At 29.9% G+C, this 52661-nt stretch overlaps 2 protein-coding genes across 4 annotated transcripts; both read left to right on the plus strand.

Moving 5' to 3' along the window:
- The first annotated feature begins 1306 nt into the window (after positions 1–1306).
- Positions 1307–36768, plus strand: LOC113511644 (protein FAM107B). Of its 2 annotated transcripts, none has more exons than XM_052894563.1 (4): positions 1307–1421; positions 22401–22611; positions 28532–28635; positions 32835–36768. In XM_052894563.1, exons 1-4 carry the CDS (start codon positions 1355–1357, stop codon positions 32987–32989), a joined length of 537 nt encoding a protein of 178 aa, XP_052750523.1. In that variant the 5' UTR covers positions 1307–1354; the 3' UTR covers positions 32990–36768. The 2 variants fall into 2 exon arrangements, with proteins under 2 accessions (XP_052750523.1, XP_052750524.1); XM_052894564.1 differs by lacking the exon at positions 1307–1421 and adding an exon at positions 14032–14049.
- Positions 36769–38276: 1508 nt separating this feature from the next.
- On the plus strand, positions 38277–45556 carry LOC113511863 (uncharacterized). 2 transcript variants are annotated; one of them, XM_026895588.3, is made up of 4 exons: positions 38277–40275; positions 41636–41827; positions 44406–44584; positions 45021–45556. In XM_026895588.3, exons 1-4 carry the CDS (start codon positions 38341–38343, stop codon positions 45232–45234), a joined length of 2520 nt encoding a protein of 839 aa, XP_026751389.2. In that variant the 5' UTR covers positions 38277–38340; the 3' UTR covers positions 45235–45556. The 2 variants fall into 2 exon arrangements, with proteins under 2 accessions (XP_026751389.2, XP_031769504.2); XM_031913644.2 differs by lacking the exon at positions 41636–41827.
- The last annotated feature ends 7105 nt before the right edge of the window (positions 45557–52661 follow it).

Raw genomic sequence — 52661 nt, forward strand, 5'->3', positions numbered from 1 at the left:
ATTTTAATGAATAAAATATGCCGTGGCTGTCTGCGTGTTTTTACGTTAAATCTGCTAAATAATTATTAGTCACGTATGTCATACATTATTATGGCTCTGTGTCAGAGGTTTCCAAACTTTTTGCACCATTACCAATCCTAATAAAGATGCAAGTTAAAACATACAAACTATCTAGTTTTTATTATTAATACTCGTATATTACTAAACATTTCGTATTTTATGATTTGCATATATTATAAGAAATAGAAATTAACTGGATCATACAGACAAGCTTTACTAATAAAAAACTTGTTATATTTAACAAGTACCTATGTCGCTTGTAGGTATATAAATATAGCAAAAAAAAAAAACAAGTAAGCAAGTGATATTTTATAAAGCCTCAGATTAATAACTTATTAGGAATCAAAGTAATTCCTGATATATTTCTTAATCATTTTACAGTATTTTTATATAAATTCTATTTTCCACGATTCTCCATTACTTTATATTTTTCACTTCTCTCGGCTTCACTGATTGCGGAATATAAGAGTAATGTTGTAAGTATCATATATCCGCGTGGATCTTTTACATATGTAAAATTTTATATACATTTCGTAAAATTATCTCATCATCATTAGTAGGTACTTTCCTGTCGGCAACAGCGAGTATCTTACTACTGAAGATTAACTGCGTAGCATGCATTAGTTTTCATTTGTCACAATTTTGTTTCCCAATCAGCGACAGGTTTGTTTAGTTTGGATCTCGTTAGTGTGGAGTATATCTCTAATTTATAGGATTAGATCATTGAAGTCTATGTTTATTATGTTTACTACTTGTATATACTTGTACTTTTATTACGTAAAGCGATACATTGTTATTTTAGTATATTATTCATGCGTTACACATTTAAAATACAAGTTCTTACGTATGTTATGTATGTGTTATACAAACATTGAAAAGAGGAAAAAGAGTCATTCTTTGGCAGAGAATTTGAAGTTTTTTCATTGTCAAGTTCTGCAAAATAAAAATAAAAAACAAAAAATTCAGCCATACTTCTTTACTTTATGATGTCACTAGTTTCCATTTACTACTTAAACTAAAAATCACTTGTTGAGAATTTTGTAACATGATCCTGAAACGTTGATCCATCCAAAGGTCAAAACATCCCTATAATGTTACATGTTCGACCGCTCAAATCCGTATAAATAAATTATAAGTCGGTTAAGGCGTCTTATGGTCTGATGAGTAGTTCAGTTTACCTGCGCAGTAGGGTGGGTAAGTTAATCCTGTTAGGTGGCCGTGACACGTTGCCCGGTTTCTGTATAGAGGTATTCAGCAGTAACTGGCCGCTACTGGCCGCGTATCCGTCCTCACAATGTGCGACTCGAGAACTCGTAAAACTGCACCTGCTATACTGGAAAAGCTCGCCATCTATGAAAACGGTATTCTAATCATACTCCACTGTCGCCATAGATATTCATCTCACGATTCCTAATTAGGATCACGATTTATGATCGAAAGTGTCGTAACCTGATTCCACTTATGCATATACGATTTCATTAGTACTTATAGAGTACTCACCACTCGTACTCATATTATCACGGCTTGTTGTCATTTGGCGCACGTGCTAATAAAGCAGCTTAAACAAAACAACGCTTTCACGCCACGTGATTGTGACATCGGATCACTATGACATACCTACTGCACCGAGCTACCAAGTCACCTGATACCCTTTTGCTGTATACATTCTCTTATTTGTTGACATAGTTGTGTTCAATATTTACATCTGATCTGAGTAAGAGAATACCTGCACCATTCAATATTAGCTTGGGATCTGTTGTGAGGTTGATTTGAATTTGATTAATTGTGTTTGTTTAATTTGTAATGAATGATATACATATATGTTAACATAAAAAAACAATACATGCATCATCATCAAATCGCTATCTATATAGTATGTTTGCGTCTATACAATAAGTTAGCTTGTAGGTAATTTAGATAACCAATACATGTCTTTTACAAATATCTTTTTCGATTTTTATAATTAGCTACATTTTAACTTGTCGTTCTTTTTGTTACAAGATTCTCAGCCCTTCTCATAACTTATTTACATTATATTTACTTATCTTTAGTTACAGTCTAATAGGTATCTTTAGTTACAGTTGGTGCAATGGTGCATTCATTATTCAGTTTCCACAAAAAAGAATCAGTACTGGGATCGATGTTTTGCATCATATCACACATCTATTATAGCATTTTTATATTTTATTGATTTATTTAAAAAAAGAACGAGGTTTTAATTCGGTTGTATTTTTTTGTCATTTATAAGCCGATTTGGAAAATTCTTTTTGTATTAGATATGATAGGTTTTATCATGGAAATTTCTTGAAAATTAGTTAAGTAGTTTGATGTTTAAATCAAAATAACTGATCAATTTTGTCACGGTTGAAATTGTTACTTTTTTGTAGAGCAAAATAACGTTTTCGTATTTGTTCTTTAAATAAATGTACGTAATATATACATACTATTACGGAGCAAAATGTACTTGTTTAGTATTAACTATGTAGATAGATGATCTAAATACCGACGACATGTATTGTGTGACTCTGTTTATTGTCATCGAAATACAATCATTAGTGTGCTTAATAATGAGCTAACTGCTTGACACAAAAAAAGACATTTTAACAGTCCTCGTGCGTCCGTTGTTGGCTCTGGCGTCATGGGCCAGGTAGAATAATGCGTTGTTCTCACGTAGGTATGCACATGAATATGTACCAATAGATTGGTTTGGTGTGCTTTGTATATGCCGCCGCGGCTCACAGTATGTTTAGTAAACAGTTCGTTTATCATTGAAAACTTGTTACAATACCTTTGAAAAACTTTAAGTTTTTAGTGTTTCTGGTATTGTGGAGTGAAGATGGAGGCGCTAAACTGCTACTATAAAACAAAAATAAAAGCAAAGACTCAAATCAAAACTAATTTTAAAAATTTACCTATTTCAAATTAACATAATATTATAAAATTCTTATATAATATATATGTAACATGCACAAATGCAACCTTGCAATCTCTTACAGGCAATCTGAATTTATTATTATTATCTATTCCTTTTCCTGTTTATGGAAATAGGAATAAATAGGTGTAAAAAAATAAATATAATGGTTAGTGAAGACATTTAAAGTTGCACTTCAAAGTGCTCATTATAGTATCTATCTTTTATATAAGATCTACATACATCTTATTTACTTATACTAGATGCATCATAAATGATTTAACATAGACTGCTTAACATCGAAACTATGAAGCAATTCAAACATTTTTTTCGTATCGTTACTATACTATACTTCAATAGTATTTCCCATATTAGTTTTGTCTAAAAATCTTTGTTCGTATGGTTTGTGAATAGGTATAGTTCACACGGTGCACCATTGCAATATTGCAAATCAGGTATATGAGGTATTTCTTTTTTCCAGTATAAGAAGCTTAGATTCACAATCATGGAGGTATTTAGCTCTATTATAACTAATTATTACTAGCACGTTATTAATGTAGGTACGCGTATATAATTATTATCAATTGATTCATAGAATTTTAATACACTTTGAATAATAAATGGCGTTTTACCAGTCAATTATAGACTAAAATAATAGAAAATATTGTTACATTTTAAATTAGAAATATATTTATTAGCATATACCATTATGATTATGTAAAAACGTAATAGAGATTAAGATTCATTGTGAATGAGATATCTCTAATATCTAAGTATAATGATAAATGGCATTATTTGTTCGTACTTATCTGCGAAATTAAAATGATTATCAAAATCAAATTCGTTCATAGTTACATCACATTTAAATTGTTTAATAATCGCAATTATTATTATGCTTGTGTATCAGGTTTGTGAAACGTATAAATATAAATATATTATGCTAATATTAACAAAAGTATTTACTTACTCAATACAATACTTCTGTTTTAAGATAATTATTACGCAGACGTTTTGCAACTAAATAATTTTAATTAAATGTTAATGACGCAGACCATAAATACAATTTGAAGAAATATATCCAAATAATAATATATTATTGTCACTCGCATAAAATCCAAATTCTTGCTTAGTAGATTGTAAAAACTTCTAATTGAAAGCTTGAAGATTTTGTACTTTTGCTTATAGTTAATATTTGTAAATAATAAGCAGATTGAAATAAATACGAAAGTGTGATTACTATTTTAATTATCACCGAATGGTTATCGTATGAGTGTGCTACATAATCTTCTGTAAAAATAGTATAATATTTACATATATAAAACATTCTGAGCACACAAGGATTATACATGGTATTCGGTAGCCATAGCTGGTTACTGCTGGAATAAAGAGCTGAAGCGCATTATGTATGCGGGAGACGACAAAAGAGACCGTAGGATAAGCTCTTAACACCTTGGGTGGCGGACATTTGCTTCTAGTCAGACTCCAGCGTCCTAGGTAACTAAAAATATCGATTTGATCGTAATAAAAATAATGTAGGATTGCAGTAAACTATCTATTGTAAAAATAATAATGTATCGGTTGAGAATTAAGGAACATTAAACAAAGAACCGGAATAGATTTTTAGTATTTATTTATGAAATAAATATATTTTTTACATATACCGCACAGTCATGGAAATTATTGCTACATTTAATTCTGTATCATTTAGTGCAATTATTATTTTTATTCACAGTGTAATCACCTGTGAAAAATAATAAAAGTGTTTTTGTTAATATAATAAATATATTTGAGGTAGGAACTTATTCCTTTTAGTTTAAAAAAATGGTCTATTCTCGACTCCACAAGCCTGATTTTAATTTTGCAAGCTACGCAAATCACTAGAAGATGTATGTTCTTGCCAATTTCTTTTTGTCGTTATATTTGCCGTGGTAAGACATTAGTTATTAAAAACTATCGATAGACAGACCACATGAGAGAATCTCAAAATAAATAGTCAAGGCCATTGTAGGTAATAATGGACGCTAAGTAGTTTTTATTTTTTTTATTCAAAAATCTGTTCAGTCAGAATAAGAAGATATGATTAAATATGTGAAATTGTTAAATATGTAGGCATGCTTATTGATTTTGTGACTTGTTTACCCCACACGCTTTCATATTGTTGAGGAATGAGGAAGTTACAGAAATATCTCGCGATTGTTCGATTTGCTGTAAAGTTGATACCATCCATGTGCGGCTGCAATACTGTCCTATATTTATGTTTAGACATACCTTTTTTATTATAATGTCATAAGTTTGTAAAATATGATGCTACTGATTATGACTTATACATAATAATATATTAACAGACATAATTTATAGATTACAGAATGCTTTATTAAGTATGTTCCCTTTAACGAAATCCCTATATACGAAAAATAAACTTACTTGAAATCTACATTATATATGTTAATAACCTATTTTTATAATAAAAAAGGTCAAATACAGTCAAGTGTAGTTAGTCATTGGTTATGGGAATTGGGTCTTATAATTAAAAATTGACTCGTGTGTATATATATATATATATATATATATATATATATATATATATATATATATACACATATATATCCTGTTTCATCGTAATATTACATAATTTATGATTTAATTATGTAGCCGATAGCACAGGCGGGATTACCATTCCATTACCATTCCATCATCCATTAAAAAAATCAAGAAATATCTTACTGGAATGTATAGGCTAACTAACCTGGTTTCATCCTCACCTATCTTCCCTCATTGGTGCCCGCCAGCGGATATCGGTAGTTTGCTCATGCGGGGTTACCATTCTGTTGTCACTAAAAAGCATTACTAAAACAAAACTAATAACTTGTTTTACTCGGCGTACGGTTTATTTACAAGTATCCCAATCTAGTAAAAAATCACAGATGGTACTTTAAAATAATATTTTTTTAAGGAATTTAAGTATTTAATCATATATTTCTAAAACAATCTTATTTTGAAACTAGGTCATATGTTACAAAATTAGTCAATATTATGGAAAATTTCTAACTAAACTCTACCCGTGACTTTGCCTGTGAGGAAGTTCTGCACCTGTAGGTATATTCACCTGTTCAGTCGTTTTATGTGTAATTTAGAAAACATTAATCAATTCTAATTCTTTGCGGGAGACTGGATGTTAATTAGAGATAATTTATATTTCAAGGTAACGGCGTACTTTACGTCAGGTGTTCTTTGAACAATGGAAATGTAAATATATAAAAAAAAAAAAAAAAAAATTATGACTTGTTCAATATGATATTCTAAGTATTGTTTATCTCTAAATGTACATACGTACGCGTTTACGCAATATTATAAACTGGCTGTTGTACCACGTGGCCGTCGTTTACGTGAAATAGTATCTATTTAAAATACGATACTCTTAGGTTTCCATTTTGATTGTATCATAATAACATAACTACACAAAATTGCATACTAACTAGTACATTTGTTGTTCAAGTATGTAAACGGCATCCCATACACAAAGGGAAATTTTACACGTCCATCATCAAGAACTTAATTACGTAATTTATTTTTGGTTACTAAAATATATCAAACTTTGAATATTGATCAATTTGTAATTACTTACATGGAAATATTTAATAACTTATTGTAATCCTAATTTGATTAAGCAACTGTATTATTTGCTGAACATATTGTTTGCATATAATGAATTCGAAACGATGTCACCTTGATTTATTTCAGAATTAATAACTCAATAAAAGATATTGAATTACTGAACAATTTAGCACTTTGGACGTTATGAAATTAAGATTTTAATAAAAAATGTTGAAAGTAATAAAATGCAATATAAGATAATATCCGCACATCATCTTTGTAAGAAAATGGCGGAACTATTGTCTTTTTTATCTTGTGACTCGGTTATTACGCATTTTTACTATACAGAGTAGAGAAAACCCTCTTCTTAATTGTATTCTATTATAGTTTTTTTTATATATAAAACTTGATTAATCTCGTAAATCACTGTGTCCAGTTACGATTAAGATAGAAATTTACTCCTAAAAACTATTCATCGTCTCGTTGTTTATTTACACTGAAAGAAATATGTTTTATATTCCATATCTATTAATATGGTATTATATAATTTATCAAAGTATATAAATATATATATTTAAATATTTCAACGAATATGTGTTAAAAACATTTACTTAGATATTGCAAATTTTTATGCAGTTAATTATTTATTTTTTAATCATATAGTAATTATCTTAATATAATTATCACATTTTAAAAAATGTTCTCACTATATTTTAACAAAAATTTAAATATAACAACATTTTGTAAAATGTTAAACAACATTAGGCAACATTTTAAAAATATTAAAGTGACATAATTTTTGCAGAAAAGTAAATTATATAAATATTAATATTATATAAACTATTAAACATAGTGTTATTCTTAAGCACAAAAATAACACTAAGTTACAAGTTAATAGTCATATTACATACTTTATTAAATGGGATATATAATTAATGCGATAATTTTACTCTTAATAATGACACTTTCTCTTACTTGTTTTTTTTTTTTTTTTATAAAATACTATAGCTTCGTGTTTAAAGTTATTAAGTGACTGTCGCAACTGTAATAGTAATCCTAAATAACTTTATACTTTATATGAGTACTAAATAATAATTAATACTATGGCGTACTTAATACCGTCCGGTATTAAGTTTGCCATATGTACATAGTTTCACTGTGCATTAAAGTTTATATAAATAAATAAATAAATCGATATTAAGAATGAAGATTCATAATAACTAAATGTTACCATAAATAGAAATTACAGTGTTGATCACTTAACTGCATTGAAAGCGAAAGTGACTACGCTTGATCCATCAATGCAGAATTACTTATATAGAATAGTGTAAAATTATTAATTGCACTTTTTATTTTTAAAACCAATTTCTTAGGAAAGTTAATAAATGATTAATAAAATTAATATCAACTGTATCATCATCAGAGTACCATTTATTTTTAAACTGAGTAGAATTCTTACTGTTAACAGTAGACAATCGCTAGGTTGTTATAAGGTTCAGATATTTTACTGCAAACTGATATATTATATACTAATATTGTAAAAAAATTAAAGGAAAAATTTGATCATTTGCTTATAATGAATATACTCAAAAATCAAACTAACTATTTACCGATTATAATATTCTTTTATCTATAGAAATTTACATTATCAGCGAGTACTATATAGGTTATTTATATTTCCATACAGACAAATGCAGTATAAGACGACCTGGGGGGTCATCCTAGAAGGAGCGACGATATCAAATGCGTTGCAGGGAGGCAGTGGATGTAGGTAGCTCGGGATCGTTTCTTATGGCAGTTTATGGAGGATGTCTATAGAATATATATTATTATCAATAATTGTATCTACCTGTGCGAATCCGGCCAGGATCGATAGTTATTATAATGATTAAAAAACCGATTGCAGTTTTCACGTAGGATACCTAAAAAAAATATTCGAATATAAAAAAAAAAAAGATTCAGTCAAAGCACTTCAAACAATTGGTTTCAAGTACGAGATCCTCGCTTCTGTGACGAACCAGTAGGTAGATACTTGAGCACGGATTTTTGGACTAGAAGTCTCAAGTGCTTACTGATAAGACTATAAAAGAGGTCTTTTATTAAACCCAGCCCCAACCCTCATCATTACTCTATTAATAAAGTAGATTTTAGTATTACATTGGTATTACGTAATGTTATGAAAATATGTAATTACATAAATGTAAGGATTTTTTTTAAGTTAGAAATAGGTATTCTTATGCGTGATACTATTGCGTAAAAATTACGTATGTTCGTGTGTTGGGCGGGCGGCATGGCAAGTAGGGCGAGACGCGAAAAGCTCCGTCTGCCTCAAGAGGTCAACGCCCTCAGAGCCCTGCCCGTGAACGGAATACGAGGGATGGAAAACATTTGTCGATTTGATACTATTTGGCAAATTCATTAATATTTTAACCTAGTTTCACTACAACGTGATCACTACCTGTTATTGTATAGATAACATACTTGTTTATAAAAGGTAAATATGAACAAATTTAAGTAATCTTTTATAACGTCAAATATTGGTTTTATTTATTAATAGTGTTGTGAAAACAATAACCTAGCTGATTTTTATATTAAATATTAAATAGCAATTTAAACAGATAAAATATGTAATTTACAATAAGAAGGCAAATAGGAGCGATCTCATTACTGTATTACAAAAATTAATAACTCGTTTCCGTGATTGTATGTCGCTGAAAAAATAGATATAAGACGTTTCATTGATTTAGTAATTTCGTAAGCGTACACTGTAAATTCGATAGTTTTCATTTCCCGGCTAAGTCACGCAACGGGAAGTCCTCCCTAGAACGCGAGCCGACGACACAGCGGCGCCGCTGTACTGTTGAAATACAAACTACAAAGTAACGTGTACATAGTTACATTATTCGTAATCATTTTAATGAGATAAATGTACTGGAAAAATCGCTATTATTTTGTTTGATGATAAATTAAAAATACAATGTATTACATATTTCTTAAGTGAAAAGATTCGGGCTCAATAGCTAAATATTATCTGATTATATTGAACTCATGATGGTAATATTTGTAAACGAAAATGCATACTAATATTTATGCTGTTGAATAATTATGCTAGAAAGGCTATATTTAGGGTGGGACCCTTCAAACCGAAACATTGCCATTCAAGTATGGCAATGAAATTGTAGAAGTTATAACATTTTAGTCCTATGGATTGGTGACGCACGCGAGGCACCATAGGTATACAAGCATACGGCCCACCTTTTGGTGAACAATTACCATAGCCTTTCTTTCTAATTTGTATAGAAAATAATAACGGTCAGTCCCCTTAGTTTGTTTATCTTCATATTTGCTATATTTTTTATGACAAACAGATTATTATACCTTTGTGACAATTGTTATTATCTAATAGATATGCAATGAATAATGAACAAATAAGCAACGTCATATTTTTGTTTCATATTTATCATAATCTTTAGGAATAATCTCATTAATCCGATTATCAAGTTACTTAAATATATCTCTTTATTACGTTCTCATAATATATAATACTTTATAATGAAAGAAAGAGAACTAGTCAAAATATTAATGTTAGCAAACAAATTAGAGAATGAGAAGAAGTATAGTCTCATTTTGTTAAAAAAATAAACAAAATAATATAACCTTATTAATTTAGTTAGGTATGTCTAAACATCTGTCCCTCTATCGTATTTCGACTTGTTACATCTTCATGAAACTTTATAGGAAGATTAAGAAGGATGACGATTATATGAAAACAAGCTGTTACCTGTGATCTAGTTTATACTATTGGTATCTAGATTTTAAAATTGGACAATTATTTGCATTTGCTACGGAACTCTATTCGCGCACGTTCGGTACTCTTACATCATTACTTCAATATCTAATATACAGTCATACTAAATTTGTGTGCAGCGTATCTTGTATACGGTACGGTCTATTTAAATAAGAAATCTGCGTTTGCGGTGGTCATGTGAAAACAATTTAAAAATTTCGTCTTACGTGGTCTTACGACAATAATATTACCTACTCTAAAAGCAAATAGTGAGTATGACCAGACAAGACTTTTATTTACGTGTTATAAAATTATTGCAATGAAAACTTTAAGGATGTCAAAAATAATATATACAATTATATCTAGATCAATTTATATAGCTGTTCATTTCTTTTAATATCAAGAAAAATACATTTTATATCTCCCTGAACTACAGTGAATTCAATTTTAATATATTTGTAAGTAATTATAACCCTATATTTGAAAATGAAAGAAGCCCTTATCGAGGTTATCGTAAAGACTAGACTCTTATTTATATAATAAATTGTAGCATTCATAATTTATCATGGGTTCAATGTATTAAAACAAAGTATTCATAAGATAGAATAATGAATACCAGTGACTGTTCTTTATGAAATTAATATAAAAGTACCTATGTAGTATTAATGTTAATTAGGTTATATATCTTATCACTGACATTTTAAACACTTAGTTAAAGTAGCTATTGTTTAAAATTGTGTTACATAAAGGTTTTAGTATTTAAATAGTATAAATGTATAGAAATATTTAAATAATAGCTAATAATAGTAATGATTGAAGTCGCATTAAAGTGACAATTACAGAACCAGAAATCGTGTGTTTACAAGTAGATTTCGCTTACACTTTTATTAATTACGAGTAATAAATTATTATGATATAAAGATGGGGATAACAACTACATCAATTGTAAAAAGAATGAATTAAATCTGTTCTGGTTTTGCGAGGTAATCGTGTAACATATATGTAACAAAAGTACATACGTAATTAAGAATATCCTCATTTACTATTTACTACTACTACAGTTGTATGGTATAAACAAGTAGTTTAAAATCCCATAAAACTGTTGTTTTATGAACTATAGAATAGATAGATTCTTTTTATTGCTCTATACATAACACATTCGTATTACCACGACTGAATACGTAATATGCTTCAACAACATAAATATATTACGACAGACGACGACGAAAAGTATAATTAAGCTTTTTTGTATACGAGTATCTACTGGTTTTTGGTGACAAAACCATCTTTGAATAAAATATATACAAATAAATTTGAAGATCATTTTTTTGTAATTTTCATTTCTAATATTATATTATAATGTGAAAATGAGTTTGCTGCCACTAGTCGCCTTGATGGTTTAGGCAATAGTTATGAAATTTAGCATACACGGAGTATAGATAAAAACATAGGTTAATTTTATCTCTGTCACGCGAATGAAGTCGCTAGCACATATTGTAACTGCATAAACAATCACGACCACGTAAAGGCATTTGAAAATGTGGTGCTATATCTTGTAAGTCCTTACAATTTACCTTACGTATTATTGCGGTCACTCTATTTATGGAGTTAACAGCCTGTTTATGTATCTAGGCTCTATGCTACGTGCTTGGTTTGTTCATTGTGGCCGCGACATATTTGAAGAAACATATTGCGTATGGGTTTGGAAGTAACAGCCACCTACTACTAATAATGTCTCCATTACTAGACTATCGATCTATCAATATTGACAACCAGTTAGTCTTGTCAACATTGTGAATATTTATCCGTCGTTATGAATAATAATTTTATTTTCCTGCCCCTTCCCCTCCTCCAATCAAGATATATGTTATAACTGATGTCGAAATTGGGTTTAAGGTAAGTGTAAGCTGTTTCGAATAGTAAAAAATATAATTTATTGTTGTTTATACTAGCACACGCTCTAGCGTCACCTGTTCATACTACTTACCGATTTACTTACTTATGATCCTTTAAGGTTTTTTTTATATTTTAAGTTATTTGTAAATTTTAAGAATGGGATTTATGTACCTTTTTGTTTAGAATATTTTAGAGATATTACCTTATTAGATGTGTTAGATACCATTTAGATGCGTTAGAATATTGTTCTCGTGTTGTAAAAGTATCATCTATTATTTTATTATTTTTAATTATCTATTTTTTTGTCTCCATCTATTCACAATTTCCATCAAACATTTAAAGGTCGACTGGAAGAAATCTTTTTTCATGGGTAACTCCGCCATTGTACATATTAAAAAAAAAACTTGTACTCCGTTACTAAACACTGCTGTACAGTAAAGTGTTACAAACAAAACAATCACGCACTATGAATTTTAATCTTAAATTAAAGGGAGGAAAGGGATTGTTAGTAACCATTCCACGTGGTTCCCCCTGGAAACCATAGTGGCTAGTTGAATTCGTCAGGATGGGTTAATTGACCTGCTTTCATCTTCATCAGTCATCTATCACCGGTGCCCCATCAGAGTATACCGATAGCAAAGACGAGATCACCTATTAAAAAAATCTTAAATTAAAAAAAGTAGCTTGTTATATTTGGTAGCAGTGTTAAAAAAATGTGAATCAAATAATACTTTTTGTACCTACCTCTTATATTCATATGGAAGCACACCGCGCACAGTAACTGTCGCGCCCTTTTCAGGAAGTATCTATTTGATTTTCCATACTATTAAGTACTAGTAGAGTAAAGTTATGCAATATTATGCGCCGCTCTTAAGAAAACTATTTGTAAAATTATTACGAAAATCAGCTAGTGTGTTTTTGCACGCGATTTGATATCTTTAGTCATTTCAGAATTGTTAGCATTGCAATGCGTGCTAAGTCTAAGACTTTAATAGTTTATGTCAACCACATGAATGTTCCTTAACTTTTCTACGAGCGATATCGTTTTAGAAATGTAGGTTATTTAGAAGATTTTAGTTTTCTCTAATATAAAATCAGAATTTTCTTAATACAGCAATATGTCAAAAAGTATTCGATTATAATATTAACGACTTAGGCTTTCAATATTTTGTATTAGATACGAGTATATATGCTAAATCGTGGCTATCATCTATATATAATTTTATGTTATACATACATCTGTTCGTTAGAAACCGTTGTCCGTCAATACCTAACAGTAATGTCTACTAACAGTGGTCTTGCAATCAAATACGGGGTCGTCCCCTAATCGCTCACAACCCTTTCTAGTCACACCCCAGTAAGTTTCAAACGATACGATAATCTGTAACGATATGTTATATGACGTAATTGCGCCCGTGGAAATGACATTCGATAAAATTATTCGATCCATACATATAACATTATCTTTTGCGATTGTAATCTGTTACAATAGCTATTTTATTAAACAACAAAAATATTATTTTCAATTGCTCTATCATTGGAACAATGACGTTCTATTAATTTTAATAGACTCATTAAGTGTTTGAATGCAGCACATCTGTGCATCTTTGGTCGAATTAGTTGACCTCTCACAATGAAGTACACGGGAAAAATTGTATTGGAGTCATAACTGTCATCAAGCCTAATAAGCGATTCGTGTACGCCCGCATGAGGAAGTGGCTTATTGATTCAGCTACCCATCGGCTGGGGATCATTCTGTCATCGTCAATTGAGGCCGTACCGCAAAGTCAAAATTATTAAAGTAAGAATTATTTATTTATTATGTTGTTTTAATAATTGCGTCTTCTTTTTAATAAGTGGGCTCTTTTAACTTTAGATACATAAAACAATAATAATTAATAAATAACAACCTTCCTAAACAAGTAGCAAACTAATGTATCGATAAATATGTTATCACTGCTTTATGCCTGATAAAGAACAAGATAAATGATCGGTATCTTATTCTTTTTCATGAGAAGGCGTACGAGAATAAATCGATAGATTTGATTGCTACTTTTTTAAGAGACAGTAATCTACTGATCAGTCATTATTATGCACATCAGTTTGCGTAGTGAAGTTCCCAGTTCGGTTCTGGATCTAGCCAGTTTTGAAAAAAACTTTTCAGTTGTGCCTTCAGATGTTCTTTGTCTGGCTTTTCATAGCATAGGGTATTCTTGGTGTGATCGTGTGGCACTCACTAGATATTATTTCAAAATTAACAATTAATATGACACTACACAATTATTTTCTGGATCGGAAATAGAAACTTGAATCTCAAGGAGTCGAATCTGTGTTTAAACAAATGATCAAAAACCTCAATAAATGCTCTGCTTTGATCTAATTTCGAAGTTTCTTAATAAAAGATATACGTCTATTTCGGCAACTGTTCATAGTGTAGCGACGTTACTTTAAAAGCTCCCCATCCATTTATAATTTATGCGCTATAAACACCCGACCCTACTATCGCACGTGTCGAGGGAATCATATATCTAAAGTAATATTTTATTCTTTACCCATTATCTTTGTGGAACATAAACCCGCACTGGCTTTCTGTCTCATAATCACGCCTGTGTTGTAACAATTACTTAAATAGAAATTATGATTTTGCGAATTTTATTGAAGCATAATCGTGCATGAGCATTGGTTCTACATATATTATGTTAAAAAAAGTACGAGTTCAATTAAAAAAAATATCTGAAACAATCCTTAAAATAAAAAAAAAAAAGAAAATACATCAGTCCTAATTGACGAAGTTAAGTGTCACATAACGTAGAGATGAAAAATACCAAACTGAGAATCTCCTCAGTCGGTCAAAAATAGCTATTAAATTATTATTTATTATTATTTAAGCGAGATTTCAAAAAAAGGATATCAATTCGTCTATATTTTTTAAACTTTTAATAAATGTTGCATTTTGGAGAAATTAATGTTAATATTGTATTTATTGACGATTGCCTGATAAATTGGAAGCATTTATCTCTATTTATACTTCAGTGATTTCAAACCCTAAATAACTCCATGGTATTTGAATATCTCGGCGATCTATTCTATTCCACATAACTGAGTAAATAACTGTTATCTACTTGTACGTAAATTCTCTTGTTATATGAAATTCATTTTACATATTGAGTGATTATCTAGCCGACACTAAATATAATTTGTGTTTCTTAGTTTGAATTTTCGAACAAATCTACAGTGTTGGTAAACATTACTAGTAAACCTTGTTTACTTTGCAGGGCACGTTGCATATATAACTGCTCGGTGAAATGTAAAGAATTCGACTATGGCGTTCTCTATAACAGTATTATTACTTGACTTATTTTTATTATTACTTGACTTATTTTTATTATTACTACTCTATTTAAGATTTTATCTGTTATATGCCAAGTTTTATCTCTTTTAACTACAGTTATAGGTATATTTCTAAAAATCGACATCCTTGAGCTTATTGGTAGCTATTTTAATGATTCGTAAATAGTAATATAATGATAGTTTAGGAATGAATTATGATTAAATTCGTTTATAATTGTTAGTTTAAAATTGTTGTTATTATATGCTGTAGAATATTGAACAGCTTATATTTACGTAACATATAACAATAAAAAAGAATGTAAAGTGAAATCCAAACGCATTCTGCATAAGGATTAAGCCGAGGAGCCGCGTGTAGAAAATCTTAAGAGAAACCTTATTCGCAGAGAATTCAGAAGCGTACTGGGACTAAAAGGAAACATACTAGAGCATACAAGTACCACTCGATTCAAAAAAATATTGACTATTTGAATTAAAACTGAATATATAATCACTTCTAATGTTTATCTATTGATTAATATCTCATGTTTACGTGAAAGTTTGTATTATCAGATTAGCGAAGTTTGATATAGCCATATGACAGCCTTCAGGCGTGGCATGACGTCAATTGTTTCAGCAAATGAATGCCAAATGACCTTGCGAGACTTATACTTCTAGGTGGAAAGCTAAATATAGCCATAGGTCATGGGTCAACCGATGGTGACGAATTCGCTTTATCTAAAATATTAAGTTTTATTTTCTATATGTGCTTATAGTCTGTGTGTATTTATGAATTTACTATTGACTAAAATATTAAATAATCATTAAACATATTAACATACCTAATTGTCTTTGTGTACATTTATATCCTAAGTTCCGTAATCTTCGTAGAAGGTAGAGAGAATTATATAACAAAGACTTTAACTATGTACACTAAATGAAAAAAATACTAAGAAGAACTTTAAGCTTGGAATGTGGTTATTCGAAAGGGAAACCATGCAGTCAGGTGAAACCTAGATTGATCTATCATAGTCACTGATTAATTATAAGTATACTGTCCGTCTGAGGGCGGAGTTGGATATCGTCGTGTATGAATGAGATGGATCGCAAACTAGTTTGAAAAAAACATCTGCTACGTTTCTTGATCATTCTTTCATGTTGAAATAGCTTTCTGAGTTAGGAGGTAGACTAATAAAAAAAAGATTTATTGTGCTCATAATTGATATTGAAATATTGAATCGATAGTGCTCAAAATAAAAAAAAAAAAACATAAAAACCAAAAACAAGCGTTTACCGTTCCATTATTTCTGTCAATCACAATCGGAGACAGGCGTAAGAGATATGTATGTATGTAAAATAATTTAATTTATTTATAATTTTTTTTCTATATAGTAATTTTAAATAAATTCTCTTAATAAATTTTTTACTCGGCCTAAACAATTTATTACAAAGATTCATTTATGTTTACTAGCCACCAACATTCGAATGTTTGATTAAGACTTATGTAGTTAGTGACATCATTGTTTGTGGCTGGAATAAACAATGAAGTTTGTATTCTATTACGTCCGTGCTTACTTTATTTTTGATCGATACATTGATTTAACTCGCACAAAAAAAATATCTTCACAAGCAAACAACACATTGTACTCGTAGATATCTTTACTACTATACTCGAAGAGATAATATGATGTTGACTTCGAATCTAAAGCCATGATTAGTATGTATGGATAGCATTTTAAGACGAAAAATTGTGAAATGCTTCCAAAAAATTGCCTAAATTGATTTCATATAAAATTAAAAAAGCCTTGAAGAAGAGTTTATCCCAAACGCACGCGACGAGTCGACCTTTATAGGCGGCTGGTTCAATAATGCTTCGAGTTTGTACAAGTAAAATAGATATCCTTTCCAAGGGCACTTCTTCAGTCTGTGTACACATAAACCAGAATTTTATCGACCACCGTACCTTAAATACACCACTCTTCATAAGATAGTAATTGCTTCTATCTCTTCAAATAACTGGCGACGATAGCAATAAAATCCTGTTTGTTTATATTCTATGTAAACGGCGTTTTATAGTGGTGAAAATAATTTTACTACAGGTATATCGTCGACTTAATTACTAATACGGTATTAATAGTATCCGTTATAAATTACACATGATATGTCACTGGTTTTTTTCCTGGCTTATTGCGATTAATTTGGGTTTTAATTGGTTTATCTATTATTTAGACGTTATGATTAACATCACATAGGTTGCCAGGTTAGGGACACTTTACAAGATTTTTTTTTGTAATTTATTTATTTAATAATTAAATAGTTATTCGATACGCAATTTTTAAGTGTTGTGTAGTTTGATTTAGACTATCTGTTATATTAAAATAATGTACACAAAATATACATTAGATTGGTTAATTTGGCTATAGACTATATATAGTTAATATAAAATAAATTTATTTTACAAGATATTAGTAATTATTTTACAAACACCACCTTATTCGAAAAAACTAAAACCTACTAATTTACTTTAACTATTACACTGTTTTGTTACTTTCTTTCTAAACGGGAATTAACAAAAAAATTAAATAAATAAAAATTAAAATATAAAAAAGTCATAAAACTGTTTAATAGCTATATTTTAACTTAACTTTAGGTTTATGAGAGGTTTGACGTTTTTAAGAATAAAGGGGTATATAATTTTGTACAATGAATACTAGTTTATTATTTTCTAGCTTTTACTTACGACTTCGTCCGCGTTAATGGCATATGTTTACAGACCGAGATAAAAAGTAGTCAATGTCCTTTTGCATCCCATATAGTACGTGTATACTTAATTTCATAGTGATTAGTTAAGTCGTTAAGGTAAAAAAAAACAAACAAATTCACTTTCACATTTATAATATTAGTAAGGATTGATTAATTACTATAAATTGCATAAATTTACAGTCATACATAAAGTATCCGTTAAAGATCTTTAAGTATACTTTGTATATAAGGGACGTAATATATAATGTTAAATATATATTTGCGTATAAAATACATAATTATATTTAACATTGTTTTTTAGATAAATAGGAGCACTTACATAAATTAAATCTGTAAATATGTGTTATGTACATACTTATGTATATTAAGTTGTTCATTACGTAAGTTGCGAAATAAGCTGTAATGTTGGACGTGTATGTACTTATTCATACGTACATACCTATATTTTGGAGTCGAAATTCGTACTGTCATCACAGTCAACAACTGAGTGAGAGGTTTGTAGTATTTATCCACTTAAACTATTTGACAAGTAAGTAGTAAAATTAAGAATGCATATGATACAAAATCAAGTAATAAAAACAAGATAATTTAAGATTTCGTTCTTTAAAAAAAGTAATTTTAACCGTGACATAATTTATATGACGCCAATATAAGAGAAAAACCTATCGAATGTAAAAAGAGTTAGGAGGTATAGCGTATTATTCCCATAAAAGAAAATACAGATAATTAAATCATCTAGTAGTAATATTTATTAATATAATAATATTTACTTATAATATTTATTACCAGGAAATGTAAACCAATTTTCACCTAGCGGAAAGTACACCCTAAATAGAAGTAACAGTCGCCATATCGTCCATGTTATCCATGAGTCCCTCGTTAAGTCTTGCAAATACAAAGTGTAATTAATTATTTGTGCCAATATCGAGGAGCCTTTTATGTCAGAGAATGTCGTATATAACTATATAACTGTACGTTCATATACCTACTCAGCGTATACTTTTGGAATAGGAAATAAATAAAAACAGTAGAAATTATTACCAGGCGTTCATGATACTGTTCATGTCTATAAGCGATAGTTACCACTTACCATTAGATGCGTCTTTATGTTGTTTAACATACAAGTTGCTTATAAATAATGAATAAAAATATGTGTAGTTTTCAAGAGTCATATATCCTATAATTATAAAGAGCTCTACTCGTATACTGTACATCTAATCTATAAATGTCCACTTAATAAACTGAATAAATATTACATTGCTGACCTTTTAGTTTACTAATATTTATCATAGAAAAGTCAATGTTTATTAATATAAATCAAATATAAAAGTACATTACTATGTATTCGTTATGCAAATGGCGGTTATATCATACGAGATATTAGGATGTATGATAAAATTTGTCCTCATTTTTAGTACTAAATGTATGTATTCAGATATAGATTATAATGTTTATTTTTTTATGTACTGTTTATTAAATAACAAATACATTAACTTCAAAATTTTATATACATACTTGTTTTCTACTATGCAATAATAATGATAAATGTTTTATCTTTCAAGTAGGTACGTATAATATATCACTGTCACAGAGCTCCTACTCAACATGCACCATAAAATACATAAATTTATAACACGTGTCTTCAGTTGTCGTTTTTTGCGTGTTATCAATAATTTTTATTTTAAACAAACGAAGGAATTTCTGTTGCATAAGGATCGGTTCTCATTACATTTAAAGTAGGACTTACGAGTACTAGACCAATTTCAACTTTTAAAAATAGCTCATTATCCGGTGAAATGAATTTCAAAAGTTCATAAACGAGTTTCCGTTGACTATTGTTGAAATGAGGTTGCGGTTTGAGATAAAGTAGGAATGTGCAGCGCTCTACTTTATAGATGTTTAATGGGGCAACTGCCAACTTGTTTAGTTATGTGCTACTTTGACGAAAAAAATGAATTAATTATCATGTGTACTTTAAAAGTATTTTAAAGTTACTGTTTTAGATTATAGAGCCGTTTTATGTCTACTTTTTGTATTTACATATTTTTTATAAATGAATATTTATAAAAAATTTAAGAATTTTGTTCAAATTTAGTTATATAAATCTAAAAATTATGTAATAATTCATCGGTATTTTTATACAAAATCTTTTTTTATGTTATTTTAACAGTAGGTAAATAACAATAAAAAAAAATATAATTCATCATCACCATCATTTCAGCCATTATCTGTCCACTGTATATCCATATATAGGACTCCCCCATAGACCACCATACAAAATTTAAAAAAATGTAAAGTTAATGAACGGTTTCGAACCTGCATCCACTGACTTCCTGCAATACATTTGAGGTCGTCACTCCATCTATTTGGAGGGGTGGGGGGATCGTCCTACACTGCGTTTGTCCGTTTGTCCGTGCGCGGTCGTCATTTAAGGACCTTTCTTATTTATTATATTAGGTCGTTAAAAAATAAAGTACTAGTTTAAAATTAGTTTATTTGTAAATAATTGTGCTCTAATTTAAAAGAAAATGTAAAATTAATATTAATCCAAAATGTTCAAAGAGCAACTGTGTCTTTACAAATTTTAATGTATGCATATAGGTAAGTATTCTAATATGTAGGTGAATATTAACTACCTTAACTGCAGATAACACTAAGTGTAGAGAAAAAAATTATGAGACAGCAAAGCGGTGCTAGAGAATGAGGCTCCGGTGCAGTTAGTGATTTCGCAATCTCAGCAAAATTACAAAACAAATGAGGTCATCGTCAAACAATACCTGTCCATTTATGCTTACAGAATAACTACAGGTTATATTAATAAGAAGTATTAACAAGACCCGCGGTATTTCAAACGAAAATTTTTTTGTAAAAAAATATCTTTTATGACACTTATCGATATATATTTTACACAGAGGCGTATATATTAATAATTGTACAACACTATAAATATTAATTTATTGCTTTGTTACTTCTAGGTTGCATGTAACAGTTTTCCAGTTTTGTAGAGATTTAGGAGTCTGCATTGCTATAGTGCATGCATTAATTTTTGCACCTATCGCCATACGACATTAGGTTTCATTCAGTTACGTTTGCTGTTTTCAGAAAGTAGAAACATTTTGGTGTTTTAAAATTTGTATGTTTATTAAAATAACTCCAATATGTATTAAATAAAATTTTACATCTGTACAATCTACTAAATGTCCTTTTAAGCTGCATCCTAAAATATTCAATTTCAAAAATCCATATTGTTGTGTGCTATTATATATTGCATACATATTCTTTCAACATATTTGGGTTTTGGTAATTGCGATTTGATAACCGATTAGTAAAAAATACTAGCAATAATGTAATTGTAAATTTAGTAACCAAAAACTGATTTTATTACAACATTATATATGTATAGTGCAAGCAGCATTATGCAAATTGTGAATGTGATGAGAAATTAAATCATAAATTATAAAATAGTTTTAAAATATTGTGCATATTTTCAATATCAGATTTTATTTCAAAATGTATGTGATGTTTTTAAAATGTTGTCAATAATTTTAAGTTTTATTTCAAAATCTTTTGGCCGAATTCTTTCATTATTTAAGACAGTCACATTTTTTGTACAGCTCAGCGTCAAATCTGTACGTTTAATACCGCATCACGTATGATGACATCATCACCAATGATTCATTTAAATTCTTTTGAATTAACAGTCATTTTTCAATAATGAATAAACTTAATGCGTAATACATTTTATGTATATAATAACAAACAAACCAAATGATTGTAGCAGATGATCTAGTTATAAATAGTACGGCCATTCATAATGTTTACATTTGTTTAATAAACATATTTCAGCCCCGTTTTTGTGTATAACATAGATAGGTGCTTGTTTCATTTACTGTAAATTATTTAAACAAAAATTCGTGGTTACTTATCTAAAATTCTCATTGTTTAATTTGGAATTACATATCGTAACTCAAAAGTCAAGTCCTTAATCTGTATCTTTATCTTGTCTGTTGTACGTTTTCAGTGATAATGTATCTAATCGAGTGTAATTTTATATTGTTTTAGTGTTATCAGTAGGCGCATTGAACGGCATAAGCGGCGTGGGCCTCCCCACGCTGGTATCGGAGTCAGCGCTGGGTGCCGTGGATATGGTCCAGGAAGGGGAGACAGGCGCGGGAAGCGATGGCCTTATCGCTCCGCGTCGGTTGCCCAACCCGTATCTAGAAAGTCCACAGCGCATGGATCTGCACAGAGAATTGCTCTTTAATCAGAGAATGTAAGTAAAAAATATTTGATATAATTTGTAGTTCAAAATCTAGAGAAAATATTACAATCTTCTGAAGTAGAGCAAGACAGAAAAGCAGAATTTAAATAAATGCATTTTTTCTATGTGTAAAAAATATAATCTTTCATAATTAACCTCTGGTACAACTGTAAAAAAAATATTTTATATCATTTGAGATTCTGGAATTTAATTTCAATTTTACAATGTTATCTAAATCTTAAACAATTAGAAAAAAAATATTTAGTTTTGGTATGAGTAATTTTTCGTTTTGTTTTACTTTTGACAATTACAAGTATTGTTTAAAGGTCAATTGCTAACTAATATTATCAATATGTATATAATAAATATATATATCCATCAGATAAAATTGCTAGTATAAAATTTATTCATTCATTAAATATTTTTAATCAAAACGCAAGGTATGTACCGATATTAGTTTCTATAAAATGAAAGATTAATTTAAAAAAGGACTATGCGATATTGATGGATAGATTATAAGCGTGCCAATCTTATCGAGCTTTGAAAGGAATTCAAGAGCCCGATTCTTCAGAGGCTTGTCATCACCTTTGTCTATTGTTATCAGTAAGGGTACAACTTAAAAGTACTTTGTGCTTTGTACAGGGAGATGTTGCTAATATAATCCACGATATAGCTTGTTTTTGTAACATACACTGGGATCTGTTCAGCTGTTTGAGTAATAAACATCCAATCATCTTTACAAACTTTCACATTTACAATATTACAAGCAACCCGCCCAGTTTCACACGAATAGATGAAAATAATATATAGCATATGCTATTTGCTGCTAATATATTGTATAATAGCCACTATAGGTAAAAGTAATTTACTATTACTAATATTTATTACAAATAAACAAATATACAAAAAAATTTAAATGGCATGGACTAGTTACATTCCATAGCAAATAATTTAGTGTAAGAAGTATCCGATATAATAATAATTTAGGAAGTGTTTCTTGCCTTCTTTCGTGCCTTCTTTGTAATTAATCTTACATATGTATATGTAAAATCTATGGTCGTCAATGCTACATTTCATTATCACACACGAAATTACAGAAAAGATATAAATCATGATAAAATACTTAAATCATATTTTATCGGTCATTAAATTATTACGGCTACAATTTGAACTGCGTATCGTCATTAAAATTAGTTAGTACTGTCCAATAACATTAATGTTATTGTCACATTGTACCAAAAATAATTTTGGAACAATTCTATCCTCTTATAGTTTCATTTTGCGTTTATTTTTATTAGGGTTATAAATATAATTATAACTATAATCTTATTTATAATGGGGAGTTTCCAATTCGATGATTATCATTTGTAATTTACTTAATTATGTTCTCCATTCATTAAAAGATCGTGTGGTAATGGTGTAAGAAAGAAGTATGCAACCTTTCCAATTCATCCTCAGGATGTCATAAGATATGACTAAGAGAACAAAGCAAAATACATCAGTGCAAGACAATAAAATTTTCAAATATCAAACCTTATACTAGGCCGCCTGATCAGCTTAGTAATAGAGAGAGCTATGGCAAGAGACCCGTGTCCAGTGTGGGTCATTAATGGATAGCTAAGATAGTTACATTATATAGTTATGGTAACATTCTTAAAAGTTCAAACAGATAGCGCCAGAATTCTTTTATAATCTGAGAACGGAATGAGCAGGGTGCCGGCGCGATTTTGTTTTTTGTCAGCATTCCTTGTCAGGAATTCACCTATGAAACATGCTTACCCCGCTTAATTTTATTAATCCCATTCAAACGAGAATGTTTGAAATGTGGGTGCATCGTGTTCAACTATAGCGAGCAACAAGTAGAGTTTTTGCTAGAACTAACTTTGGATTCTGAATGCACAGGTGCAGTGCATCCTGTCTTGTGAACAATTATTACACATCTGCCGCGTGTGAGCGCACTCTGCGAGATGCATTTTGTTTTGTTTGCATATGTTCGATACAAGAATGACGTTCATAAAATATATAAATATTATTTATCTGTATATTATAATCCATTATAACGAATCGTTATGAAGTTTGATATAAACGTAGTATGTATTTGGAATTAAAAAGGGGATATGTTGTATTTTGTCCTTATAATTTGGTACATCCCGGTTACACAGGCCTAAGATAGACCTATATCTAGCACTGAATAGATACAGATGAATTTTACGGTAGAGTTATTATAAACTAATATTATATACATATTCATGCGGCCAAATTTCTAAAAAAAGCAATCACCAATATGCTACAGTTAAATAATTACCTATATGTAACGACATGCTAAATGTATACCTTCATCTTCGGTATAGGAGGAATACCCATCGCCGACGAAGATTGCTTTCGTCACAAAAATGGCTTTAAGATGCTCTTCACATTTGTTTACATAAAGTAACGAAAAATCGGAGTTTTTTATAGTTCTAGTTCCAAAGAGTTGAGGATTTGGTATTTTATTTTGATTTCTTAATTCTATCGATTAATTTCTTATCTTAAAAAAAGCATTTTTAAATTTTTACTTTACTTATTATTATTGTTATAATTTCTTATTTCTTTTTAATTTTCAAAACCGATTATTAAAAAACGCTAAGACGTAAAAGTTTGGGATCGTCGTTCATTAATAAACTAATATAAAGTTGGTATAGTATCATCATTAAAACTAGATAATTATTCTCTAGATTAAAATTGCTTTTTTTTTATTTTCCATCTAATACCTAAGTAAATTGATCTTAATTGAACCAAAATTTTAATCAAAATGTTGTCGATATCATTTCGAATTTTCTAGTAAATAAAACAAGAGTTTTTCATAAAAAATATATAACAATAAAGTTGAAAAATTGGTAAATTATTGTAATACTCGTATAATAAAAAAACAATCACTAAAAAAACAATTTCTAAAAAAACTAAACAGTAATAATTTGTAAATTTGTATAAATTTCCTTGTACAATTCAATGCGCGTTCCTACCCTAAACTTGAGAATCGCCATTTTCAACCGACTTAAAAAAAAGGAGGTTTTTAATTCGGTTGTATTTCTTTTACGTTTGTTACTTTATAACTCCGTCAATTCTAAACGAATCTTTTTATATCTAAAAAGATATAGTGACAGATTGGTCCCATAGAAATTCTAATAAAATCGTTTCAGAAGTTTAGTTTTGAAATCGAAATAACTGATTTTGATTGAAGTAGATTTTTTTGTGGAACACAATCTCAAATTATGTAATACCAACTCTTTTTAACTGAAAACCGTTGTATACACTTACTTGACCAATGATCATGACTCTACTAGCCCAAAAACAAAATGTACTTTCTATTATGTTATTTATATTTATATTTGCAATATGTTAATGCGTGCACAAAATTAATATGTAAATTAAACAGCATAACATAATATGACCTAGTCTCTATTCATTGCAATGTGAAATTACAAACTGAATGAATAAAAAGAAACGTAAATATGTAAATATAAAGAACGGGCGTTGGTGAGTGAATAGCAGAACTCGGCAGAAGTGACCTGTTGAATCAGTTCATTTCCCCGTCAATACGATTGTCGGGCATCTCGTCCCTGTTATTTCCGTGCTTGCGAGCGACGGAAGGAAGCAATTCCCAGCGCGCTAACGGGAATGTCTCTATACATACCTGTGCCTACTTACTCGCGCATACCGTATGTTTATCAACACGACAGGCAATGCATTTTATGACATAACAATTGTTATTCATATGATAAATTATTTGTTCATTTATTTTTGTTTGAGTTATATTGTCATTTACATATATACTTTCAATATAAAGCGATATCGAAAGTGTACAGAGCATAGGAAGGGATAGTGAGAGATTTTCTTAGAGGGCTTTTACAGGTTTATCACTACAATGCTAACTATATTATCTAATACAAACATTAACTAGTACGTATAATTTTCAGTAATGCCGATCAGGATGTGATAGATTTTGTCGAAGATTAGATTATTCGAAGATTGAATTTATTCTTAAAGTTCGTTTTTATAATAATAAGGAATTAAATGGATTGTAACTAAATTGTAAACTATATTCTTCTCTAAAGGATAGATAGCTAGATAGATAATTTAATTACATTACTTACAGCACACAAATTACAATACAAACATATACATAATACACAGAAAAAAGATAAAAGAATGAAAATAAAAAAAGCAACACAACAAAAAAAAACAGATTCATGTTCAGTAGCGAGACGTTAATGTAATTATTTTCAAAAAAGTAAAAAATATATATAAAAATAGATAGTTGTTAAAAATTAAAATGGTCAGGAGCAAGTTGAATTCATACGTCAAGGGTTCCGTGCATAAATATATATGGCATACAATTATCTTAATTGCTATTTATCTCATATAAAATAGACAACTAATAGTTTATATTATTGATACTACAATACTACGATTATTTTTGGACGTTTTTATGATAATTTCTCAAAAATTAGCAGTAGTATTTCCGAACCGATACGAACCGTCAATGTATCATTGACCCGTACTTACAAAATTTCCGAATTCCAAATCAATAACATTAATAGTTGCTGAAGCATAACGCTGTGACATTTTAGCACAGAACCCTAAAAAAGCAAGTTAATGCAAAAGCCATTTACTATGTGTGTTCGGTCTAAAGAGATCGGAGATTGCGAACTCGATTTAGCTTGAGATAGGCCAAGCCAGTGGCCTCAATCGATATGTAAATAAAGTTACATTTCATCAGCAAGGAGTGCACGCGATGTGCCGTGAAGCCGCCGTAATTAGCCAGGATTAAATCTCGCTGACGGTCGGTAATGGGCGCGCCAACTTGATTCCAGCACTCCACGATCCGAACTAAACTGATTCTAAATGCTCCAGTGAATTTTGATTGCAAACCTATTTTGAACATACTCGCAGGAACGTAGGTACTGGTATATTTTATGCAGAATAAATTTTGTAGTGCTAAAATAAACATAATTTCCTCATTCCACGTCGTTGGTGACTCAAATGAAATATTAAAATTTACGGTCTGCATATATTTCTGATATCGCTATAATATATTTCGATATAATAAATATAACGTGGTAACGGGGTAAGAATATAATTACAATTTGGCAAGAATACAATGTATGATCACTCTTCTTTTCTTCCCTTGATCGTAGAGGTATCTTTAAAAATAAAAGGAATGAAAATTAAATCTAACACAAGGATTGAAGTAACGTGTATTAGGTCATACACGAGTAAGACACAAGACCGACTGGTCTTCGCGGTAATAGTAAAAAAAAAAATATGCCAGTTACAGTATTTATAGATGACAATGTTTTAAATTATATAAACAACTCACCGTTAGATTAATAGACGTATATCAATTTAGTACAAACAGCTGCTGTGCAACTAAACCAATGAGACAATGCAATGACTTCTGACGTCAGAGCTACCAAATAGGACACCACATGCAGGTGCCGATTGCGCGTGGGAATGCTGTTTAAGGAAATGGTGGGCCTCGAACAAAGATGAATGCACAGTCACTATATTAAAATATATATAGTAATCCTTACTAATATTATAAATGTAAAATTGAGTCTACTTGTTTCTTTTATTCCCCTAACGGCTCAAACAATCGTTGTGAAATTTGGAATGAACGTATTATTTGGAATGAAAAGAAACATAGCCCCATCCCCCATAAGGGAGTAAATAAATGATCATAGTTTACTTAGATGATCGCATTAATTCTCGTCTCTTATAAACCATAAACCATGCAACATAAAAGTATAAAAGTTAATATGAAAATATATTTTGTAGAATGTTTTGGATATATGAGTAGGTACATACTTATATCCTTATTGTACAATACTTGCATAGCTTTTTTCTATAAATACATACATCTATATATAAAATATTCCATTATCTGTTCCAGAGGAAAGAATGTTCTTAATCAAAAGAGTGAACTACAAAAGGCACTTTCAAAACACAAAGAAAAGCAGCTTATGAATCAAGTTAAGGAACACAGAGAAACGCCAGGTAAATATTATATCCACGTTCTTTGTACATATTTTTAATTGAAATTTAGGATTAGTAGTTTTTTGGTATTAACATTTGCGACATTTTTTATTTTCACATTAATTAACTGTAACATAATTATTACATTTAAGTTGAGTTTACAGTCACGTCTAAGAGACGTTCACTGCTTTGTGCAATAATTTCATAACAATTTTCTGATAATTTGGAAGATATCACAAGGCCTGTTTCATTGGCTGATATTTATTTAATACAAATATAGTTTGATCAAAAAATGTACATTGCATTACTATATTACTGACTTTATCTAAAAGCAACTCGCTTATAGGTATATAGATAACTAGTAAACATTTCAAATGCTGCAAAGGCGTTAAAAAAACTACGTATATACGTATTTTTTTTAACTTTTATATAGTTTTCGACATCGACTTTATTGAAGTATTTGTTAACAGTATTGGGTACGCAATCGAAAATATAAACAATATTTTGTTTTAAATCGTAGTGATTCCAAAAAGTATTATTATTTATTAAAATCTGTGCATAATATAATTATAAATATATCGCGAAATATAAGTACATAGATGGAAAATAATGCAGGCTAATTGCGAAACTCCAGTTTAAACTTACTTTTGAAAACATGTGTCAAAGTGTTTGATCGGTACATTAAAAAATTTGTTCTAGTAAATTTAATTATGAGCATTTTTGCAATAATATTTTTTAAATCTCTATTTATGCTATGGTACTTATATGTACATATACTTACATACTTATATATACATAACATATAAAAATCCTAAAATCCTAGTACATATTAAGAAACCTAGAATGTTTCTGTTTTTGCGCAGTGGCAATTTACATTAACTTCTTGTAAAGGCTAAAATGATGCATATGGAGGTAAACATGAATTGCAACTTGACTTCTAGGCGTTTTTTTTTATAAAAAAATATTTAGCGTTTTTTTTTTGGTTCCAACAACATTTTTATAATATTATGTGAAACATAACACAAATTACGAAATAATACTGAATCGAGATACCTACGTAATGCGATTATGTGACCATCTTCTGTGTAATCAAATAACATTGCATTCTTTATTGAATGGGCATAATCAACTTGTGACCTTCTGCTGCACTATGAATTACGGATTTAATACTGATATGATACATATTCTATACCTATTTGATTAGATTGAATAATGCATGTTCTGAAAAAGTCTGCATTTGCAAAATAAGAATGGTCGAATGTAGTTTACAAATGACTTGTAACGGACAGTATTTTGTATTTATTATAGTCGAATATTACATTAATACACAGACATATTCACTAATAGAGTGACTATCACATATTTTACAGATGTTTCCCGATTTTCTTAATTGAAGCCAAAATTATTGATAAAAATGACGGTTTCAAGTGGTCGAAATGCATCAGAATCAAGTACAATAAAATATTTGAACATTTATGATTAGTAACAATTATTAACTATTATATTATTTAAATACCGACTGAATATTATTGTTTTTTATTTAATTAATATGTTGATCAACTTCAGTTGACAATTCAAACTAAAAACAATTTTATTATGGGATTGTTCACAAGCTAAAATATGGACTCTAATATATGGGCTCTGGACTCTATAATATATAGTGCTGACATCAAGTTTTGGAGAGTTAAGAGAGGGTACTGAAGAGTCTTACGCCCAAGTGAGAATCAGAATTCAGAATTAGTCAGAATATATATGGAATGTGGAATCTTCCGAGATTTGGACATTCAAAAGTTAATTCTAATATTTTTTTATGACATGAAAATAGAATGGCAACTCCGTGCGTGTTACCGGTATCCGCTGCTGGAGTACCAGTGACGGATGATAGTCGAGAAATAGAAATCAGGTTAGGTGGTCCATTGAAAAAAAATCATCGTTGTTGTTTACATTATTAGGAATAGGACCGTTAAATTACATTACTGACAATTAACAAGGCTCAAGTCAAATTTTGTAGGAGAGATATTAGACCACTTTTTGTTTTTATTTTGACTTATCTCTCTAACTGGATATGTGTGAAATGTGTCTATTTTTAACATACCTACATTAATTTTTTTCACACAAACTCGTTTAAGTACTAAATCAGACTTTCCTAGAATACTTCCAATTTGGTCTTTGTTTATAAAATGTGTAACGTATGCATCCGTAGCATTTCCACTAAATGTTGCCTTACTTTGTTTATAGCAATTTCTCTAACGGCTGACTATTCGTACAGACGGGAAGCAATTTATGCAATTTCTCTTTCATCAGACATTGGTTATCGACATCCACTAAAACTGATTAAAGGATATTCTTGTAAATTAATTGAGCTTTGTTTGTTATCATACATTGCTTATTATTGTTATTATTTGTACGTTACATAAGGACACGAATTTAAATAATAGTATATAGTTTAATTAGGCATTTACATGTATACGTTTTTTGTATTTGTTGTATTGTTATAGTATTTGCAATTCTGGCATGCCTTTTTTAACCGAAATGAATCGAATGAAATTGATTACTTAAACATAAAACAAGTAAAAATAATATCAGAAATTAATAATTTGGATTAATTTACTGAATTGATCTTAATAAATCTATCAGCTATTTATGCAGTCTATTTATATTCATATTAGCTCTAAATTAATTATGACGTGATTGAAGCATTTGTTTTTTAAATATTATTCTAGTTTTTTTATGCGACTCAAATTGCAAGCACTTCTGATGCCAGTTGATGTAAAGTAATTGCATCTATCGATATACACCTTACATAATGTGATAGAATGTACTGTAATGATTTTATATGCGTACTATTGTTTAGATGAACAGTAATAAAAACATACGTAAATTGTTTATTAAGCGCTTATACCGAGTATAAAATAAAAATAAAATTGTGTTGTTCATGTCTATTATCGCTTCTGTCATGTGAGCGTAAGCTTGTCTGCCATTCCTTGTTCCAAGTACATTATAAAAAAATTAGGTGAACGACCTGTGCGTTTGCAATTTGAATAATAATTTCAATTTATACTTACTCAAATTATATAGTTAATACTAAAATATATTTTTATATAAAGTATACGTTAGATATATATCAGGTACAAAACCAACTTGATATATCTCAGAAGTTGTTTTTGTGAAATTTTAATATGTCTTTGTATCTAAATTTATCATAAAATAAAAATATCAAACTCGAAATGGCCAAAAAGAAATTAAAAATATCCGATACTGGTTTGTACACAGCAATAACTGAAGTAGAATCTACTTGGCAATGTATACATAATGTATACAATTATTTATACAGCTATTTATTGTATACTTATTTAAATAAGTATATTTTTTAAAGGAATATTTGCTTATGTAACTAATATTAAATCATCATACATTTCAATGAGACTTAGTCATTATCAGTTAAGGCTAAGTTAAAAGAAAAAGAAAAAAGACTATTAATTTCCTTCCAGCTTGATTCTTTTCCATGTTATATTTCCTACATCAGTGCAGACAAATTATGTACCTACATAATTTCAGATTCTGAAATTATGTTTGATTTACCGTATCTTCATAGATTCCTTAATTGGCAGATGTATTTTGTCAAGTTAAATTTTAGTCTAGTAGTTTTTATCATGCCCACAAATGTCATAAAATATAATAATTGGATGATTTATATACTAATATACTAAAAAAAATTAGTTTGCAAATATAATATTGGTTTGAACATTTTGCTACTATATGCAGGTGTTGTAAATGCTCTCAGTTCAGTTGCACAGAGTGCAATGTACTCTTTGGTAGGTCTCAATTAAGACCGGTCCGAGTGACCATACAGTAACATGTAAAAAATATTTTTATATTCCATTTGAAATGTGTGCAATTGCATAATTATATCATATATTCTTCGTTATTGTACTCATGATAATATGAGCTACGAAATCCAATTATTTTTTAATTCGACTAGTAGTTACAGAGATTAGCGCATGCAAACTATTCCACTTTATTTATTACATGAAATATTTGTTAGAAATAATTTTCAAAACCAATAGGTTATGTATTAAAACGAATTGAGAGTGGATGTAGTATACTATATATGCAATGTTAAGATAATTAACACTGCTTTAGAAAGAAGTCTGCTCTGTAAAGTATCTGACGTGAAATATGAGCACTATAAATCAACAGTACTTATTTTATTTTTTCAGAACTAGAACGGGCTATAGCTGAGAGAGCACGTCGGCTGGAACAAGGGGAATCGAGCACGGAGGAAATAGAACCAGGAACTAATCCCACACTTCAGGAGGTGCGCGCGCGTCTGCGACATGCTGCGCCGCCATCTTCGGCCACTTCTGCACATTAATTCTACTTAATAATACCTACATTAAAAACCCTTTTTTAACTACTATAACAGTATCAGATACTTTTTGAGTGAGCTATCAGCCACTTTATAATATCTAATCTTCATTCGCTGTATAGGCGTAGAGTAAACATGTAGTAGTATACTATAGTGGCAACTGGCGCCATCTGCAGTTGTATGCATTTATTACATCTGCAATGTAACAATGATCACTTGCTATTTACGTGCTTATGATTGTGATCTTAATCCTAAAGAAGATTTACAATATTATTTGGCTGTTTAAAAAAAATCTTTATAAAACAATAAAAAAATCGTTTTGCATTGAGACAAGCATTTTGTAATGTGTGAAGGGTAAAGTGTGTTTTATTGGTGTGAATGGCTTTGATTGCCAAAGCTTATTATCATTATAAGTTATATTATTTTGTATTATATACTTTTAAGGGTTTAATAATGTTTGTCATCGAAACGTAATCACTATAAGTGTCACAAATAGTTGATTTATAATTTTTATCAAATATTATGTACAGATAATTAGGTATTTTGTTATGATCTTTACTACAATGTAAAAGAAATGCAGTTTGCAGTTAAGTGTAGTATGACTGCAGTTTACGGTATCTATTAATTTAACTGAATATTTACAGTCTAATAATTACATATTCGAGAACAATAATAAATTATAAATCGTAACATTTATAAGTAGATATACTCCTTACCGCAAATACTCTGAGTGGCTAGTGTGAGCTATATAAATATTTACGTTATGACTGCGTACGTGATGTTGCATTTATATGAAGATCTAGTTTGTAGAATTATCTGCAAGTAGCGCTGCTAAATTTCACTGTAACTATCAACATAAACCTTACCGCAGTAATAAATGTTTGTATAATTTACAATAGCCACTTATGGGATACATTTAAATAAAGATAATATTAGTAAAAATGTGTTTATGACGATTTCTACGCTTATTAAAATTTAATTTTCTATTATTTTGACTACTTACCTACTTATGGAAACAAAAAATATTGACTGAGGTATCGACTGCATGAGATTTATTGATAAGGGTAAATGTCGACTTGAGCAAAAGAAAATAATAAAAAAAAAATATTTTTCTAAACTTTTTAACGTCACAAACCTTAACATTTCGTAGTAGTGTTTATTTGTAAACATTTACTGTTCTCGTTAAACTCCTGAATACATGTCTATACGTAGATTATCTAGTTATATCTATCGACGTAATCCTCGTAAAATATTTTATTACGATAATTGTAGAAAGTAGATAGATGTTGGCAATTATAGAGTGTATGATTTAGATATATTACATTATATTCATATTTTATCAACAGAGTAGAAATCTTATGAAAGTTGGCATGAAAATAGTGACTTTAATAATAGAAAATAACCCATATCGACACCTATTGTAATTGGTCGGTAATAAGCCGATGAATAATATGCACCAATAGTTGACCAGTATGTTTGAATCCGAAGTGTTCAATATAAGTGATAGATGAGAAATATTTTTGTATGTTTATGTAATATCTGTAGAATGCCTACGATGTTTCAAATTTTAATAGGTAAATTCCTAAAACTAAACGATTCACATTAAATAGTGTATCTATTTATGGTAATTTATATATTATTGGAAGGGTTGCCTGGTCCAAATTGATTGTTTTTGAATAAATTGACTTAGTGCTTCTTTGCAAATTATTTTTTTTTGCAATTTTTCTTATATTAAGAAAACAAATGCCTAAATTAATAGACGCTAATATAAACTAACAATTAACAATGTTGTTATATATCATAAAAGCAATTTCTTAATTTGATTACTTACGGAGGCTTTATATTTATTTTATTATTTTGTATGTAGTGTGTAGCTTATAACATTACAAAAATTCAGCCAATTTAAATGACACATCATTTACTAAAAAGCATTAAGATATTATAGCCATACATCGTGACAAAGATCTGGGCAGATATATTAGCAACATACACTTATAATAATGTATTTTATAAGGTGACCATATAAAAACAACGTACGCTTAGCGTAGTTCAGTTAATAACATATATTTAATTACACTAGGTAATATAACTTCCAAAATTTTGGGAACTTCCTACATTTTCTGGCAATCTGGCAACCCTAATTGAGAGCCATAAACACGAAAAAAGTGCAATAATGTTATTGTTTTTATATTATTTCGGAATTTTAAGTGTCATTATTTTCATATATACCACAATTTATAAAACATATACTGTATCCTTCTCCAACTTTTATTTCACTTTTGAGAGAACGTTACTGTTTCATATTTTGTGAAAGATGACTGTGAAATCCACAATGAAAATATTTAAGTAGGCAGCTTAAATATTTCTATTGCGTATCTTGTTTAATTATACTATTTATTGAAATATGTAATATAAAATCTACCATAAATGTATAAGTTTTAAGAAATAAAATATAATGATGTCAAAATTGTAAGAAAAATAATGGGAAGTGTAAATAAATTTTTGGCTATAAATATCTATAGTAAAACAGCCTAATAAAATAATAATTTTATAACTTGTGGGTCAGTTTTGAGGTTAAAATCAAATAGACGACGCAAACGTTTTTATTTTTTGTAATTTGCATCATCAGGATATCAAAGCTTTCATCTGTGTGATCCAGTCGCCCTAGATAAAAAGCTAAATGAGTCTATCAGTAGATACGTTATCGCTTACGAGTACATGCGGGGTATACGAGACAACAACGTGCGACGTCTTGTTCTTTCTCATGCATGTATGCATGTGCTAATGAAAATGTCTCTATTGACAGATACGTTTGCCGCTTATTTAGAGGGTTGACACTAAAACTTTTATTAACTGACTCCTACATGAAAAATTTGAAATATTTAATGAAATTATATATTTTGCTAATTTACCGATGTTGCGTTAATTCATGTTTAAAATATCAAATATAATTATACTATGTCACAAATTTCTCAGAAATAATTGGCCTTATATAAATTTGATAAAATAGGTATTATTTCAGTTCCATCGCACGTTCAATACAATGGATTCAAGTTCAAATAACAATAAGTAATTTTTTACACCCGAACATGGACACCTAATAATGATTTGCCACGTTGTTATCAATTTTAATTTTACTTATCTAATACTCTTTTATATCACAATATGTCCTGACCCTCAACTTATTATTGCATACCAATAGTTATAGAAATATAAACAAACATTCAGAGGTTTAATATTAAAAATAGCGCTCTCTATCTCACCAATGTTAACAAAATTGCATATTAAAACATATGTAATTTAATTCGGTTAAACAATTGAAACGTATCAACCCCTATCCTTTATAAATATTATCGTAATAAAAATGAGCTTTAGTTTTCTCCATTGTGCCTATTAAATATTGTTGTTTATTTTCAGAGTATTAGTTATGGTTATAAGGTAGATTTTATATAGGATGACGATTCTCACTGAGATGCGTACCAAAATTACTAAGGAGAAAAACCATTCCACTTGTTATTCATTCACTTGATTGTTTGTTTAAACATTTTTTTTTTTTGTAAAATATAAGTTTTAAGTTAATACTGTATCTTAGTACAAAGTGGCGTCTTATTATGAAGGAATTTTGTGCTTCAAACCTCGAAGCTGTCATTATTGTGGCCATTTATGTTGGATATTATGTATTTAAATTAGTATAAGTATTTTACTACTGTAATGAAAGTTTGACCATAAAGCTGTATCAGAACTCAATGATTTGCATAGACAAATAAAAATGTTTTAGCGCCTTACTTGTCTTATTGCTTATGAAGTTTCATCCCACTAATTACACATCAAACTAGCTGTTAAACAAAAATTAAGCAAATAGATAGGTTGTACTCATTTTACAAGAATTTGATAACGAGAAAAAGAGTATTCATACAATATTAATTGCTGTGACAGGTTAAAGTCAATTTTCGTACAAAATGGCCTACTGCTTTTTAACCTTACATGCTTTTTTACATGCTTTCCCTCTGCTTTATGTTAATGATAGAGAGTTAAATACATATTAGGTATTTATATATTTCAATTTTATAAACAGTTTTTCAAAGTCATCTTTAAAAAAATATTAATTTTCTGGTTGAATAAAACGCATAATAAGGGATTCATAGCTCAATTACTGGCCTATCATATATATATATATATATATATATATATATATATATATATATATATATATATATATATATATATATACATAAGAAAAGTAAAGAGAAACTGCAATATAAGAAAATGCGATTTGATTAGTTCCTAAAATAATGTTAGGGACTAGGCACTGCGTATAGTGCTGAAACTATCATGGGTCACCTAGAATTCGTCACGATGGGCCGACTGACTTGATTTCATTCTTATTTATAATCCCTCACTGATATCGTCATCACCGTCGCTATCATCGTCATCTTATACCGGTAGAGTGGGTAGGATTGCCATTTCATCATGATATCATAAAAAGAACTAGGTAGGCTAAGAAGGTATTACAATTCATTCCCTATTTGTCTTTTGATGAAGATTTTTTTTCTAGTTAGACGATCATGCAATTCCCATTAACATGTTTTTTTATTCTTAATAGAATATGAATTTTTATGAAAGTTCGTGATGTGATATAAATGTATGAAGTAATAACTATTGCCTACATTTAACTTGTAGGCGCGCGTGGAATCGTGCATCAAATAAACGACGTCTTAATGTCTATTATTACAAATTTACTTATTAAAATTTAGCAAGTACCTTCAACCTATATTTACAATACGTACGAAAAAGTAAAAAAATGTACTTTGTACTATAATACATATACATTATATCTCGGTATTGCTTTTTTATTGAAATTTCCGCATATTGATTGGAATTGTCGGATTTACTTAGTTTAGTCATATTTCAAATTCAGAATTATGGTAAATAGCTGTCTAACGTAGCTATTATTAAAGTATTTTCAACAGTTTTGTTGATTTCCAACGAAACGTTTAATTAACGTTGCTAATGACGGAAGACGTAGTGGTAAGTGACATGAAAAACGATTAAAATGTTTGTAATGCATAACAAAGAATAATTATAATACCGCGTTTTTTTTAGTAGAATACTCCATCAGTGAATAATTAATAGCGCGAAATTTATTGGGTTCTTCAAGCGTGAAACGCTTTCGTTTTCGTAGAGGACGAGACTCACGTCTACTGGTGGTCGCTGAAGTGCACTACCCCTGTATGCGGTTTCGAAGCATCGAGTTCTGTTGCGCCCCTGCATTCAGTTACTTCTCGGTGTTTATCCTGAGTTGACGCTCTCGTACAATGTAAATTGTGTATATTATCGTACTAGTGAACATTGCAAACATGTATAACAAAAAATTGTGTGTTGCGGTTGTTGTATTCTTATCTTTTCAAGAATGTACTGAAGGAAGGAAATCAAGAAGGAATCAAAGGCCCAAACCTGAAGAGAATACGACACTTCAACCAAGCGTTGTTTCCTATTCTACTTTTGGATTTAATGATGTGGGATCATACGATGGCTTTGTTCCTAGTTCACCAGACTATGCAAATTACCTTACCAATATTAACCAAGAAACATCTACGAGATTATATGCGCCGGCATTCCCCACTGCGTTAGATAATATAGATACAAGTTCAGGCAGTAATTATGATTCACAATCAGATGGACAGTATTTTACTAGTCCTGACCTTGGTGGAATTCAGTCTAGTATAGTAGAATATCCAAAACATATGAACTTTTATAGTACACCTTCTTTTGATAGTGATAATCAAAATAAAAATATTTTTTCTAAAGATACTTTTGAACGTGACACAGTAGAAAATAATGCTCCCGTTTATGGTACTAAACTTGGTTCGAAAAGTAAAAAAATGTTGAACCGATTTAATGAGACTGAGTTTGACGTATACAATAGCGGAGTCATAAATCCGAGTGATATGTCGTCAAATTTTAACTTTCCTCATGGACAAGGAATTTTTGAAGATAAACCGTCTTTTGGTGAGTCTGCTAATAATTATCAAATTACTCCAAGCCATGTAGGAGCACGTCCTATTTATCAGTCTGTTAATATAGAAGACATTGTCAAACCAGAATCCAGCAATAGTCATAGTTCATTGAAATTTCCGAAAGTAATTGATTTTACTAAAATAAATTACCCCACTAGTGTAGAAAACAAATATAATTTTGCTTCATTTAATTCAATGAAAAACATTGATATGAAAAAGGAACATGAATATAAACACGATGATCAAATAAATAAATTTAAGAATAATGCCTCAACGCTTAAAGATCCTCTAACCTTTACGAGGAACTATGAAAAAAGTGCTGAAAAACAACTATCTAAACCATATTTAAATCAGGAATATTCTCAAAACTATATAAGTTCTTCTCCTATGAAAACAAATTTCAAAGACATGAACTTAGATCCAAGAGATAAAATTAAATATTCTATGAACAATTATAGCAATGAAGATAAAACTTTAAATCCTCATAAGGGTTATGAATATTCTACTAATTATAGTAATACCAGTTTTAAATATGAATATGTCGAACCAAAAAAGCCATTCACTAGTCATTCAGATGAAGTGGTTCCTGCAAGTAGTAACGTAATAGATTTAGCACATTATCAATTTCCTGAGGTAGATTATACAAGTTTTAAAAAAATACCGGATATTAAGTCTTCTTATGATGATGACGATTATAGTAATATATTATTAAACAAAAATAAAGTAAAGTCAACTGAATACTTAAATTCCTTTAAGAATATGCATGGCTCTACTCCAAGTTCTACAACAAACTGGGGCAACATTTTTAAATCTACAGATTACTCATTTTCTAAGAACCATTTACGAAAGCCTATTCATTCTGACGATATTACCAGTGACGTTGTCCATATACCTAAGAAACCTCACAGCACCAAATATAATAACGGTAAAGACATCGATTATACATCTAGCGATTTATCTAATTCTAAAATTAGAACCTACAATTCTAAAATTAAACTGGGTAATGATTGGAATTCAGACGTATACAACCATAGATATAAAACAGAAGAAGATTTATTGGGTCTTAGAAATCACGATACATCGCATCCTTCATATCTGCCAACATATAGACCTAGTGCAAACGACCTCTCCGATGACAAAGAATATTATAAAAAATTGGTAGAGAAGTGGAGACAATCGTACTGGAAGTCCAAATTTAAAAATTCATATCCAGATTATGAGAGCTATTCTACAGAAGCAAAACCTGTTCACGTGCCTATTCCGAAACCTTATCCGGTAAGTTAGTCTTATTTTTGTTTCGCAGTATAAACAGATTTCAGTATTTTTCCAGCAGATGATGCTCAAAAGAACATCTTTATAATTATGTAGCAAAAAAACTGATATGAAAGAATGCGGATCGGAAAAGCAGGCATCGTACGTCGCGCACTGATTTCTTCGCTTATTTGCTACTGGTCAGTAAAATGATGCGTGTTCAGCATGCTTAGAGAAATCATGATATTAAATACTACTTTTCATCTAATGTTACAAAGTTTATAAATTATTCAATCAGTTACAAAATAATAGTCATTATTGTCAACCATCGATTTTTTAACATTACAGCAGAAAAGGTAACTGACTCTTGTAATGGTAGAAAGTGACAATTGAAGTTCGAAAGCTATTGGAATAAGTACGGTCAAATCGACGATGTAACTGGCTTTTATGCAGGAATAATGAATCCATCGACCTGCTAGTGGTCACAGTACATTAGTTGCAGCTAGATTTATTTTATAGTGAAAGTAAATGTAACTCAAGGGATGGTTAATAAATAAGACTTTGAAATTGCATATAATAATATATTTCCATATATATAGATATATATAATTTATACTTATTTACTTACACATACTTATATAGTTAGTTCTCAGTATGTGTATAAAAAGATATTCTATTAGTTATAATAAGGGAGTTATTCTATGTAAAAGGTAAATAATTTTTACTGTATATAAATAACTATGTATGTATTATATCATACATATGCATGATATCGCACCAATTTAAATCTTTATTTTCCACTTCTTCCATGGATCTTCTCTAGAAAGTTTTCAAAGCATGTTTTTAAAATATGATATGAGCACAACTTGATGTACTTTATTGTTATGAACTCATGTACGTAGTTTCTGTATATATATATATATATATATATATATATATATATATATATATATATATATATATATATATATATATATATATATATATATATATATATATATATATATATATAGTTTTTTTTTGAACAAATTATTAAATATTTTATATATATAATACATCAAAACAATAGGTTTGGATTTTAACTTGTAAGCCGCGAAGAAGTCTACTTAGCCAGCTCAAAATTTAGGTGTCACAGTATTTTGGGCCTTATTCAATAGAAACCTAAACTAAAAAAAATCTTAAAAGAAAATTAAATTATAACAGTGAAAATTACAATAATTTCCTTTCAGTGGTTGTTCGAGATAAATGTCAAAGAAACAGAACAGACAGACCCGCGGAAAAATGTATTTGTACATATTTATATTAATTCTAAAGAACAGCAACTTAAAACAGAAGAACCGTGGTCAAGAAAAAGATGGCTGGTGATGGCTACATTGTGTTCCAGATAGAAGTACCTCATCCGGTGATAGTGCCGGTACCGCAGCCATATCCGGTTCGGGTTCCGGTACCTAAACCGGTTGCGGTGCCGGTTATCCGAGAGCTCACCGTACCCATTGAAAAACCTGTGCCTTACCCGGTCATCAAAAAGGTTCCATATCCCGTAGAGAAGCCCGTTCCCGTGCCAGTTGAAAAGGAGGTTAGTTCATCAAGTGCAGGAAATTACCGACCGAATTACCAGACGGGCATTATTCAATAGCTACTAAAATTAATGTGTATAATATCTACACATTTATATAGAATTGTTATAAGTCTTTTAGTTATTCAAAATAATCGGTACGATGTAGATATATAGGGCCTAAGTGACAATACCTACAGTCACGATATCTGTCCAAATATTGTGAATAGTATTGAGTATAAAGGACAGCTTTAAAAAAAAGGCTATAAGGAGTTCAAATGGAAAAAAAGTAAGTCCCGGTATACATTTTTATTAAAAATCTAATAGGTATGTAAGGTACATTTTTTATATTAAAAAGAATATTTACCTATTTATTTTTTTTTTTTACAAAATTCCTTAAATACTAATAACAATTAAAAGTAATCTCCCAACGCACCACACCGAGGCAGCGTACCCAAGATACTGGCAGCATTACCTCTTTGGATTGCCAAACATAATATTAAAATAAATATAAATTATAGACATTTAGTAATATTCAAACCTACCTACGTTCAAATTAATACTACAAGTTGTTGCTTTTATTAAAAATAGGTTTCAAATAATAGAGGATTGTCATTAGACAGTCGATAGCAATAATGACTTTATGTAATGTAGAGGAAAATGAAAAAATTGTCATTAACTAAGATATAATACATATAAGTAAGTGCTGTGCTGCATGTGGTACATATGAGTAAACAAAATATAACTGTTTTAAGTAACTGCATTAATATCATAGCAAAATTAGCAAATGTTCATTTGTTTACCTACTCATGAAACTAAATTCTTTTCTTGTAATATTGACAAATGCATGCATAAAAAAACAACACTTTAATTGTACAGATTTTCTCTTGGTGCTTGGTACGCTTTCTTTATTCTTAAAAAATGTATTAGGATCCACAACGTAGCTCTAAATATTAAGGATAATTTCTCCTCTAACTGATTTTGTTTCAATATTCTTATCTGTACGATTACAATTTCTATTGCATGACTGTAAATTTTTGCGGTTTGTTGAAGAAACAGTTACAATAATATAAATTATTCATTACTTTAGGCATCTCGGATAAAACTGTTACATACATTCTGTTTTAATGGAATTCCAAATTAAATGGTAACTTAAGTTAAATAATGGTAAATTAAGTTTTCTTGAACTTATCACAGAAACTTTCTCTAAACAAATCAAAACACATATCATTTAATCGATTTTATATTTATAAGTACTGCTATTGGACATCAGCAGACTGTCTTATAATCGGTTCCATAATTCATTTGTTTTCATATTCATCAATTTCTATTGAAATAGACTATAGATATTTGAATTTCTGCAGTAAATTTACAGGGTACAGAGGAATAACACCTGAGACCTCAGGAATGGCAACGCATGGGGGATATCATGGGCGAAATAGTATATTCTGTTATGTCCATGGCACTGCTCATGTCTATAGGCGACAGTTGCTACTTTCCATCAGATGGGCCATCAGCTTGTTTACCATTCGTATATATTTTCATAAGTTGCATAAAAAAAAACGTTTCGGATAATAAATGCTCAGGGCCAGTTAGAAGAGAGTTAGGGATTTATTTTTACTTAAGCTTTATATATAAATCTAACTACATTTTTTAAAATTAAATAACTCATAACTAGTACTTTCAGATTAAAGTAAACCATATACTTGTATACTTATTAGAAAAGTTTGTGAAGTTTGTTGGAATAAACATACAAAAACTAATTTATAACATTGTATTAGAACAGTATTTTCGGAAAATGAAGGTGGTTGTTAATGTTTGTTATTTTTATTACTGCATTGATGTACTGCGATGACGCTGTCTATGTGGTCGTGATGATGACGTCATAAACTCTATTACAATATTAAAACAGCATTTAGGTAAGGACAACGCAAAATTATCTAAGCTAACATTTAGTCACCTTAGATAATTTTGCGTTGCAAATGATGTTGAGATGACCAAATTGTTGATGATGTTCGAAAAGTATTATCTATAGAATGTGACTGCAACTATTTTGAAATTGAAAATATATAATTAAATAAATTAATTAGGGTTTTAATATTACTTATATATTATTGAATGTTGAACATAACATCTGACTTCTCTGTGTTTTGATTTTTAATGAAGCCCAGCTATTTGTTTCGTATAATTCGTTATGCGAATGGTATTAAGCATCGCCGGGGAGTTAATTGGATATTTTATTTGATATCAGCCAATTTAGAACTCCTAATTGCCAAGGATTTTTAGAACCTAAGTGTGAAATCCCCATGTCACGCCGTTATTGAAGCCATACGAATAAAGACTTATAAAAAGCATGTCAGAGGGCTTAGAGTTTAACTAAACTCAATACATTCATTTACTTATGTTTAAAATTTTTTAAAAGTGTTGTCACTTACTTCTTGTTTGGAGGGCACATACTAATGACATTGTTTGATTAGGTGTTAGAAACTTTTATACAAGAAATTTTTGACATCACCATAGAATTATAGCATCCCTAAGAGTAGAAGTATATCGAAACCAATAGTTTTTAAATGAGTATATATTATCTATATTTACACAGGTAACGGTTCCAGTAATGCAACCATATCCTGTCCATATTCCACATGTCAGACCCGTGTTCCATCATACAAGGCCGCGTGAAGAATTTGAATCTGATATACCTATTGACGATGATGACGATTATTTCCCTCGCCCAGAAGGCAGCAAAAAGCAAAATTCATACAAGAAAAGACCGAGGAGGTAAGATTGAGATACAACAAAACCAATGTTAATATTGTGTTGTTGACTGATTCAGTCGATATGGGATAGGTACGGTATATAGCTTCCATATTTATGGCGTTTATCAATATGGTGCTTATGTTAGTATGTTCCCTATAGTAAATATTATAAGAGACATTTACGATTCTTATTTTACTGCATTTAAAAATTTTTACATGACTAGATAAAATGATACCTTTACTAGTAAAGTTTAAATTGTTATATATAGAAATAGACGTAGAAATGACTGTACCGTCATGCTGAATTATATTATACGTGAACAACGTAATTTATAATCATCATATATTTTTGTGCAAATGTGCAATATGTATTATGACTTATTACAAAATATTGATCGCGTGCTTACTTTCGTGCGCACTGTGAAGTTCAAAGCCTTATGATAATATTCTGTTTTCAGCACGCGAACCAAAATCCATCGACCAACACGCACTGCTTACAGCACGTACAAGAAAAGGCCGAGACGCCCTGCAGACTTCCGCACCAGAAGGCCATCTTCGACGCACGTCGACTTTCATTATTCAGTACCACATAGACACAGTGATTTTGATCAAGAACAATTTGACGAAACCAGTGATTACTTCTCCTATTGTAAAAGAACTGGAAATTGCTAATCTTAACCCCTTTATGTTTTAAAGGGTCAAGTACTCATCTAAACAATTATAAATTTAATTCATTTCATTATATCTTAATTGGTTTTATCGATTATAACTTAATGAGTATATAATTGGCTCGTGACGTCTGCGTCTGTCTTTAGTTTACAGTTTTTTGTTGTTAATTATGTTTTAATTAAATTAATTTTCGTCTGTTCTTTGTGACGTTTACGTGCCAATATTTGAGTTTCTTTTTATGATTAGTAAATATTGCGCCAGGCATTTATACATGAAACACTTCTTAAATTATAGCATTTGTTGGTTGATACTTTATAGTTATAATAAGGTTGATTTTATATTAGAGATTAAATACTTTTTAAGGATATGTAGTCTTTTAGTTGATACATTTTACCCGTGAAGAAGTTTTATTACTAGTTTATAAATGTAGAGAGATGTAATAACTAGCCTACATTCATACCGTTGTGTTACCTATTTCTTTTATGAAACAACAATGTGTATTTTGTTTTCTGTTTGAAAAGCAGTAAATAGAACAAGAAAAGTAATTAGAACAATCTCTGACATACAGAGGTCTTTCAGACTAAGAGTCAGGAATCTTTGGCTAAGAATGCATGAGTGATGCCAGTATGTTTTAATTTAAATTTATTATAAATTAATTATAATTAAATAATTCTGTATTAGATTTTGCAGAGCACTTAATAGTGTAAATACAGAAATGGAGATCAACGCCCGACCGTGCGGTCTCGCATGGACGGCTGCTTTTACCAACGCTCCGATTAACAACTTTGTGCGTGAGCACTCTTATTACTCTTAAACATGGTATCTAGTTCCCATAGTGATAAATATATTTGTTTATGACATTTATATCAAGGTAGATTAAACAAATTTTCCTGAAATTATATTTAAATTATAATTCAAACATCTCTTTTTATTAAAGTTTTATCTGCCCTTAATTATAACATTGCTGTTACTTAGTTTTGATAGAATGTGAGTTACTATACGAATAAAATACCTACTGCAATCCCAAGAAATCGTGTGTTTCTCAAAAGATAGTGAAATGAGTTCATTTACTTATAATCTTCTTAAAACATTGAATAGGTTTCATAATGAATTCGCATAGGATTTGGATAATATTTTATACTGATATATATATATATATATATATATATATATATATATATATACATCGCGACAACAACTATAACAATAACTATAATTCGAACAAACAATAGAACTGAAAAGACGCTCTAATTAATTAGTTCATTTATTATAAATGTATATGAGAAGTAGGTTTGTAGATCTAGCTGTTTCCGATAGTTTAATTCATCTTTGTAATAGAGATAGTAATATCTACTTACGCTTATATCTTGTGGGAATATAGGCATTTATTTATTGTAATATTTACTATTCAGTCTCACTATCTATAATTTATTTCAGAATTAATTAATTTATCTAAAACAATGCAGGCTGCATTGTTTCAGATAAATTAATTAATTCTGAAGTCATGTCATGGCCTTATTATTGCCAATAATACAATGTTACATTCTTTTGGTTGATTTATAATAATAACTTATTGCCATGTGGTCTTACTTTCTCGTGGGTGTCGTAAGAGACGACTAAGGGAAGACGAATGATGGGCAGCAGCGTCCCTCTTAAAACATCTTCAAAGTCTAAGTGCGATTGCCAATCCGCCTGCAAAGTGTAGCAACTATTAGTAAACCCCCTAAGGACGAGGCTTATGTTCAGCAGTGGACAATTAAAGCCTGATACAATGATGTTGATAGTAATAACTTATAAAGATATATATATGTAACAATGTTTATCAGAGGGAGATTTTGTATAAAACATTTAAAGTCTGCAACGCGCAGGACGTCTCTAGTGTAACAGGCGACCGTAGGCTATGATAATCCCGTTTACATCAGGCGATCCGTATGCTTGTTTGCCACCATGGTAGAAAAAAAAAATCGTCTTTATAGGTACTATATAGCAGCTACTATGTTTCAGTTTATGTGGGGCATGGCAGTGAAATTATAGAATAAGTATGTTTTTTTTTATAGACGATAATGGAATGGCGGCCTCGCAAATGGTATACGCTGACGGGGCACCAACGAGGTATGATAGGTGAGGATAAATGATAAAAAGGCAGGTTAATTAGTCCATCGTGATGAATACACCTGGAATTTAGCACGATGATTCCAGATCGACCTCCGCATGGTTCCTTGTGAAAACCGTCGTAGTACAATTGTAACGTCACGATGAACCAACAGTCCCGACTCTATCCTCTTCATCCCTCATTAATGCCTCGTTAGTGTATACCGATAGCGCGAGCATTTAAAAAATAAAAACAAATGATTGTTTTATTTACGTAAATTTTTATAGATAGAATAAGTTATTGTTTAAAAGCATAGTATCTTATAATGACGTTTGAATTATCTGATCTTACGATTGATTCTGTGTAGAAATATATGAATGAATTTATATTTTTCTTCGTAAACTTTTATATTATTGTTTCTTAAGAAATATATATTTAATTAATAACCAAAATACCGCTGCTATTCCTACCATACCTATCTTTAAGTAACGATAGGTATGACAATTTCCATTGGGAAATTGGAGTAATTACGAGCAAATTATTTCAATTATCTACTCATGGATTTAGCTATAGGGATATGACAGCATTTTTAATACGACTGTAAAGATTCATAGTTGATGAATAGTTATCTAGGTAAAGTAAATAATTTTCTCAAGGCTCTTAATAATTTACTGGATACCAATGAGAATTTTTCCTTAATGCAATAGTTTGTATTGGATTATTAAATAACAATTTTATTGAGGATCAAAGTAAGCAACTTATATAATATTACGATAATGAAATAAAGAAAATTTAAGAGTGAATTGACCGCCTTTTTCTACATATGAGATTTGGTAAGGTTTCTCTTACTTAAAACTTACGTAATAAATTAAAGAAATTAATGAAAAGTTTTACTCTCCATTATTTGACCTATTTACTAGCTTCATTTAGAAATAAAAATATTACATACAGCTACGAGAATAAGTTATATAACATTTTGAATTTGTTTTAAAAATATTGAAATTTAAAAATTTTATAATGTTACACAACATTAACAAATTTGTTATTAGTTACATCTTTCGTTGATTTTAAACAACGAAACTACTCGTATTTTAGAAAAGTATTTTTATACTATTATAATTATTTATTTGTAATAATAAATTGGAATTATACAATCTGGCAAACTGAGAAATATAACTTACTTCATCATCATTTCAGCTATTATCCGTCCAGTGCTGGACATAGGCCTTCCCTGTAGACTATCAAATGAAACGGGTCTGAGCCATCTGCATCCACTGACTCCCTGCAATGCATTTGAGGTCGTCATTCCATCTAGTGGAGGGTCGTTATACACTGCGTTTGCCCGTACGGGGTCGCCGCTCAAGAGAATTTCTTCAGAACTTATTAAATATATATAATAAATATAACTTATTAATAAGTTCTATAGCTTATAGAAGAAGACTTTTAGGGTTGACGCATATAGCTGCCAATAATGGGCTCTGAATTAGTCTGTTGGTAACGTGAGTTTGTTATGATGAAGTTTGGCCCAAATTGTGGGTAATAAACCAATATATTAATTAAATTTATAAATACTAAGTTTTTACTTATAGCACTGTCAGAACATTAAATGACCGCTTATAATTTTCTTATTTCCACCTATAAAGACGTATTTTCTGTTATCAAAAATTTCTATTGTCAAATAAAACAAAGCATTGATATTCCTCTTTCTATCAATATTTTTTTTTTATATAAGATAAGATATATTTATTTAACAATATATCTGCGTAAATTTTTTTTTCCTTTTATATTCAATTGCCTGTGAGAAAACTTATCGCAATAATACACTTATATGCTCCTTTAATATTGCTAATATTGGTTATTTATGCAAGTGCATTAAGTGTACATACTGTAACGGAGACATAAAATCTATAAATAGCTGGTCGACAACTAAAATATCGAATTAATTTATTGGTGAATCTATTGTTTTATACAGACACAGAAGTGTTGGCTTGATAATTATCTAAACCAGTAAAGTGCTAATACTTAGCGATATTTGGAAATAGTATTTGGTGTATTCATCATCATATCAGGCTTTAACTGTTCACTGCTGAATATATCACATGCCTATCCCTGGGGGGGTTTTACTAGTAATTGCCATATTTGGCAGGCGATTTAGTGTATTGCTGGTGCTTAATTTATTAATCGTTCATTGAATATATAAAACAATATCATTTTACACTATTTTATTTTTATAGTTAATAATTTTTATAATCTATTATTATTTCTTGAATTTATGTGCTAACTACAATCTCTACAATGTAGCGAGGTCAATAAATAATAAATTAAATTTATGGACATGTAAACATTAACTTCTTAAATGTGAAATTAACATATTACTGATCCGACTTTGATAAAATTTTTGTGGGATCACTCTGAAAGAATATACTTTCAAATAAACGGGAATTTTCCAAAACGAGTTGCAACTAACGATGTTATGGGGTAACAAACAAAAAAAAATCTAACAGAATTGAGACTCTCTCTATAACGACTTAACAATAAAGAATATGTTTTCGAAAGATTGTTTTGATCTGAGAACTGGGTTCTGGTCTCTCCTTATTATAGAGAGATACTGGCCTATTAACCTTACGTAGGACAGGTGGTTCGGAATAATATTTAATTATTTTATATTATAGTATATGTGGTTTTATTTAGAATTTTCCTTCTCTAGCATTGACGTCTGATGCATTATTATCTTAGTAGGTTTTCCAATATCTTGAGATTAAAAACAGCGGTGACAAATAATTACACGGATAACCATAGGCAAAAATCTTTTCCTTTCATCGCATCAACGTTAGTGTTAGGCTTTTAGTGATATAAATATCATTTAGTTTGAGAGATTATACTCATATAATATTAATAAGAATTAAAACTTGTATCAAACGTTGCACTGGATAACCTTTTTTTATATTGTAATTAACCTTTTTTTTATATGTATTTACCATTAACTATCGATATTTTAATATTATATAAATATACAAAATTAGGATGAACTAATAAAATAAACGATTAGTAGTTATCTAAAGCTGCAGGTTTCTTTTTTTATTGAATTCTTTCGATAAAATAAATAATTGAAGAACTATTTCTTCAAATAGAGTAAAGAAAGCTGCAACGGGATCCTTCAACCAAATTGCAATTACTTTTAATAGTAGAACAAACGAACAATTAAAACAGAGGTCATGGCCAGTGGTTACTGCTCACGAGTTGTTTGGTTTCGACTTTTGTTGTTTTTGGCCACAGATGATACCTTTCCCACAACTACGCAAGGTCTTTTTTTATACTACTTAGAATAGCAAACAAGCTGACGGCCCACCTGATGGAAAGTGGTAACCGTCGCCTATAGAAATGAGCGGTACCATGGACATAACAGAGTATACTGTTTCGCCCATGATACCCCCCATGCATTGCCATTCCTGAGGACTCAGATATTATTCCTCTGTACCCTGTAAATTTACGCCATATCCCACCCTTCAAACAGAAACACAGCCATGCTAACATAACTGCTTTATGGTTGAAACACGAATGGGACAGAGGTACCCAAGCAATCGACTTTTGTACAAAGTCTTTCTCTGGTCTCACACTCGCCTTTTATTTGATGAGATTTTTTTATACCACGAAGGTGGCAAATAGAAACACAAGCCCCTGATGGTAAACGGTCACTATGGACGCATGAAACATTAGAGTAGGAGGGAAAGGGATTGTTAGTAATGGAGACTGAGAATCCCATTACTAGTAATATACCCAACCAGGTCGACCTCGCCGCGGTTCTCCCTGGAAATTATCATGGTTAATTTCTGATGAATTCATCATGATTATCTAACTGACCTGTTTTCATTCATCTATCACCCTTCACTGGTGCTCCGCCAGCGTATCCCGTTAGCGCAGGCGGGGTTACCATACCATTTTCACCCATAAAAAAAAAACAAAAAAACACTAGAGGTATCATGTGCACGTTTCTGACCCTAAAGAAACTTTAGTATACCTTTTTTGAAGAACCCCATATTGTAGTTTGTAAGGAAAACACACAGCCTGAGTGTTCGCGGGAGAAACTCAAGTTCAAGCATATGAAGATGAATTCTCTGTCGATGGCGAGCAATGCGATGAAAAATGGTGGCTGTGAGTATCATTTCGAACAACCCATTATATAAGTGGTAGAACACACAAAAGAGGCAAAATCTTGGCTTAGTATTAAGGGCTTGATATCGCCTGTGAGTTTGAAGATTTTTAAGATCGTAAAGTATAGTACCTTATTATGGGATTTTATATTTTAGCTAATGTACGAAAAAAATTACCCATCACTAATTTTAAAAAAACAATAAAAATATATATGGTACACACTTAAAAATAATAATCCTTGTAATATAATGATGATTGAAAATGAGACTGCCAGACAGATATTGATTTAAAACTTCATTCAAACCCATTCACCTATGTGATTAAGTAACGTACATCCAAATATCTATATTTAATAACTTTCACATTTATTATATCAGTAGGAGTACGATTAGACACGCATGCCAAATTAACCGCGAATATACAGGAAAGGAATATACATCTTTTAATATTAATTTTGTCCATGACCTTTCTTAATAATAATAAAATGTATTAAAATCAATATAAGTAATTGTAGTGCAAACTAGAATTTAATCTTGACTAATTTCCGATATAAAATACTTTACTTCGATGCTAAGACTACAGAAATATATTTTAGGACTTAAGACAAATTTTCACAGTCATAGCATTGAATTAATATTTGACATATATACTTGCCTAATTCTTGTTGTTATGCTTATTATTTATATCCAGTACACTTTAAGTTTTTGCATTAACGAGAAGTAGGTGATTATTAAAACGAGGAATAAAATGAATGCAATTAATAAGTATTTGTAATTATTATTAATAATAATTTATTTTGTAAAACAAAATCACAAGAGCACAGTTAATGCAATAAATAGGTGAGTCAGCGAAAATAATACATTTTGTCAACGGACATTTGGACATCCCATTTGTTAATTATCATTGTCATTTTGGATGGGTATTCCAAGTGATTTGTGAAATTAACGCATTAGTGTGTATCCACTGAGCGGATGTACCGATCATGGAATGTAAAACCTTGAATTAGCTACGGCGAATTCACAACATAGCACCCATGCCCCCGTCCTATTTGAGTCTACATAAGTGACAGTATGCATTATCGTGTCATTCTATTGATCACAATAGTACTGTTGCTCAACTCTGGCTTCGTTTGATATGACATCAATTTTTACATTTTGACCAATTATTAATTTTTATCTTCAAAAAA

The sequence above is a fragment of the Galleria mellonella genome, unplaced genomic scaffold (assembly GCF_026898425.1).
Source record: "Galleria mellonella isolate WM207_F2 unplaced genomic scaffold, CSIRO_AGI_GalMel_v1 utg213, whole genome shotgun sequence".
Lineage (NCBI taxonomy): Eukaryota > Metazoa > Arthropoda > Insecta > Lepidoptera > Pyralidae > Galleria > Galleria mellonella.

Excerpts from the sequence above, each read along its gene's own strand:
- LOC113511644 (XM_052894563.1), top strand. The coding sequence starts at position 1,355 with ATGTGCGACTCGAGAACTCGTAAAACTGCACCTGCTATACTGGAAAAG. Across the intron at positions 22,612-28,531 it reads TTGCTCTTTAATCAGAGAAT|AGGAAAGAATGTTCTTAATC; the intron begins GTAAGTAAAAAA and ends TATCTGTTCCAG. Across the intron at positions 28,636-32,834 it reads GGAACACAGAGAAACGCCAG|AACTAGAACGGGCTATAGCT; the intron begins GTAAATATTATA and ends TTATTTTTTCAG.
- LOC113511863 (XM_026895588.3), top strand. The coding sequence starts at position 38,341 with ATGTATAACAAAAAATTGTGTGTTGCGGTTGTTGTATTCTTATCTTTT. Across the intron at positions 40,276-41,635 it reads CTATTCCGAAACCTTATCCG|ATAGAAGTACCTCATCCGGT; the intron begins GTAAGTTAGTCT and ends ATTGTGTTCCAG. Across the intron at positions 41,828-44,405 it reads CCGTGCCAGTTGAAAAGGAG|GTAACGGTTCCAGTAATGCA; the intron begins GTTAGTTCATCA and ends ATATTTACACAG.